Here is a 60,948-nt window from a genome sequence, read left to right on the forward strand (position 1 = left end):
GGCTTGATGACTTTTTGCTACTCTTGATAAAACCCAAATCCATGTGAAAATCTGGCATCTGCATCAGCTGCGGACTCAGCAAGGTGAGCAACATCTGGCACTAGATAAATTTGGCTGGAAAGACAACATGGAAAATGAGAAGTGCTGTTGGGAACATGGGCACATCCCACAGCATCCGGCAGGCTGTGGTTGAATCGGGAGCTATCCTGCTCTTCTTCTGCAGACAGAGGGGAAGCAGAGTCCACTGGACACCTATCACCCGATGGAAGCAATGCTTGGACTCTGCAGCTAGATTTTAGGGAATGCAACCTGTGTCACCCTCCCCACAAAGAGGTAGGATGGTGGGCAGGGAGGAGTGCCAGACTTCCACCTGAAGTCCAGTGGCTGTTATCAGCTCACTTGGCTCTGGAATCCCATCTTTTCCTTTGAAATGAAAGAGGATGAGCCTCTGTTTTTGAATCTTGTTCAGGAGGAATTGAAGAAGGGTGGCTTGGAGACCTGTGGCAGTGGCCCCAGAGCCATGACCCACAGAGCAGTGAGGAGTGATCCAAGGAAGTGAGGGCCTTTTTGTGGAGGCTGGTTAAGAAACAGACAGGAAGGCTGCAGGGAGATCTACAAGAAAGTCAGATTAAAACCATGGTTTGTTGTTACAGCGGGGATTCTGTAACACAGTGCACCAAACCAGGAGTCCGGTGGGAAGGCAATCTCTAGGGAGGGACTGTTGGTAGGTGTTGGAGAGCTGCTCATTTCCCCAGCCGCGGCCGGGGCTCTGCCCAGGAACTCTCCCAGTCCCGGCCCGAGGGTCCTTCCCGCGCAGGGAGCACAGAGCAGCCAATGGGAGCGAGGCTGAGCAGGGGCTGGGGAAACCCCGTGCCGCCCTCACGGCCCCTCGCCCGGGGCTGCGCGGCGGGGGGACGGGAGCCCGACAGTTTGTTGCTTCACAATGCGGAGAATCACCAAACCATGGCAGAACTGGAAGAAATCACCATCTGAAAGAATCAGTGGGCTTTTGGTCTGGTGGTCAAAACCAACAGTATTATCAGCAGGAACCTGACAGGCTGAAGGGGTTCCTATCTGAAAATCAGTGTTCCCTCCAGCCTCATGAGCAATCGCTAGAGTGAAGTATTTTGCTGGCCTTGGGCAAAGCTCTGTCTAGGCCTGGAAGAGTATCTGCTCAACCCAGAGCTCAGACAAGTGCCACTAGGTCAGGAGGGGCACAGTGTGAGGCACAGTGTGAGGCACAGTGTCTGTCCTGCAGCACAGCCCCTGGCTCTCACTGTGGCTGGGTTCACAACACACACGGTTGTTGCCCTGCCAGGCAGAGGTCCTGTGTCCCCTGGGCCAGTGCCCGACACCTCTTACCTCTGGACATGTCTGGGCACCACAGCGCTGCTCAGGGGCTTGTCACCCGGCCACTGGGCTGACCAGCCTTGGCAGCTGCCTGTACTGGGAGCTGAAGAGCAGCTAAGACTTGCAGCCCGTGCCACGGCCACTGGCTGTCACTGGTGGTGTGACTTGCAGCTGCTGCCTGACAGACAGCTCAGCGCTGTCGTTTCCCCACTCTGTTACCAGGCCAAACATCACGTATCTCTTTGTCACCTTGTAAAAGCTTTTACTGAGGGCTCGCAGCTTTTGGGTCTTGGTTAGCCCTGCCTGCACATCATCTGGCCACTGATGATGGGGACCTGTGAGGGACTCCCTGAGCTGGGACGGTGGCAAGGGACACCTTGCTCACTCCAGTTCCTTTCGGGTGGTGTAGGAGAGGCCATGCCTGGCCATTAACCCCATTGCACGGCTGCTCACAGAGGCTGGTCTGGCTGGGATCTAGGAGGAAGTGGGGGCCAGGCATGGTGATGTGAGTCAGAGGGAACCATGTGTGGGATGTGGAGTCATCATGTTTTGGCCTTTCACTTGGATACCTTGTGTTAGATCTCGATAATGTTGCAGTGATGAAGAAGTTAAGATGGAGACTGTCCAGCCCTCCCCTTGGAGCGAACTACAGTGGAAAATTACCTTCCCCAGCTAAGAGCACATGGCTTTTCTGACTAACTTTCAGTCATTGAATCTTCTTTTACTTTTCTCCACCAAACTCTTACACTGTTTTGAAAGCACTTGCTCAAAGTGTCTCACAACTGGTTTTGGACAACTCAGACTGGGCTTTTCTTGCTCTTCACTGGGCAACACTTTTTCCCAGTCTTAGAAGATCAAAATGAGTTTAAGCATGCGGAAGCCTAGAGGTGTAAAAACATTGATTTCCCAAGTAAGCCATACCGGGAAGTCTGCTTAAATATTTGAGGTTTGAGTCACCTGTACTTAAAAGGGAGCAATTAAGGAAACTAAATATGTTCTTGAAGGGCTGAATAATTCCTTCACATCAGTCTCCACTACAAAGATGGCTCTGGAGGTGCTTACGCAGATCTTGCCCTTTTCTGCACCAAGAGCAAATAGCATCAGAGAATGAGAGAGGAGGAGTTGGAACAACCAGTAAGTATCATTAAGCTTCCAGGTCATTATGGTGTACAGCCAAGAGGTCTTGGGGAACATGAGGATGAAAAGGCCACATCTCAGAAATATTTCTCTCATTGAAGAAGAAAAGAGCCCCACACACACTTAAAAAAAAAAAAAAAAAGAAAGAAGAAAAAAAGCAGTGTTTGACAAGGATGGAGAATATTTTACTCACATTTTTATCAGCTCTTGGGCTGATCTGGAGAATTACAGGCCTGTTTGACATGCATGCAAATGAATGCAATGCCTAGCAAATTAGGAGAACTGGCCATGAAGCTTACATGGGTAAGACTGCTTGGAGGTGCAACCCGCAGAGATCCAAAAGGAAACCACATTTCCTGCACTTGTCAAGTCTTTGAACAAACCAGTGAACCAGCTGAAAAAGAACCACCTGACATAACTTGGTTACCTTTTTTGGCAGGCTTTTTGCAAGTACACATTCAAGATGTGCCCGCAGACATCTGGCCAACATCAGAGGAAGTGGCTTATCACTGTGGCTCTGATACCGGCCAGAACATGGGCGAGCAGGTGATCAGTGCTGGCGTGGGATGAGGTGTCAGTGACACGCTTTGATCAGCCATTGCAACCTCTGGGGACAGGGAGAAACATGCCAAAGCTGCAGTGAAACTCAAGAAGGTCACTCAGGAAAGAGGAGAGGTAGGTGGAAGACTTGAAGGAGGAAGCAAATTCAAAGGGGTACCTGTGCCCAGGATGGTGCCATAAAGAGGTACTGAGGGCTGAAAGTTGTTGTCTCCTCAGCATTGTGTGTTTATGTCCCTGATGCTGAAGATCTGGGGGTGTGGGACACCAGCAAGCTGGCAGCAGGGACAAAACTGCTTTGCCAGGCAATTTCAGGGGGCTGTGTTAGACCAGTCCCAAGGGAAATGCTGAAAGAAATCCAGAATAGGAGACAACCCAAAAAAGCAGTACGTAGGGGGAAGAGAGTACCCCCTTCTTGGTAACATCTGAGTTTATAACCTCCAGGCAGAGAGGACCGGGCTCTTGCTGAGCCACTGAAGCACATCTGATCAATAACTCAAAGTCCCGACTTGCACATTAGCAGTCAATTATCAGCTCTGCCCTCTGCTTCCTTGATTATTATTTCAGCATGTAGCAGCTGTTTCACAAGCGTTATGGCCCATCACACTCTGAAGGGACTGAGTTAAATGCAGATTATTGACCGATGAGGCCATAAGAATGTACTGTAAAATATACAGTCATGTTCGCCCATAAATCCCCAGTGAGAGTGCTTTCCAATGCAATTCCTCTTGTGGTGGGACTCTGGGTCACTGTCAAGGCCATGAAAAATGGTTTTTCCACCTTATTCCTGCTACCTCTGCTGTGGTGGTGTTGTCTCTCTTGCCTTTGCAGCTGCACGTGGACCTTGAGCTGCTCATCGGGACCCCTGTGCTTCTGCAGGGACACTTGGGGTATGGCTGACTTTGCACATGGGCAAGGTGAGCTCTATGCAATGCTTCTGCTCTTGCCCCAGGTTTTCTGCTGCTCACGAGTTTCCCAACTTGAAGTTCCTTCAAATTCCTCGGTTTTGGCTGAGGTTGTGGGTTTATGATTTGCAGCAGACTGAATTCAGGCGAGCACAAGCAAGCTGAATCATGAGCTGTTCAAATATCAGGTAATGACAGCTTTCACTCCTCTGCCGGTCTGATATACTGCTGGCCATCGGCCACGTGCTTCACCAACGCCAGAGGTGCCCTGGGTGTTTTGATTTGCAAATCTCCTCAGCTTCAGGATGCAAACCTATTTCAAGGAAAGGGATGCATGTCTGTGGTTATGAGCTGGGAATGCCGTGTGCCTATAAAGAAAACTTCTCTCCACTGATGACACTGGGAGCTGGGCCAGCAGTGATGAGGTGCTCAGCAGCTCATTACCTCACTGGTGCCCTTTGTCCAAAACCTGAGAGGAGCCTGGGCTTATCCTGGGCAGGTTGATGGTCATGGCAAGCATAGCACACACTGACAGCTCACATCCCTCTTCTGGGCCTTAGAGAACATCACTCATTTTGTCCACTACCCCCAGGCTGAGACACCTGCTGGTTTACCCCAGGCAGTAAAGTTTCATGCCCTTGAAGGTAGATCCTTGCTGCTGGCAGCCTGCTGAGGCTTCCTTACTGCTTCTAAGGATTTCTTGATCTGCTTCTCCTTGGGGTGCTCCCCTTCCAAGGACAGGAGAGGATTTCACATGCTTTGAGCTGGAGACATGGCTAATTTGGAGCTTGACATGTTACAAAAGTTTGGGGGTTTTTAATATAATTTTGATGCGACTCTGGGATGGTTTTTTTTCCCAAGCTTTCTCAAGTGCAGCATCCTGGCCACAGTTCTGGCTGCAAGTGTTTTTAGAACCTTTCACTGTTAGAGCCACTCAGATCCTCAGGACCAGGCCCTTGTGAGTTCCCAGGGAATCCACATGGTGCCAGCAGGTGTAGGGGGGTTCTGCTGGCCACAACTCCTGGAACTTGATGCTGGGTCCCAGCTCCTGCAGCACCTCCATGTCACACAGACAAAAGCACTACAAGAGGCAAGGGAATGTAGGGTGTTCCCCATTATGGCACGTTTGTCCCAGCAAGGCCAAGCACAGCAGCACACAGCACGGCCACAGATGGCAGAGTGGTTGCTGTAGGATCACACCACATCTTGGAGTGCTGTGAACTCCCTGGTGTTTAGATGCTTCAGCTCACTTTTCATCTCATTTTGTGTTCCTGTTTGTCTGTCAGCACACACGCTTGCCTTCAGCTGTGCCGTGCACGTTTACTTTGCATTGCCAGGGTAAATCTCTCATACCAGGCCTGCATAAACACCTCTCCTTGCCCCCCCCCCGCCACTTCTCTTCCACGCCCTGCATACACTTGAAACACGTCTGTTTAAATATCAGCCTGGAGAAAGAGGTTTCCTGGTGATAGGGTTGTCTCCTTATCAAGAATATCATCGCAGCAGGGCTGAACTCATCAAGGAGGGACAAAATCTTTTGAAGACTGTCCAGGAGAGGATCACTGTGAAGTGACCTCTGTCCCTTCAAAGGCCTGAGGTGTAGGGAAAAGCCAACAAGCTACTGATGTTTTGTCTTGCTTGTCATTGTCACAGAAGTCCAGCCAGCTCAGAGCTTCAAAATTGCCTCATGTAACCCGTCTGGAGCTCCAGACAAAATCTCCAGCACATTATGTATGCACTAATGTTCACTGCTGCCTTTGCCTGCTCTAGAAATGTCAGGCTACACACGATGAGAGCCCTGTGGTGTGATACGAAACCTCGACACAAACTGCGAGCAACTGAAACCACGCTGCACCAGCTCAAGCTGTTCATGTCACACTTCCAGTCCTGCAGCAGTGTTCAGAATGGCTTTCTCTCACTTCTTCTAAAACCTTCTATGTCCTCACAGTCAAAGACTCATGTGCTAGACCTAGAGCTGTCTCCTGGTTAATGCTGATGGGGGCATGCCAGTTTACACAGCGATTTTCAGGCTGAGTCATTTCTCAGCTCCACAGATGTGTCTCATTGGTCACCTTGGATATGTTCTTTGCCTTCAACCTGGGACAACTACCTGAATACTAAGGCACAGGTTTGGAATTAGATATGATTACATTGGCACTTTCAGAGATGCAGCTTAGGCTCCCATAACCCTAACTGTGTCCTTTGAAAGCTGAGGGATGTGAAAATACTTCAGTTTTTGAAGAGGAGGAGGCTGTCAAGGAATACAAAAGAGGTTTGCTAAGCCACACAGGCAGCAAACAGGGAGTTGTTCACTCAACCCTGCAGCACAGCCACTGTGAGACACTCACTGAAACTCCTACACTTCTTTGGAAGAAGCTACAAGAGGAAGCACATTTTCGTGCAGCAGGTCCTGGACACCTGGCCCTCTGCCCCTCAGAGGCAGGCAGACCCAGCAGGTTTGGACTGGGTGAGAGGCATTTGAGGACAACAGGCTCAGGACTGGGGTACTCCAAGGGATGGGAAGTGCCCTCCCACAACTGTGGCTGTGAGAGGATGGGAGCTGTGAGAGGATGGTGGGGACAGAACCCAGGAGAGGTCAACCCTATGTGCTCTTTCCCATGGCTACAGTGGGAGATCAGGCTAGACAGCCCATCAGTGTGACTTGGACAGGCATTTCCTAGGAATCTAATCCCAAGACTTAAAGCCTTGAGAGAAATCTCCCTCTCTCTGAGCAGAACTGAGGATTTGGAAGCTGAGAGGTAATACAGACAGAGGGAATTATCAGGAGGTTAAATATGTGAAATCACACTGGTGTCCTCAATTTTTCTGCTCCCGATTTCTCTGCTGTGGCAGTGTTCAAGCTTGAGCGTTTTCCTGCAGGGTGATGTCTCACCTTTTCTCACCACAACATGGAGGTCGTGGTTTGTGGTTGAGGGCCCCACTGGTAGCAGTGACCCAGAGAGGAACGAACAAGCTGAAGCCTTTGATTAAAAATGCCCCTGTGGGGAGGGAGGACGTACTTAACTGTGCCCTGGAGGGCTGTAACTGCCTGGTGGCAGCTGAGCAAAGGCCAGTGTGATGGTGGGGGTCTCAGTCTTCTATCTGTTTACCCACATTTGTGGAAATATAGTATATAAGTCAGGGGGATCTTAATATAGCTGAGACTGCAACCCTTTCAATCAAATTTCATTGCAACTTGACGAAAGGGCAGTGAGAACACATCCATAGAGAGGGGCAAAACGCTCTCTTAGGCCTCCTTACTGATGAAACCAGCCTGGAAGTAAACCTTGTCTGGAGCGAGGCTTCATCCATGGCTGCTTTTGAGGCTGGCAGCTGCAGAGTGGCTGCCAGCACCTCACAGCACTGCTGGGCTGGCACTGCCTGCCTGCTGCCAGCCAGGCTGGTGCCTGCACTGACACACAAACGTGCACAGGCTGCAGCTGCCAAGCGCTTGATCAGATGTGTCAGCCGGGAGGGGCTGGAGGGGAGGGAGAAACCCCAGCCATGGGGCAGAGAGCCCTGGCAGCCAGAGGCACCACTGGCCCAACCTCATGGAGAGACAGGGATGTTTACAAAGCAAGGCTGAAGCACCTGTATTCCTGCAAAAAGCAGGAAAGCATTCTGGATGCTCGTGACTGTAGAGGCAAGGCAGGGGAGAGGTGAGGTGGCTGCATCCTGAGGCCAAGGCTGGAGGGGCTGGGGACACAGAGCTGAGTTGTCTGCTGGAGGAGAGGGTTGGGATGGTGCTGCTTGGGAGCGTGCACAGAGAGAAGAGAGGGGCATGGCTGCCGTGTGTGTGAGAGGGCTGGGGCTGTTGTGCTCCTCGGCCATTCCGGCAGCAGCAGCTTGGTTGTTAGACTGGGGAAGGTCCTCAGCATGCAAAGCCAGCTGCTGGCAGGCTTGGGAAAAGCCCTCAGAGCAGAGAGTAGGGTTTGGTGATACAATTTGGTGATACAATTCCCTGTGTGAGGACCTGGAGTGGAGGGGAAGGTGAGGGCACTTGCCAGAGAAGGCAAAGCTAGGCAGGCAGCTCTGTGCCAGACAGCTCCCACATTCAGGCTCCAGCACGCAGTCCCCTCCTGGAGCTTTGCCTCTTGGTCCCAACTCTGCTTTCCAAGGGGGGCTCTGCTCACTCAGCTATCCCAGGCTCCTGGTCACAGGGGCGTGCCTGGAACAGTGGTGTCATGGTTTTAATAACCCGTGTGTGAGCTCAGCTGTTGGGCGTAGATGAGGAATGGGTGGGCTCTCTGCTCTGTAATTTAAAAGCTGACTTCTGTTCAGCTGTGACTGCATCACCACCAGCTGCGAGCACCAAAGCCCATGTGGATGCTCGAGGTCAGCAGTTTTCTGTCCCTGGTGTGCAGTTCCCTGGGGACACCTGTCCTGATCTTTGGGGTTGGAGGCCCCTGAGTTTGCTGTCTGCTGGCAGTCCTTCTGGACCAGTGCTGGCTATTGAGTTATCCCCTCTGGCTGTCCCTGAAACACCCCTGAGTGGCTTCCCAGGCAGCTGCTCCTTGAGATGGCACAGCTTCCTGCATCTTCACCAGCCTCTGGCACAGTCCTGCTCACAGAGAAGTTTGGGAAAGCATCACTGAGGCATCTCTAAAAAGCCCAGGGAGCCCTGTGGTCAGCAGGAAGGGCCTGTTGTCCCCATGCCTGAGTGCAGGGGAAAGTCTGCACTGCCTCAGCAGTGAAACTCTCCCTCTCCCTCCTCTGCTGGCATTTGACATGGAAATGATCCTGATTTATTCTGGAATAATAGGATGAAATGGTGCAAAGGAAAATTTTACACTAAGGATCGAGATAAATTGCCCAAAGCAAAGTCAGCCAAGAGAAGGGAGGGGGGAATTGCATTGCTCTGGTCACCCCGATGAGAAAACATCGCAGTGGAAAATAAAAACGTTGGAAACAACGAGATGCTGGCCAAGGAGCGCTGGCTGAAGTGAAGGAGGTGGATGCCGACCTTCTCACAGCCTCCGAGGAATTCCTACCGCTTGGTGCAGAGCCTCCCAAAATCTGGCACCCCTCCTTGCCCCTCGCACCCGCGCTGGTAGGCAGGGGCGGCGGGCGGCAGCTCCCGGCAGAGCCGGGCCGGGCTCCCGGAGGGTTTCTGACAGTCTGGCACCATCTGCTGGGGCTTCCCGGGACACGGAGCGGGCTCTGGGAGCGGCGGTGCCCCGGGACAGGAGCCCTGGTGCCGCGGCGGCTCCTGGGGCTGTGCCCGTGCTGGATCCGCCGGGGAGCCGCAGATCCCAAAATCACGGAGTCCTTTAGGCTGGACAGGACCGATAAGGTCCCCGAGCCCAGCCGCCGACCCAGCGCCGCCGTGCTCAGCGCTAAACCGAGTGCCACATCCACACGCCTTTGGAACACTTCCAGGGATGGTGATTCTGTGATTCCCGGGGCAGCCCGTTCCAGTGTCTAACCCCGTTCCGGTGTCTAACCCCGTTCCAGTGTCTAACCAGCCATTCGGCGAAGAGTTGTCCCGGTGCCCAGGCCGGGCAGGCCGCTGCGGGAGGCCGGGCACAGCCGCAGCCCGGCGGGGCGGTCCCGGCAGCCGCTGTCGGTGCCGAGAGGCCCCGCTCGGAAGCTGCTCCCGGGCCGGGACCGGCTTCGCTCGCCCGGTTCCCCCTGCCCGGGAAGGGCCCGAGCACAGCTGGGGCACCAGCGGCCAACCGAGCCATGGTAACACAGCGATCACTGTGCGATTGGCGCGGGATCGACGCCTGCTTGGCCCTTGGTTGGCATGTGCTAACAGCATGATCGATATACAGTAGTCATGTAATGATCCTGCAGTCAATGCGTGATGGATGTGATGGCCATGTGACTGTTTCATGATCATTATATGATGGGCGTGTGCATGGTCCATGATTGACACATGATGGGTGAGTGATCAGTGTGTGATTGGCACCTGCTGTGGACACGACTGGCTTGTGATCATCCCATGATCAACTCGTGATCACCACATCACTGGTGCTCGATGAGCTTCTGATAAGTGCGTGATTGCCATATGATAGCCACAAGACTGGCCTGGCACTGGCACCTTCCGTGGGGCTCGCCAGGTTTTGTGCCTTTGTCCATAGCATTAATTCACCCCTCTGAACCAGGCTTTTCCTCGACACCCAGGCAAGACTTTTTAGTCTTCTTGACTCTCTCAGTAAAGCTCCCCCCTGCAACCATTTCCTCTTGTCCTGTCGCTTGTTACTTCACCCTCTCCTCCTCCTCCTCCTGGTCACTGCCTTGCAGTCAGTGTGTCCTCAGTAGCACAGTGGCAAAGGTGAATTATGGCCCATTTTAATGGACCCAGGGCTAGTTTCCAGCTTTGGTCAACCTGGTGACCCCTCACTGGTTGACCTGGTTTAGCCAAGGGGCTGAGGCCATTCACATTTGGAGAATTTGCCTTTTCTTGGGCCTGAAAAGGTCAACTTTCTTGCTGCTGGGTGTCCTTCATATCCTTTCCCTTTCTCCTGTCCCTCCTTGCCCAAAAGTGGTGGCCACTCCTGTCCCAGACCCTGGTTTGCTGCCCACGCACTCTTGATCTGTGCTCTGAAGCTGTGTTAACAAGGGGAAGGCATCCCAGGGCCACTGGGATAGGGATGGTCCTGGGAATGATGGAGTGACCTGAGGCAAGTTCTTCCTCTGCCAGATGGGCCTCTGCTGAGGGGGTGTCCCGGGGCTGGCATTGCTCCCTGGGAGGAGCAGCAGCAAGGTGAGCACACATTGAGGAACACATCCCTGACTCGTGATGTGGCAGCAGGGGCTGGGCAGGGCTGTGTTTGCAGAAACCACCATCTTCTCTACTGCCTGTACCCTGAGGTAGCTGGTCAGCAAGAACACCTCCCAGCTGCAGCTACACTGCCCCTTCCCGAATTCGTCCACATCTCCTGGATGAAGCTGTGCCTGGCCCCAGTCTCTGCTCCACACAAGCAGCAGACAAGAGATGTCCCGGATTCACATGTGCTTGTCCTTATTAGAAGCTCCAGCGAAGCAGGGAGGGAGTGAGATGGAGAAAGGCAGAAGTCTGCCTCCAGCAAGACGGTCTGCACAAATGGACTGGCTTATAAATGAATTTATAAGTTGAAATTGGCCTATAATGAGGGAGTTACTGAGAAAAAAGAACTGTGCACTGCAAACCACTTAGGAATCGGAGATCTCGGTGCATTATGCGGAGCCAGAGGGGAAATGCTGGGTCCTGTGAGCAAAGGCATCACAGATTGCTGTGAGCAGTGACAGGCAAGCTCAGGCCAGTTATGCTGCCTACCCTGGAGTCCTTCACTGGCCCTGAATGCCTTCCCCAAAATGCATTCCCCTCTGATAAAATTGTGAGAGAACTGGGCTCTTGAAACTGCTGCTAAATGCCGTCATTAGAAATGGTTTTCTTTCCAGGCAGCTTTTACAAGTAATGCTTCTAGAGTCAGTTCTCCAGAGGAATATGGTTGTTTTAAGTGTTTTTTCTAAAAATAAAGCAGTCTCCCAAGCCCACTGCTGTGGTTGAGCTTTGTGCTTACAGGCTTCTGTCGACAGCTTACTTGATGAATGAAGATATGAGGGAAGAAGAGCTTTTCAATGAGGAGGCTGTGTGCTTCTCAGGGCTGGAATGGTAAACAAGACATAGGCAGTGATTGAAAATACGACATCCTGCACTCGGTACTCCCTAACACATGCAGAATCGATTTCACCTCTTGAATTCCTTGAAACCAGAGAAGTTGGTGTGCCTCCATGCATGTAACCTGTGGATTATGTGATTGGGAAGCGTGTGAAGATTCAGCTTTCTCTGAATTCTGTGCAGCCAGGAGGTGTGGGGAAAGTTTAGCCTACAATTTTCCTTCTCCCTTCAGCCATCTGACCCCCAAAGCTGTCCAGAAACCTCTTGTCTGATTTCATCCTCTCCTAACAGCTGGCCTCCACCTCAGTGCTCCTTTCTGAGGTGCAGGGAGTAAGCATTTCTCTCCTTTGAGTCTGGAATGATGTCAGGTGCCATCCCCAGCTGTGCACGCGAGGTGTTCACTCTGTCCTGTCACCAGCCGTGTCTCACTCCAGTGCCTACAGCCAAGAGGGATGGAGACCAAGCAAGCTCACCAGGAGGGTCTGCTGTTCCCTCATGCCTCCACACTCATTCTATGGTAAAGCCACTCTTTGCACGAGGGAAAGCCACACTCTTCTTAAAAGTTTAGCAAGCCTGGCCCCTTCCTAGCCAGGTGTGCCACGGGCATGGTGGTGACCCGCTGTCCTTGCCTGTGCAAAGCTGCTTCTCCTTGTGGGGCTGCTGCCTCAGGGAAGCTGCTGCCTTTCCCACAGCCTGGCCTGGCATTTCTCTTCCCGTGTTGGGAATGTATTAGCATATTTTCTCTCCTTACTGTCACATGCAGCTATAAAATCTGCTCTCAAACAATTGGCCTGGGAGCTTCCAGAGACCACTAATAGAAAGAGAAAAATGGCATCTATGTAAAGAAAATCAGCCTCAATATTCAGCTGGCATTGCTCAAAGCCGAAGGGCTTCAAACCTCCTCTGCAACAGGGAGGTTTTAGGCAATGGGAAGAAATGCCAAGTGAGGAGTAAGAGCCAGGAGCAGCAGCAAACCTCCAGGGATGTCTCCTGGGTCCCATTTTCCGAGGGGGTACAGAGTGCAGAGAGACATCAGCTTTCTGGAGTAATTTTTAAATGAGTTCTCCCATCAGAAGTGGTTCCCTGGCTCCTGCAGGATGAAAGGGGACCTGGAGGATGTTGGTGTGCATTGACCCAAAAGTGCACATCAAAGAGGATGCGTTTGGTATCAGCCAGAAACCCAACAGAAATGTCTTTGTGGGTGCAAACCTCCTGTGGATACATGTGAACAACCAAATTTCTCTGGCTATAACCTCTCCTGGGAATAGCTGAGATAACACAGAGGCATGGTTTTTTTCTTTAAAGCGCAGCGCATCCCTGTTTTCTGCTGAGGTCAATTAGAGCTGTGGGAAATCAGAGGCTGATGAAAGATGAGTGCCTTGCTATTGTCTTGCCTCTCAAAGCAGTGATTCTTTGTTTTCTGAGTTATAGTAAAGCACTTACTTGGGAGTCACCTGAAGAACTCTTGTCTGCTCCTGCCTCTTCCCCAGGGCAAGGAGGCAACCAGCTGAAGGAAGACAAAGGGATGGCAGCTGGTTTGGTTGGCCACCTTTCCTCCACCCCATTCCCTACGCAGCAGCGCGTCCCAGAGGGCTGGGAGGTACAGAGGGCTGAGGGTTCCTGGGGGTACAGCAGCACCTGGAAGAGCACAGTCCTCCCCTCGAACACCAAGGACCAAGCAATGCTTGTTGCTTGGCTCACACCACATCCTCCTGCTCCCTGTGCCAAGGCTGCTGTGTTTTTGTCACTGGGGGAGAGCCAGGCAGCTGTTTGCTTTATGACAGTGCCTGGCTGACATCCCAAAGTGTTTTGCTGCTTTCTTTCCTCTCCTGACAGATAGATGAGTGGAATTATTTGGCTGGAGAAGGTTTTTTCTAGCACCAGCCTCTCTGGTTCTGCCTTCCCTAGCACTGACACATCCAACATGGCAGTCCCTTGGCTGGCATCAACCTCCTGAATTCCTCCAAAATTGGAGAGACCCCTGGACTGATGTCAAGGTTGGAATCTGCCACCTTTCTGCTCAAGGACACGTGAGGATCCCCTGCCAGTTCTGGAATGCAGAACTTCTTGGGCGCCTGGGAGAGGCAGGTCCCCTGCTGCTGTGCTCAGGGTCTGCCTGGGGTGAGAAAGCAAGGATTACTCAAACCTCGATGGGAAAGGGGTCCCCAACACGCCAGAATCAACTGTGGATGGACTTAACGCTTGCAATGCATTTCAGAGAAGTTCCTCTACTTGTTACCGTGCAAGGAAAGTCTGGAGGTCTGGCTTTGGCTAGAGCCATGTATGGAAATCTGGAGCTGCAGCTGCTACTGTTGAACCTAAGAGACAGGAGGGAATGTCTGTGTCGTTCGGGAGCACTTTAGGCAGGTTTTGTCCTATTCTGTTCACAAGTTTAGCAGCTGTGGTAACTGCAGGCACGGAAGGAGGGCAAAGCCCTTTTCCTGCACACACAGCACTGGCAGGGGCTGTGCTCCTCATCACTGGCCCTGTGACATGAGCCCCTGGGAGAAAGGGGCCCTGCAAGTCAAGGAAGAGCCGACTGCAGCTGTGAGCCATCCGTGGTGCACGGCAGGGAATGCCAGTAGGGAATTTAACTAATGACTCTGCCCCGAGCTGGCTTTTTGTCACCTCAGCCTCCTGGCACAGGGGGACTGCAGGGTTCCAGGGCTTGGCACCTCCCTCCTGCTTTTGCTTGCAGTGCCTGGAGGACAGTGCCGGCGTGTCACAAGTGGATCCAAATGGCCACAGACTGGACAGGTTTTAACACGTTTTCAACGCTTTGTAAAGCCTCCCCTTCCCCATGCTCCAGCCACAGCTGCCTGACAGGCTTCTCTTCTGCAGCTCCACAGAGCTTTGCCCATCTTGTGTTTGCCTGAGGAGCCCAAAGCATGTGAGTAGAACAAGCAGCAGAACAGCCCAGAGTTTTTGGTCTCAAATGCAAGTGGAAAGCAGCAACACTAATAGCAGCAGGCAGGCTCTCTGCAGCTTAGCTCCCCCTAGACAAGCCTCCAGCGATGAATGCTGGAGGATGGACACCAGCTTGGCCCTGCTGCAGCCTGCTCCTCTGCAGCCTTTCCCTCGCACCACTGCTCCACGGCTGGCACCCAGAAATGGCCATAAAATTGGATAGGATGTGTTGTTTCTCGGCTTGGAGCAAGAGGCAGGGCCCTTTCCAGGGAGCACGTGGCACAGTGTGTGTCATACGTGGCTGTCTGCCCATGCCATGCTGTGTGTCAGCCTGGTTTCCCTCTGAATGACAGTGCTCAGACAGCAGAAATCCAGAGGAGAATTTCACCTGCTGACAGGGTCTTTCTGGGGCTTTTTGCACAGGGTTTAGGAGCTGTAGCTGCTCCTGACAGGCCAGGGAGCCTTTTAATCCCTGGAGATACGTCCCCTTTTGCTATGCCCTGGTGGGATAGTGGCAGTGTGGCTGGGCTGGGCTGTGGGGTAAAGGCAGTGCTTTGTGTTTGCAACTGGGCTAAAAGCAGGAGAAGGGAGAAACCCCCAGATCTCATGAAATACTGATAGGGAGGTAGGGCAAACAAATCTCTACCTCACATGTGGGTGCTGGGTGTGGCAGTACTGACAGGTGAGGGCACTAATCAGTGTAAAGCCTTTAATCAGTATAAGGCTTTATATTTATAATTATAAGGCATGTGGGGCTGTAGCCTGATTGGGAGCAGAGCACATGCCTGGTGGGGGTTCAAAGCTGTGCCAGGGGAAGTTTAGACTGGGTATGGGGAAGCATTTCTTTACGGAGGGGGCAGTTAAGCACTGGAATAGGCTCCATAGAGTGGTTGATGCCCCATCCCTGTCGGTGTTTAAGAGGCATGTAGACAATGCCCTTGATATGCTTTGATGATGCTTTAACCTTTGGTGAGCCCCAGAGTGGTCAGGCAGTTGGACTAGGTGATCCTTTTATGTCTCTTACAACTGAAATACTCTATTCTAATGTGCTCATGCACAGAGAGAGCAGTGGCTCCCCCCTGGCAGAAGACACACATTTTCCACTGTGGTCTTGTGTACCAATAATCAAAATAGCACCCCCGGGCTGGTGCAAGGATTTGCTTGCTGGCCATCCCATATGGCATCTACCCCTCTCCAACGCCTGAGCTGGTGCAGAAGCAGGGCTGTGACAAGGTAAATCATGTGGGTGGTGGTACCTTTATAGGCTGCTCGTGTTCAGGTGCTGGAGAAAGTAAAGCTGGGGAGGAAGCTTAGAGACAGGAATAGGAAACACTGCCCTGGACTAGCAACAAATCAGCCTTGAGTCAGCTTCCAGTTCAGGGACTGCCTTCTCTGCCAAACCACGGCAGGGAATGTCCCCCTGAGAAATGGAGCTGTGTGGTGGGAAAGGGATTTTTGCCAACTGGAGGTTACACTGTAGTAGGGGCAGAGAACAAAAGCTTTGGGGAGAGGATGGATGAAGGTAAAGGAAAGCTGCTGGCATTGCTTTTGTCTCCGCAGTGCTGGAGCTCATCCTCACCCCTTTTTGTTGATAGGCCCTGTGGTGGCTAAATGCTTGCTGTGGGTGCCTGGAAAGGTGTTTTGCTCACTCCAACAGGTGTGAGGAGTGAAGGTGCTTAAGGGAGAGAAAGAAAGTTTTAGATGGCTAAGTGGGTCTGCCCTAAAAAAAGAGCAGGTACTCTTTGAATACCACATAATGGGTGTCAACAAGGTGAGGATGGGAAGAAGGCTTTTCTTACAGTTTTCACTCAGGTATTATAAATGTTTCATACTGCCCTGTGGCTCAGGCAAATCATGGGACGCTCCAAGCAGGGCAGTCAGTGTTGTGCCTGCCCTTCTTGTGCCAGGTGAGCTGCTTGTTGGCCCCAGCTACTTCTTATCCTTCTTGTATTGCTGTTTCTTCCCCACCCCTTTTCTTTTGAAGCAGACCAGAATTAAGGGTAGGGTTTATAACAGCCTGCCTTTGGGAATGGTAGATTTGTAGGGCAAAGACTCCTTATGCTCTAGAAGGTAATCACACCTAAATAGAGAAAGAAGAAGCTTTAGCTCTTCCCAGCAGGGTAAGGTCTAGAAGAGCTGACAGCCTGGGGAGAGAAAGGTGTGGAGAGGAAGAGATGGCTCCTGGAGGGAGGAATGGCCTCTTGTCTGTTTTTGCATGGCTGTTATGCTAATGTAGAAGAGCAGCCCTCAGGCCCTGGAGTCCTAAATCTTGAGCTTGTTATTAAACCCTAATGTACACAGCACTTCACAAAATAGGAGGATGCCTAGGCTGCGTTGTCAGGGTTGAGTTTGGGAGGCTCCCGTAGTGCTGCTCCCAGGGGAGGGGTGTGTCTATGCTTCTCTTTGCCTCTGTCACCAGCAAAAAACCCCTCCAGCAGTGAGGGAAGGCTTTCTTCCAACAATCCGTATCCGTGGGGACCAGGATTAAGCTACAGTACTCCACGACTCATTTACCACACTCCACCAAACCGCCTTCGGTTGGTAATAATTTTCGCTCACTGCAGTTTTGTGTTTGGAGAATTAATTGCTTTAATAAGGAGCTTAATTAGAAGTGCAGAAGTAGGAAAAGCAGCAGAAATGTTGGGTAAGTGCTGAAGGCCATTTCCATAAGGAGAAATGCCACCCTCCTGGTAGGAAGGGGTGTTGGGTCAAGGGATTGCGTCGCTGTGTCCTGCAGCTGGGCTTCACACCTGGCTGCTGCTGCTTCTCCTGACAAAGCCACCCAGCAACGGTGTGGTGCAGGGGCCTGTGCTGAGGGGAGCTCTGATGAGCTGCTCTGTGGCCAAACAGCATTCCCAGGCTGCCAGACGCTTTCCCAACAGGTCTCTGTGTGCAGTCCCAAATTTTTTAATGTCCTGGAATGTTAGGATACCAGAGCAAAAGCAGGGACTGCAGCCTTCCTTGTGTAGAGCAGTGCACCTTTGCCACCCCTTGCCTCCAGGCTGTTTGCACAGCCTGGTCATTCCCACAGTGAAGATGAACATTTCTGACTCCAGCTGAGTTAAAGAGCTTCGAGAACAAATGAACTCCACGGCAGAAATAGGCTATTTTCCCTCCACCCCCCTGAAGCAGCTATCAGCAAGGAAAAAACCCCTCAATTTTCAGGGCAACTGAATCCATTTGCAAATGCATGTCAAGTGCGACAAATAGTTTGGGCTTAAATAATGGAGGGTGGCCTTTTTTCAATCTGAATGTTTTATTCCTACAGTTCCTAAACAAAACATTTCCCTTTTTCATTTTGAAATAATGTTCTATTTTGAAAAATGATTTAAAAAAAAAAAAACATAAAACAAAACGCAAGCCCTCAAAATGAAGTAAATGGCACTGAATTTTTGTGTCAAAAGCAAGGATTTAGCCAACCCACTGTGTTTATTTTTTCCATGGTAGGTGTCAGCAAGCAATCTGGAAAATCTGCATTTCTGGACAACCTGAAATTATTCTTCTTTTCCACTCCTAACAGAGAGCTCAGAAATCAATTTTCACGGGTTCATTTTCTGAGCAATCTCATTGCTGCTGTCAAAATGATCTCTCTCCTCTTATTTGTACCCAAAACGGGCAGATAAAGAATATTCTTGAAGCAGAGGTGCAATTCCTCTTCCTATGTCAGTCAAGCCCATTGGCATTGCTCTGATCTAAATAAGATGGATCTTTCCCCCCCCCTTTCTCCCCAGGGCAGCTCATGCTTGCGGTGGTCACAGGATCAGTGCCACCACCTTGTTCTCCCATAGCACCTGAACTTCCCAGGACCTTTATTGTTTAATTAAGCCTTGCAATGATGCTGCGAGATATGCAAAGAACACACAGTGATTGCTGCCAAAATCCTCATCTGTCAGTATGCAGTCTTTTCTCTAGGTTTTTTTTTTTTTTCCTCTCTCTCAGCCTCACTTTGCACTTGGGCTTTTCCAGCCATCGCTGCCTGGTTCCTTTCTGACTCCGTGGGCAAATTGGCTGATGGCATATCTATCCCGTGCAGTCAGACAAAGCACACTGGTGCTAACTATTTATGGTCCCCTAAGCATTGCTTGATTAACTTACTTGGCTGGAATGCAGGGCTGTCTTGCCAGCTGACAGAGGGAGCCGATGACACAAGGTACTTTCGTTTGTTGTATCCCTTGCAAGCCTGGGGGAGGCAGAGGACTGCCCAGGAAAAATCACAGATGAAGCCCAGCCACCAGCGAGCTGCTGTGCAGCTCTTGAGCCAGGGGCCGGCATGTCCCAGGCCGGGGCTTTGCTTGGGCAGCCTGGGGTTTGAATTGTAGCCTGCAGGCTGTTCCAGGGGGTACCTGTCAGCCAGGACCACGGTGCATTAGCTCTGCTTTACAGGGCAAGTAGCTTAGGAGACCCTTCCCTGATTTCAGAAAGAGAAGTCTTCCCCTTTCTAGATGTTTCCCTCAGAGGCTGCTGAACCAGCTGTGCGGGTCTGACCCTTTGCTGACAAGCACCCACTGCCCAGCTCCTCTGCCTGGTGCGGCTGGGTGTCTGATGTCCTGCATCCCGTACAAATGCAAATGTCCTGTTCCACGCACACAGCGGGGGAAAACGCAGCTCCGTGTCCTCTTCTCTTTGCTGCTGACGCTCATCCATCAGCTGACAGAAAAGGGCCCCGTATCTTTCCATGCTCTGGATGGCCGGTTTCATGCTTGTTTCCTTGCTCTTCTCTGGCCCTCGCTGCTGGTCCCGGTCAGCATCCCTGGCCGTCTCTTATTGTGAAAGCTGGTGGCTGCTGCAGTCAGAGGAGTGAGGCTGGAAATGCAAATACAGCTGCCAAGAGATGGCGCAGAGGCACTGTCACTGGCGAGGAGGGCTGGGGACGAGCCCGAGGGGCTCCGGCGCAGGGTCAGAGCTGCTCCGACACACGGGGCTGGTGGTTCTGCCTCTCATTTCTGTGTGTAGGCATGGGGAAAGGGTTGGTGCTTTTGAGAAGGGCTGAGCAGTGCTTTGTGGCTGCGACGGCTGCACAGCCTGGTGTGCTCCAGCATCTCGCCTGGGAGCCTGCCTACGTGTGCCTGGAATGATGGAGAAGCACCTGCTCTGTTTCTCCATACATCCCAAACGCTGCGGGTGTGCGGAGCAGGCTGCGGGTGGAGGGGCCAGAAGAGTGGTTATCCTCCCATGCTCCCTGGTGGCGTTCTTACCCTATGAGTGCAGGAGCGGGGTTTGGGGACAACAGACCGTGTTGTGTATAAGTAGATGATGACAGGGCAGGGCTCTCCTTGCTTTTCTCTCCCCCAGCCCCAGAGACAGGGGATGTCTGTGTCCTAATCTGCCCTCTGGTCGTGAGCCATGGCAGGGAATGTCCATACCAGCTTCCTCTCTGTGGAGGCAAGCCCTGTGCCAGTTCCACCTGTACCTTCAAGGGGCAAGGCAGGGACTGTCACCAGCCAAAGCACCCATCCACCCTCTAGGCTTGCATCAGCCACACTGGTGTTGCTCCCTGATGGAGCAAACCTGCCAGCTGCTCTTTAAACAGCTATGTGCACCACTGAGATGAACAGCAACGTTTATGGAAATGTATATATTATTTAAGGTGAAGCCAGGGTCAGTGTGTACCTCGGAGGAGAATCTCAGCCAGAGCATGAAAAGGATTTCATGTTGGTTTCTGAAATCTTTTAGTGTCTTTTCCTTGAGAGTGCATTTGAAAGCCAAAAGTAGAAAGCGAGGCTTTGCATTTGGGAAAAACCAACACAGGGTTTGCAACACCAACTCGTTCTGCATCCCCCAGAAAGCCACTGAGCTCAGGGGCCTCTAAACTCTGGGGCTCTGCTCTCCTCTTTGTTAAGAGGTGACATTAATACTGACCTATGTGCTGGGGAAGAATGGGAGAGCAGGCAAATCTCTGGACTCAGTCTAGCAGATCACAATAGGCAGTGTTATGGCAATATAATTTCAAACACTAGAACACGGGATTTATGTAGGGAAAAATGTTCTGAGGCCAGTCTTTGGATATAAGCACTTACTGGCTTGTAGGTGGGTTTTTGACAATGGCTTGATGTTCCTTGTGTTTGAGTGACAGCATCTGGATGTACATTTGCCTGGCAAAAATTCACTGCTTTGATTTTAGGCCTGGGCTTCACATTTTGGAGGCCATGGGTGCCTGTGGGATGGAGGGAGAGAAATGTGAGCTTTATCAGTGCAGTGAGGAAGGAGTCAAAAAACCAAGGCAGCTGTATTTGTTGCAAAGAAAACTGATGGAGACTGCAGAAAGCAATCACTGTTAGGAGCAAGAGAGTGATGGCATCCAATCAGGAGACAAGGAAAGAGTTCATTTCGGAGCAGTAACTGGTGTTAGCTTCCCGTTAACAGTAATAATAACTATATCCTGGAGTGATGGCTGAGTTCATTTGGACCAGATACAATTATTGCTTCGTGTGCAACAAGCACCCTCAATTTGCTGTGCAATATTAAGCTAGAGTCAGCTCCCTTACAGGCTCTGGTTTCCAGAGGCTGGGCTGCTAACAAAGTGCCCTCTTGCTTTCACACGCCATCACTCACCGCACATTCACACACATCTATATTCTCTGATAAAATCAGGGTCTTTGCAGCTAAATGCCAGGTAGTATTTCTTTCAGAAAAATCCCAGTCTTCCTGGCAGGAGCCTGGGAGTCCCTCATAGTAGACTCAGAGCACTCTGTGCTTTGGAAAAAAGCAGCCTGCTTGTCCAGTCCCCAAATCCCTGCTTCCCAATTTGGGACTGGGGCAGCTGGGCTCTGTTGCAAGCACGTCTTGGGTGGAGAGTCTGGGAAAGCAGGGCACTCACCTGCCATTGGGAATGCTCTCATTAACCTTGGCAGCCTTGGTGCTTCTCCTGCCAAACTCAACAGCAGCCCTTGGGAATATTAAGACTGACACACCCCAAGCTTAAACTTGGACAAGCTTTTTAATACCCAGATGAAGAGATTACAGGAATGACCTACTTGTTTATGTGTGGCAGATCTGTGAAATGTGCAGAAGGCTTTCTCATTAGGAGAGGTCTGCAGGGTGGAGTTGCCCCACCAGTGCCAGAGCTGCAGCCAAGCAGCAGATTATATGGTGCCTCCAAGGAGCTGGGCTCTTTCATGTGTTTGGAAATTCCCCACACCACCCCTAATTCCTAGACAAAATGCTTTGTGTTGTGAGGCAGGGGTGGCTAATCACAGCCTCTAAGGCCACCAGAGGTTTCCAAGCCTTTCAGGCTCATCTGCACAGCCAGTGCTACCTTGTGCAGTGGGCCTGGGGTGTGCAGGCAGGGCAGTGGCATGCTGTGCCCTACAAGCTTGAGTCAGTTTTGTGAATGCCAAGGCATTCTGGGATCCACCACTCCTGCATCCTGATCTTCCACATTGGCATTAATTTAAAGTCTTTTGGACACATGAGACATCCTCTCTTTTCTTCAGTAGCTTCCACGTGCCCTGACTGATGCCCAAGATGCTCAGTTTCTGGATGATTGAATTCCTGCCTAGCACATGGCTCTTTGGGAGATCGGAAAACGCAAACTGGCACAAAAGCAGTTTCCTTAAGAGAAGAGGTTTTTTTCTGCTGGGAGAAAGTACAAAGACCTCAGGAGCATCACTACTACCCAGGGACTTACCCTGATCTGGATTTTGAGGACTTTCTGAGCTAGGATCTACTGAAGGAGCAAGAACATGGGTTACTGCTTGATAAATACATTTACTTGGGTTTTCTGTGCGATGATCAACCTCTCCTACAGCATGCCAGGCTGGGAGGTGCAGGAAAAAGGCTTCTGTGGTTTAGGTGATGGGAGAATGTCACCCAGATTATCCTCTGAGAGCCTTGAATACCCAGAGCCTCTTTGATGAGCAGTCATAGATTTGACTTCCTGTACATTTACCACTTGCTGGGGTGCTCCAAAGTGCTGCTGCAGCGACTCTCAAACCTCTCATCGTCTTGTGACTTTAAGGAGGATGCACACATAGAGCTGGGACCTATCTGCAGATGTAAGTGTTGAGCTTGGTGAGTCTCTCAGCAGGGAAGGAGGGTCAGTGTGAACCTGTCTTGCTGTTAAATCACCCAGAGCACGCAGACATCTGCACCGCTATACTTCCAGACTCGGTCTCAGTGTGATCTGAGACATGACTCCTGTGCTGTTCCATTTGGGTCAGCCTGAGCCCAAATTCCTCTGTTGCCTGCCTGGGAGGGACTCCAGACTGATACCACTGTGTGGGAGAGTAGGACAGGCCTGCTGGGGGTATAGGTGGCACCTACAAGGGTTCTTATTCCCCTCCTGTATCCCAGTCAATGAACCCAAAGCCATCCTGGCCAGCACTTAGCAGGCAGGCAGCACGGGCAGCAACAGCCCAGGGGTCGCAGCAGTGCAGGTGCAGCTGCCGAGTCCTTGGGCCAGCGACAAGGAGAAAAAGTGTGTTGTTATAAATCTACAACCTGCTCTTAATGGCTTGGGGCTACAGGCATATAGATTAAATTTCAGTCCTATATTTCACAGAAGTCACACAGTGGCATGTCAAGGTGCTGCAAGTGAGCAGCCCTCTGATGGTGTGTTGGACATCTGGCGGGGGACTAACCGGAGCAATGAAATAAAGCATAACAACATGCAGACTGAAGAATGGGAGAATTTCATAGTGGTGAGATCAGGGCTGTAAAATAGCTTCTGGGGGAACTGATGGAAGCTTCTCCATGATTGGGTTATTTAAAAAAAAAGATTGGACAAATGTTAGATGGTGTATATTAGCCTAGTGGTGTGAAAATCATAGCAATTTTTGTCAGAAAAAGGATGACAAGGGTATGCTGTTCCTTTTTCAGCAGCGTTACTCTGAATGCTGTTTACTTTCCTTTGGAGAGTTAGGAAGCAGGTTGCTTCATTATTTTTTGTTTGGGAAGAGGAGGTTTCTTTAGTCATCAATCTTACAGGAAAAAAAAAAGAGATATTGTAATTCTGAAGTATTTAGCTTGTGCACTTTCTTGTGGAGTGGAGAGGGACTGGAGGAAGGTAACTTGCACCCCACTGGGACAACCTCCCCCAGCGGAGGTTTGGACATGGTCCCTGCTGATTGTACTAAAGGATGCCTCTCTGCAGCTGTCAGATGCAGGAATGGGAGGGGGAGACTGGCCCAGGTTGGATTCCCATCAGCTGGTGCACAGCACAAGTGTGGTGCCCCTTTGCTGGATGCTGCTCCGTGGCAGCTTCCTTTTGGGCTGCCCGGTTTTCTCCGTGCATGGACGTACAGCAAAGCTGCAGCACGGCGGACAAGGGAAGCAACAACCCAGTGATCTCCCAGCCCTGTTCCCTTGTGAAGCCATCCCTGAGCACGTCCTTACCCTTCCTGCCTGTCCCTGTTTCTCAGATAGTCCCAGCATGGCTTTTCCCAGCTTGTGCATGGTGCTGCCAGCTGGTGTCAGTTCGGCCAGGAGGAGAGGCCAGCAGGAAGCATTTGGTCAGTGAGCAAAGGCAGCCCTTACTCCAGTGCTGGAAATGAAGGGTCTTTCTCTCCAGCAACAGCCTCCTTCAGCCCACAGCCAGTTGCTGATTCTCCTCTCCTGTGTAACAGCAGCAAGCCCCTGTATTTTTGGTCACCCTGCCACAGCAGCCAGCTCTACCAAGCCCAGCAATGGCACTGTGCCCTCTGTGGGCTGCAGGGACCAGCCCCTGGCCCTACATGCCTGTTTGCATCAGTGGTGGTACCTGAGACCTGTGCAGTGGCAGCTGGTCAGGAAGGGGCCAGCCCTGCAGAGTCTGACAGGGCATGCACAGCCAGTGCAGTTTTGTCCCTCTCTTTTGGACAAATGCTTTTTTCCTCCCTGTGAATCCAAAGGTACCATCCCAGGGGCTGCCTGTGGGGCCACAGCAGAGCAGAGGAAGGTGCCCCTCACCCCAGGAAGCCTGGCTGGGTGTGCATGTTGGGGGAAGCTCAGTCCTCGGGATAAAGTGATGAGCTGGTAATAAATATTCAATTTATTTAGAATTGCAAATACCAGGGGAAGGAAACCAGTAAACAAAAGAGGCCACAATCGGCATCGGGGCTAAAATTCTGGAATGCTGGATGGCAGTGATGGATACAGGAGGAACAGAAGGTGGTGAGTGGTCAGCCAGGCCTGTGTGCTAGCAATTAAAACAAATTCAAGTCTAAGAAAGCAGAAACTCAAAAGGAAGCTGCTTAAGTTAGGCTCTTCTTAATGAGAGACAAATACACTAGAAAATATTGCCTGCTAACAGTATTCATAAGCTGCTCCCAAGATGTTTTGATTAAACCACAGTTGTCTTTCTAGTGTACTAATGGTTTTTAATCTCTCTTGATGCCTAGGGGCGAAGGGGTCTACTGATTCACAGCAGCTTGGTGAGCTGAAACTTGTCCCTGGTGAATGCATCTCTCATGCCAGAATCACGGCTTTTAATTTTTAAAAATGTAAGTTTTTAGCAAAGGGAGAACCCTTAGCATGTGAGCGGGGCATGAGTGCCGCGTGCCTGGATACGAAGGGAGCTCCCCTGGGAGAGAGACTCATGCTTCTCCCCCTTCTCCTTGGGGTGCACTGAATTATAATTCTGGCACTACTTCACTGCTGGGCAAAATCTAATTGCACTTTCCTGCCTGGCTGGCGTGGAGGGGAAGAGGACAGTGCCACGAATCCTGCAGCTCCCATGCCGACCTGACAGAAGTGGGCACGAACCACAGGGGTTGTGCAGGGCAAGGAAGGTCAAGGCTCCTCCCAGGGGGCTTCACACCTCTCCAAAATCCATAAGGAATGCTGCTGGGGTGGTGGATGGTGCTGGGGAACCGCCAATGCCTCTTCCTTCGTGTGAGGCCCCTCCTAAGCAGAGGGGCTCTGCTGTGTTTGCCAAAGCATTGGAAGCAGAGGCACCACATGGGGAAGTGTGAGAACACAGCCATACCCCAGCCAGAACTACAGGTGTTCAGCAGGGAGGATTTGTGCCAATCCCTCCACTTTACGCTTCCCTTCTTGCCAGCAGTTATGGGATGGCCCCAAGCCTTAACAGGGCTTCTCATGTCCTGGAAATTTGGCTTCATCTTCCCGGTGAGCATCATCTGGTTGTGCCACCTGGCTGGTTCATGGGCAGTGTTCTGACTATAGAAGTTTTTAGTTAGGAGATGGGACATGAGAGTGCTGATTTCTGGTGTTCCGTGGCCCTCACATCACACAGGAATGCTGGGAGATGAGGGCAGTGAGTTGGGTTTGGTTCCTGGGAGATATGGGAAAGTAACCCTTTCTGTGCCCTAAAGCCATGCTCTGGGCTTATACCAAATTGGAAGCACACCTACCTGTCTCCCAGCAGGCTGTGTCTGTTTGGTGCTCAGCTTCCTAATGAGGTGTCCATACCTCCCTCCCTTTCTCAGCCCCCCTGTTTCCATTCAGCATTCCTGGCCCCCTCCCTGACAGTGACTCTACTGTTGGTGGACGGCCAGGGCTCACCACCAGCCACGACCCCTTCCTCCCCAGCTCAGCCCAAAGCCCACAGCCAGCAACCCACTCCCCTTCCGTGCAACTTTGTCTCCTCAATTTCTTCCCCCAGCCTCATGTTCTGTGAAAGCCTCATGGCTTTCACAGAAAAACACCTGGGAAGGGAGGAAAGGCTTTTCTGTCAGCAGGTATGAGGGCAAAGCTCTGCCTGCCAGAGGCTTGCACGGCACATGGCATAGGCCTCCTCCCACCTCCTGTCTGGGCTGGGCACCAGGGAGCATCCCTGATGAGAGCAGACAGTTCCCCTGTCCTCTGGGTACAGTAGCTGCTTGTTGCTCACAGAGAATGAAAACGTATTAAAGTACAAAACTGCTGCACTAGTCATTTTCCAATTCCCCACTTGGAAAACTGGCTTCCCTGGAAAATAGGTCACTTACATAAAAAGCACCTTATTATCACACCACAGCAGTGGAGGAAAGAGATGGCTCAAGAGACACTTTCATTTTGAGCCCCTGTTCCTGGGTACTTAGATATTTCTGGAAAATTGACCCTTTGGGCTGCAATTTCTCATGCTCGTTTTCAGCCCATAAGGTGAATTTCAGGACCTCGTTCCCTCCACGGAGCTAGATGAAGTTAGGGAAGGAAATGTGTTACATCTTAACCCTTGGGAGAGCTGTGCATCCAAACTCACCACTCTCCGTAGGGGTTGGGGTGAGCCATTATCCCTGATTTTTTATCAAGGGGGAGGAAGACTGCCAGAGACGAGTAGACGTGTGTCCTTCCACCTCCTCCTGCAGGAACCCCCTGCCTTCCACCCTCCCCAGAGATTCTTCTGCTTTTCCCCTCTAACCCCATAGTTCATGCTGAGTCTGGGGGCACTTGAGATGTGGAAGGGGGCAAAGTGACCACAGGAACATGCCCTTGTGAAGAGGTGGAAGTTATCTAGTTTTCATTAAAGGCACTGGAGCTGAAAGAGGGTAAATGGGTGTGTGGAGAGAAAGGAAGGAATCATTAAGGGCCAGTGTGGTTGGCCTTGGAGTCAGATCTTGAGAGGGAAAGGGGAGGTCTGTTGAACAGCTTGGGCTTGGCTCACTTCAAAGCAGTGACATTGGCAAAGTGCTCAGTTCTGTTTCTCCAAAGAAAGAAGTTCTGACTTTGGTAAACAGGCTGCCTGAGAGACTCCAGAATGCAATATTCACCTCCTTGGTCTGGAGCTGGGTGCTGTGTTCTAACCCCATTTCAACTGGGAGATTCAAGTGCTGTACACCTGACAAGGGACAGCAGGGAGGGTTTCCTCAGCTGCTCCATTCTAATGATTCTGGCTCCAGCATCCGCTTTCCCCCACTGTGCTGGTCAGGCTGTGGAGGAAGGTGCCTTCCTGGCAGCCCTGTACCCAGCTGGGCAGGCAGAAAGGGGCCAGGCTGGGAGGAGCCCCAGAAGAAGACAATGAGGAGCAGGAAGTCAAGGAGGAGTAGGATGGGAAGGAGTGAATGCAATAATGTGGGCAGATGGGATGAGAGGTCTGAGGGTAACAGCACAGTGAGAAGGCTGTGGAGAAGGCTGTGGAAGCCAGGGAGGGCAGATGGAGAATGGGCCAACCAAAGAGCAGGCTGCCAGCCTTCCACCCTTACCAGCACAGTTGTCCCATTGCGAGGAGGGCTCACTGCCCTGGCACGCAGTGGGGAACATCTCTGCCACCAAGACCTCTGCGAGAGCAGGGCACGAGGCCTGGTGTCTTGGCGTGGAGGAGGTGCTTCCAAAAAATATCAGCAATTACCTCCGCAGCAGCGGCTGCCAGCGAGCAGGAGTAATTTACATAGTAAGAGCTGGGAGATAGATGGCTCTTTAAACCAGATCTGTCATTCCCAGCTCTCTCCCCGTCTCTGACGCTTTGATGTTCCTCTTTGAAGAGCTCTCCTCGCTTGCTATTCCGCGCTCCCTTGGTGCCGCTCCAGCTCTCCGAATGCCTTTCCCCGTCTCTCTGCCCGTGTGCCTGCGCTGGCTGCTGCGCCTGCATCCCGGCAGGAAGGATGCGGAGCGGGTGACAGCTGGCACCCTGAAAGCCAGCGCTGGCAGGGGGCTGTGGGGAGGGGCAGCGGCTTCGGCAGGCGCCGAGGCGTTTGTTCTGCGTGAGGTCTGATGCACCAGCAAAGAGGGCAATGTGAAACAATAACAGCAGTGATGCCAAGCAGCTTTCAATCCCTGTGATGCCATCTGATGGGGGATCAGCCCAAAGGTACAAAAACCCAAAGGTGAGTAGGGGGCCAGAGCCCAGGAATTCCTGGTTCTCCAACCCCTCAAGGGCACTGTGGGCTTCCCAGTATTCCAGCTCGTGTGGCACCTCTCGCTTCCCCTCTGTCTCTGGTAGGTTAAAGTCCCTGGGTAAGGAAGGGAAAAGGAAGAAAAGATTCATGTGAGAAATATGCTTTGGGGTGGTTGAAGTTACAGGACACTTGGTGAAACAGTCCAGAGGCTCTTGTGAGCAGCAGCAGACACCGAGCAGCCTGTCACAGCAGCAAGGGCCAGATCAGAGGACTCTGCGTGAAGGAGGCACAGGTAAAGAGAGAGGGGAAGGCGGGTTGGAGGAGGTAAGTCTGCCTGCTGCAACCCACCTCCTGCCCTGAGCTCTTCCATCCTGGGGTGCCAGTGACTGAGGGCTTGGGTTTCTTCAGTTTAGCAAAAATATCTTCATAAGATAAACAACAACAAAAAAGGCACTCTAATACCAGAATTAGTGTCTCTTCAGGTTCTTAGTAAGGGATAAAAGCTGAAAGACATAAAAGCAGTGCTTTAGTTTCACCACTTCCACTGGTGAAGGAGTAAAGGGGCCTCAACATAACTCTTTATGTATAAAGGAGATCTCTTATGTGTGAACTTCATAGCCCAGTGGTGTGTTACATGTGAGGATCACCTAATGGGTAGAGCTGGAGAGCAAACTACTGTCACAGAAGCATGAACATACAAATGTCATGTTGCTGGATATCTCACCTGTAAGATACTTTGCAAGGCTTGTGCTTTGGAATTAAAAATCATCATGGTGTAGGCACTGTGCACGCAGAAATCCTAATTCAGTCTACTACTTTTAGAGGTACTTGGGTCTATGTTGCCCTTGAGAGCTGCACTTGAATTTTGGCTCAAGGTCCCAGGGCCAAGAGGTGTGAAGCAGATGTTTTGACTGCAGGCACTAAGCAAGAGTTTCTATTTCTGGTGCCAATCGGATGGTGCCAATTAAGCCCAAATATCCTCCTGCCTAGGAGAGAGTGTGTCTCCTTGCATCCCTGTGAAGAGCCTCAGTCTTTTTTGGCAACACAGCCCAAATTTGCAAAAGTGAGCTCTGTCTTTCTAGGGCCACTCTATGGATTGAAGTTGTTTTAGTTCCTCAGGCAGGAGAGAGCTATTTCATAGCTCTCAGAAAATTCATCTGCATCCTTTGCAGATGAGTTGCCCCAACCCAGAGCCTGCCTTTGGAAGCACTGGGCAGTGTCAGGAAATGTTGTGAACAGCCTGTAGTTTTTAAGCAAGGATCTCAGCCCTGTGCAGAGGACTTGGGAACACAGATCCCTCACTGTGAACAGAGCCAAGTGGAGGCAGTCCATGTCTCATCTCCCTCCCCAAATACTCTTGCAAGCAGGATTTTTGTTTCTGCTCTCTGCTGTAAGCAGCTTCTCTGGTTGCAGAACAGCCCAGAGTTCACCAGCTTGGAGGGATAAAACCCCAGCTGCATTCTGCATGCTCTGGCTGTATTCCCTGCTGTTAGCCATGCTGCCGGGGGGCATTGCTATTTCTCAGCCCCAGGTTTGTGTAGTTTGTTGGCTAAGCTCTGCTTGCAAATGCAGAAGAAGGGCTGATTCCCGTTCTGAATCGTTCTCCTGGCACAAAAAAGTGCTGCCTGACCACATGTGGTACAGCCAGGCACTGTGGAGGTCAGACACGGATGTGGGCGAGGAGCACAGGCACCAACAGTCAGCAGGCTTTGAGCTCTTTGGGTCTCCTTTTTATTTTCTAAATAAGGATTGTTGCAAGAAAAGGGGGTGGCAGTTGTTCAGGTGTGTGGCTGTCATCATTAGCACAAAACCCTGCCGTGCTCAGAGACCACTTTCATGGAAAACCATGTCAGGTTTCACCTGAGGGTTAGGGACCCTCCATCTGCTACCAGCACTGCAAATTAACTCCAGCCTGCCCCCCAGGTAAGCTGCTCTCCAGCAGAACAGAGATTCACGTGGCAGAGCAGCCAGGAGCAGGGGAAGCAGACTTGGTTTCTCTTGCATAAGGCAACAGTCTCAGTGGCTTGATTTTCTCTGCTGTGGTCTTGGGGCATGATGAGGGCAGAGTCTGGCCTTGGAGAACAAAGACAAGCTGCAGCACCATAACACAGCATCTCTTATTCCTACCAAGATGCCTCAGGGCCAAATGACACCATCTGTGTGCAGGTTTGTGTGGGGAGCAGTGCCCTGGGGGGACTGTGGGGACACCATTTCTCACAAATGCCCCGTTGGTGGCCTGGCAAGGCTCTCCCTTGGACAGGGGTTTCTGGCAGCATGTCCAATGAGCTTGCAGCAGTAGAAGGGAGCCACAACACTGCTGCTTCCTTGCTCTTCTTATGTTTTCACTGTGGCTCATCCTCTCTTCCTCTGGGTTGCAGAAGATTGGGAAGTTGTACCCTCGAGGGAAATGAACCTCTGTGTCCTGGGCCTCTGGTGTCACCTGTGAAGTAGAAGGATTGTTCCTTCCTGATGTGTGTCCGACAATTCTTGTTACCACAGCCACTCCAGCTGAGGTTAAGGAAGGGAGATGGTTTGGTATAAACAGGTTGGTGAAGGAAAAAATAGAGTTAGACTTCTTGTGAGTACTAGTGAACGAACAGGCTGTGAGCACTGCCAAGAAAATCTATAATTTGTAGAAAAAGAGCACTCTGACATTGTCACCTCACTTTAATCTCCCCTTGCCTTTAGTGATTATTTTCTCCTTGGCCATTGGAGACTATCTGGCTAGCAATAAGTACAGCTTACTCTACTGTTCTGGTTCAACACTAACAGTTAATTGATGTCAAGCTGTATTAAGCTTGAGCTACTCTGATCACCTCATTCAAAACATCCCTTGAATGCCATGGAACAAGAGCTTCTGTAAGAAGCTCTTGGTCAGTGGATTCATGCCTGCTTCGTCTTGCCGTTCTTGTCTTGAAAGGAAATTTTTATGCTAAAACTGTAGCTGTGTGTGTGTTGCAGGAGCAGAAAATGCCTGAGATGCACACTCACCTTCACTACATAAAGTGTTTTTATAAAGCTTTACAAACATAAACTTTAGGGGTCATCCTGCATTTTGAGAAAGGGTAGAGGGCCAGGCCCTTGGTGTAAATCAGCGTAGTCTGCCTGAGAAGGGATGAATTCTTCAGCTGAGAATTTGCTTTGTTTTTGCTAGGGGTCTTTAAAATCAGAAACAGCATCAGCCAGAGGGCAAGCAAGGAACACCATTGCCTAGTTGATGCTCTAGAAGAATAGAGGGGCACCAGCCACAGCTGGCATGCTGGATTGCTCAAAACAACAGGGAGAAATTCCCAATACAGGGCGCTGTTCATCTGGGGACTCCTTGCCACAGTATGCTATGGGCTTGTGTTTACATGGTTCAAAAAGCATTTGGACAAATTCATGGGTAAAAATCTCCTAGGGCTATTAAAACCAAGAACATACCTTCTTGCTCCGAGAGGTATTTCAGCTCAGGGCTTTCTGAGCTGCAGGTTGTGAGAAACCAGGGAGGAATGCGTTAAAGGGAGCTTCTTGGGCTAGCTAGAGCTCAGAAAAGCAGGTTAGAAAAACCAGTGAGGGCCTTTTAGTGTGTGACAGAAGGTGATGTAGGAGCATGACCTCCCTGCTCATCTAAATTTTAGGCTGATTTTAGGGAGACACTTATGGCACTGCACAACTAAAGCAGACATGAATTTCTCTCCCACTCCTTGAGATGGGTTGCTCAGGCAAAGACCAGCCATGTCATCAGGGGCTGGTCCATCACCACTGTTACAGCGGGGATTACTGTAACACGCCTATACCAAACCAGGAGTCCGGTGGGAAGGCAATCTCTAGGGAGGGACTGTTGGTAGGTGTTGGAGAGCTGCTCATTTCCCCAGCCGCGGCCGGGGCTCTGCCCAGGAACTCTCCCAGTCCCGGCCCGAGGGTCCTTCCCGCGCAGGGAGCACAGAGCAGCCAATGGGAGCGAGGCTGAGCAGGGGCTGGGGAAACCCCGTGCCGCCCTCACGGCCCCTCGCCCGGGGCTGCGCGGCGGGGGGACGGGAGCCCGACACACCACGGACCTGCGAGAGCATTTCTGGCCACAGCCAAGACTTCTTGCAGGTTTGCTGAGGAGGAGATGAGGTTCAATCCATCCAGACTCCCCCACTTCCTTCTGGGAGAGGACCGCAGGAGAGAGCATTGACACAACAGTGGAGGAGAGAGGAAGAGGAAAGCAACCAGTGCAATGGTAAGGGAAAGTCCTCCTAGGCAGGGACTGCAAGCAGGAATGAACCTCTGGCCAACCCATGATCTGAGTCTTCTCCTGAGTAAGGTGTTGAGGAATTTTAGCACCTAGAGGGCTGGAAAGCAGCAGCCTGATGTTAAGGGGTGAAGAGGAGAGGCTGTGTGAAAGGACAGGCTGTCATGAACTATCCAGAAATGAAACTTCTCCTGGGGCGAAAGAAAGGTGGGAAAACAGAGGTGTTCTCCCTCCCTGAGCGAGTCTGACAGCCATATGGTGGTAAGAATTGTTGTCATCATAATTAATTCCTTTTTGACATTGCTCTGGCAGATGTCCACAGGTCTGCAGGAGCAGGGCTCTCTTCTCAGCAGCTGCAAAGAAGTGGAGTAAGAAGTAAGTGGCAGGGAGGGTTCCTTTTGTTTTGCAGGCTAGCTGGGCTTGCATGAGAAATGAGGCTGAATGGATTCTTCCATCTCTGGTCCTGCAGGCTATCTGAGGGACAATGACTCCCGTTTCTGACACTTGTCACTCCAGCCCTGGATTGCACCAACGTTGCTGAAGCTGACACTTTAATATAAAGCAACTTGGGCATTGCAGCAAAGAAACTAAACTAAATCAGAGCACCTATCTTGTGTAAACATGACCTTCATGTCCAGCATTCATTTGACACTCTCTGCTAAAACAACTCTACCTCCAACTAAAATCATCTGAAATGAGGGCTTTGAACTGCTGGCACCAAGACTGCAGCTCCAGAGGGACTAATAAATGTATATGGTTTCCCCTTCTTGCTGCCTTTTGTGTCCCCTATAAAGAAGGATTCTGCATGAGACTGAAGGAGGAGAAGAAATGCACTTTTAGATAGTGTTACCTTTCTGTTTCTATTGTATCATAACCATTAATCCCCATCTCTGGATTTCTGTGTACTGCCATGGTCCTTGCTCCCTGTGTTGTGTAGTAAAGGGGAGCCAGGGAGGCACAGAGGTGGTAATTACAGACATGGATGTGCTTTCCATGCCATGGCTTTGGTATGTCCTGGGGACATGTCCTGCAGTTGTGTGTTAGTTTGGGGTTGGTTTCAGCTACAACCCAGACCTGATGCAGCTGTTACAGGCCTGGAAATCCCGAGTGCACACAGAGGACTCACCCCTTCAGGGCACACACAGGGGACCAAGAGCAGTCTTGCCTTAGCTGAGCTACCACTACATAGGATTTTTAAGAAATGATGGAAGGGATGGATTACTGGTGATTTTAAAAAATGGCTGGTTCTTTGAAAGAGTCCAGTTTTCTAGCTTTCATACAGAGGATTTCCCCTTTTTGACTTGAACTAGGGATTTTATTTTCCCTTCCCTTCATATAATTCTTGTTTATTACACAACCTCTCCTTATTGACGTAGCATCTTTAGCTTATGCATCATTTATTGGTATCTGAACAGTTACTGGAAAGTGTTCCTGGGTAAGCTCTAGGGAGGCACAGTTGCCTCACTAATGGAGGAAAAGCCTAACTACTTCCTAAATCAATTAGCCCAAAAGGCCAGAAGACACGTCAGGCTGCTCTCCCCACGCTCACGTTCACACACCGCAGTGGTCTGTGCTGTGGCGGTGGCACGGTACCCACAGACACACTCACTGCTCCCCGTGTGGTCCCAGCCACGCTGGCAGTCTGCTGAATGACATTTCCTGCTCAGAAATGTATATTGCTACATAAACACTCATTCCACACATCCCTGCTGCTGCACGTGTGCTCGTAACTCGCGGCTCAGCAGCTGCTGGTCCCCTGCCTGCCGCTGACCCACAGGGGACGTGTGCCTGTTCTCTAGCAGGCAGCCCAGCTCTCAGCCATAAAGACTCGTGTTGTTTGACTCTAGAAGTCCTCAAGGTAACAGTCACCTCGTGTGCACGCGTATCCGTGTAAAGCCTCTTTTGTTCCTGCTCGCTGCATGCAGGAAAAGGCTGCCTGCCTGCTGACAGGCGTCACTGGCAGGGAAAGTAGAGGGGAATTTGGCAGAAGTCATTAGTGCTAATTGTTGGCATTCATCCTGGGGTGAGACAGGGGCGTTGGACTGCAGGGGAGCACACCTGACCACAGTGCTGCCCTCAGCAAGCCAGGAGAGCCTCCAGCACCGAGCACAGGCAGGGCCAGCACAACAACTGCGCTTCGGGAAGAAGTGGGGCAGGACATTTGTCCCCTCAGGCCCCTGCACCTCCTGGGAGGGGGTGAGAGAGCATGGGTGCTGTGGTGGAAGGGGTTGAGAAATGCCAACAGACTGCAAATGAAGAATATGCAAGAGAGAAAATAGACTGGTGGGTGTTATGAAGTACAAAGGAAGCTTTCAGAGCATGGCTGTGGAAAGGCAAGAGGAAGGACTGAGGAGAGAAGCAGGTGGGATAGAAGGGGCCAAAATGAAGCCAAGACAAAATGGTCATCTAGAAAGCATGAAGACAAGCAGGGATTACTGGTAGGAGCTGGACTGCCTGCACGTGCTTTATCCGGGAGAGTGTCAACACTGTGGCTCCAAAGCTAGAATACCTGGAAGCTGGTGAACGAAAGGAACAAAGAGGTGGTGGCACAAGAATTTCTTTGGTGGCACAAGAATTTGTCTGTTCAGGAGGAGGAACATTGCTTGGAAGGGAGGAAGGAAATAAAAAAGTGTAGAGCAAGACTGGGCTGGTGGCAGAGAGGGTGTTTGGCAGACATTTCTTCCATAGGCCATGGCACATTGCCTGGCATCTCCCAGGCCCTTCATTTCAAACACACCCAGCAAATCCAGATGTATATGCCTGGCAAGGAATAACATGCTCTGGACATTGTGCATGGTGTCCTGTGGTTGCACAGTGGTCCATGGCCAACTCTGGAGCTCCTGGAGAAGTTCCTCTCCTTGCCACCTGTGACAGGAAGAAGACCCCCAAGTCTCACGGTGCAGAGGTTGCTGCAGCCCAGGCTGAGGAGACCAGCAAACCCTACTTCCAGGGTTGTGCCACTGACTCTTGGCAGACGTGAAAGGAAGCTGAATCACCATATTATAATTTCAAGCTCCATTAAAGAAACATGGGGATAGCAGAGGGAAGGAGAGGGCAGGGAGGGATGAAGAGAAAATTGAACAGAGCAGAGTAGCACTTGAAGGGGAAAGAAGTGTTGCTCGTAGGCTCAGAAGGGGGAATTGCAAACAGAGATGAGATTAAAAGGGAACCCTTGAGACTCTCTCTTTAAATACAGCAAGATTCACTTACTCCACGCTGAGCCAGGCTTGTTGAATGCTGGAGGCACAGTCCCACTGAGGTTTGCCAGCTGATGGAGCAGTGGAAATCTGTCTCTCCCAGTATACCACCAAGCTGCCCTCTTCCACCTGTGTTATTTAGGAAGTCCCATTGCTAATAAATTTACTGCAGAGTGAGCCTAGTGGAGAAGCTTTTTACTTGACTGCCCATCTGCCCTGAGCATGTTAAATGATCTTTTTATCCAGAGGCATACAGGCACGTCAGACCTGGTACCATGTGTCTGGGAGTGCAGTGTGGGGTATCTGGGTGCAGCTTCTCTTGTGTGGAGAGTGTTCCCTTGCTGGTCCCAAAGGCAGGGAGGAAATCTACATGTGGAAGGGGAAAAACCAGAATCTGAAAGCATTGCCCATGGCAGATATCGTGGAAGATTACTTTCAGAGCCAGGGGACAGAGTGCTTCTGTGCAGAGGGGAGTGAGGTATCCAGCCCCTCTAGCTAGACCCCTGACTGCTTCGTTCTGCTCGAGGGCAGCTGCAGGATGTTCACAGTGCAGATGTTGATCTGACTGTAACTTGGGACCAGTCTTTGCCTGGTTTGGCTTCTTACCTCCTGTAGGCATAATTTCGGCAGGTTTTTTAATAGCTCACAGGGGTTGGCCAGGCACAGCGTTTGGGTGGGAGGCAGACCCTGAGTTCCTTGTTGCTGTAGTTGTCCCACAAAGGGTTCTTTTTGCTGCTCTGTCCAGCTGAGGTCCTGTCCCCTGTGAGGAGTGGCAGTGCTGCTGACCAAATGAAGGGTGTAGTGGTGTAGAGAAACGATGAGCTGAATGAGACCTGGTCACCTGAGCCGGACGTGTCGATGTCCAAAGCACAGTGGTGTCCAGCCTGATGTCCTGGTCAGATGGAATGACAATCATTCTGTGTGTAGTGACATTTGTGTTACACTGAATCTCCTCACCCCCTCGGCTGAGATTTCAGCTCTTATCCCCACATCCCACACCTTGAATTTTTATGGCTTTGACAATTGAAAGAGGCTGAATTCCTTGGGACAGTAGCCGGTTTCCATTTGCTCTGACAAATGCTAATGGGGCTAAATAAATAGCAAAAAGCGGTCATAATGTAACAGGGCACTCATTACTGCATTTCTTAAGCTGTTGCCTGGTGCTGCTGTGTGCCATTAGGTGTTTGCTAAATTATGTCCTAGGAGCTCCTGGGTCTTTGGGGTGTTTGCTTTGCAGAAATGAGAACAACTGCCAAGCTCTCCTGGCTTCAGTTTTGTCTGCGCAACTCACGCAGAGGCTCAGGAGATGGGCAGCAGCCAACACAGATCGTGTTCAGCCACATTGTTCTCCCTCCCCATGGCCTTGCTGAGAGCTGAGCAGCTTGGGCAGGAGCTCAGGCTGTCCTGCAAGAGGAGAGCTGTTCCTCACCAGCCATGCCCACCACCTCCCTTCAGGGATGCCAGGGCAGAGGGGGGCTGCAAACCAAACACAGGTGAGGCTCTTCTTTGTGCTGGGGGTCCTGGTAGACTTTATGATGTGTCTCCTTCATTTCTGGATTGCCTTTTGATCTTGTGGGCAGTGAGGGAATGGCCAGAATCCTCCATTAATCAGAAATAAAAGCAGCCCTGCTATGCCTCCAAGCCTTTCCAGAGGCTGGTGGATCTCAGAAGGAGCAGTGTTCAGAAGTGGTAGCGTTCAGGCACTAGGAAAGACTAAAACCCACTGGGCTAGAGACTCTTTTGTATGCACAACAATGCTTTTCCAAGGGAGTTTAAGCACACACCTTGTTCCCGGCTGTGAGTCTCCAGCTAAATATTCCCCACACCCCGGACAACTGCATCCTAATCCTAACAGAGGCCCCAGGGCACTATTGTAATGCAAATAATGATAAATAACAGCAATAATAAAACTCCACCAGCACTTGCACCAGCTCCCTAGCAATCCCAAACCAGCCATAGCAAGCTCCATATCAGCCAGGTTATGTAAAGGAGCGTGAGCAATATGACTGGAGCTGTCAGGGAGGTGACCAATTAGCCCATGTAGCTGCCTCCTGCAGGCAGCAAATCTGCCTGTGGCGTGTGGGTGGCCACTGAGGCCGGGATGTGTTCAGGCACAGGGCTCCTGCACTGGCTCCCAGGGCTGCTCTGCCCAGTGCTTGGGATTGTGTTCAAGTGGTTGCCCCCAACCACCACGGGGAGGGGAGTCTGGGGACAGCGTGGGGGCTATTTTTTTGACAGCCATCTCTCCATGAGCAATGTGAAGGGGGCTGCTGAGTGCAGCAAGGGCTGGCAGCAGTGGCTGGAGCGTGTGGGAGAGCAGGAGGGCCTCCCTGGTGCTGATGTGGAGGTTGGAGTCAGCAGGCAGACTGGCACAGGAGCTATGGGTGCTGTGACCTGTGCTGCACACCCAGGCTGTCCCTGGGCTTTGCACAAGCACTGCTACCATGCCTTGGGCTCTTTGTTGGGCTGGCTGCACCTGGAGAAGGAAGGTCAGTGCAGCAGCTGACTGAGGTTAGAGGTGCTGCAAGAGCCACCTCCCAGGTATTCAGGAGTTCATGGCTGTCGGTGGAAGCATCCCTCTGTGGTGCCTTTCCTTCCCTGGAGTCACAGACCCTGATCCTGTGCTCTTCAGACCCAGTCCTTCACACTGAGCTGATGAGTGTACAGAGGTAAGTGTTTTTATTTGGTAGCGTTGTTCTATTCTCCTTATCTCTGTTGCTTTTAGCAGTTACTCTGTCTTGCCTGTCAAGTATAAAGTAATAAGAAATCATGCTCTGCTGTCTGGGTGCTTCCCATAGGAGTTTCTCTCCTTGAGAGAAATGGTTAGACTAAGAGAGATTAGCGTTCTAAAATTTTGCCCTTTGGCCACTGAAATCTGCTGCTACAGCTTTGGTCAGCCTTCTTCTACCTATCCAGTGGAGAGCAGCAGAAGGGAGCAGGCGGGCACAGACAATTATTAATAATCAGACTTCTCCTTCCTGCTTGCAGTTTGTTACAGCCCCACTTAAAAGAGCATGCAAATGGGCAGCGTGGGACGCACAGAACCATTATCCTGCACTAGGTGTGGTGTAGTGTCAGGGAATGATAGGAATTGCTCAGGGAAGGAACATATTGAGAGGGTTAAAGCAGGCTGATGTGTCCTTGGGCAAACCTTCCCGTCTCCAGGCAATAGCCAGTTCAAAGGCTTCCAGAGCAAATGGACGTGCCTAGACTCCCTGCTGGAACAACTACACCCTGGCCCAGCTTCTGTGCATTTGTCCAGTGCCTTTGAGCCTATTTGTGTTTCAGAATGTGAAACTGGATTATTTCTGCAAGGTACTCAAAACCTGAGGTGTTTCTGCCACACGGTGCCCTCACAATACATAGGAGAGGTAGGAGATGACTCCAGGCAGAGAAGGAGGAGCACAAGAGGGCAAGGGGACTGTAGTGGTCACCACCAGACTGTGGTAGCCTTGTCACAGCAGCAGCCTGGGGCTTGTGAAGTATTCTGCAGTCCTCAGATATGCTGTAGTAGGGGTTTAGAGGAGAAGGGGGAGGCGGTGTTTCAGCTGTTTATGGGAAGTCTTCTCCAGTGTGAGGGACAACAAGGCAGAAAGCACCAGTGAGCGTGTCTGAAAATGCAACACGTGAGCTGTAGGAGTTGGCACTTCTCTGGTGAAAGAGATGAGACATAGGAGCAGAGGAGGTGTAGATTCCCTCTTATCTCAGACACCCAGGGGAGAGTTTTTTGGCAACTGTGTGGATGTAAGCATTTATCCCTCCTGGGAAAGAATCAAGTGCTTTGGGGAGTGGATAGGAGAGAACTACAACATCAAGTTGCTTCTCCTTCCACCAGCACCCAACCCCACACCCTGAGGCCTCCCAGCGAAGGTAAGTAGGCTTCCTTTGTATTTCGTTGTACACAATTAAACGGGACCCTTTACGTCTGAAACCAGGTTGAGGTGTGAAGCTCATTTAGATAAATCACAAAGGAAGCATCTCATTTGGAGCAACCACATGGCAGGGCCGAGGCACTGGAGCAGTGTGGTGGCAGGTCCAGGCTGGATGTCTGGGAAGGCAGGGAGAGGTGTGAGCTGGGTGCTCCTTCTGGGATTCAGCTGACTCCCGCTCCCGGTGGGGCTGCTCTGACTCAGCCCCTGCTGCTCAGGCACAGCTTCATTTGAGGTCTTCGCTTGCCCCCAGGCTGGGGATTTCAGTCCTGGGACCTGCCTATCGGTGCCATCAGGAGCCATAAAGTATCGTGATGGGTAAAATGTTATCTCAGGCGTCTTCGCATTTAAATAGAGAAAACACATGGAGACACAAAATCTCTCCATAGAGACCTGCTGTTACCCAGTCTGGGAACAAGGTGCCTTTGCACTAACCAAGTGTAATCCAGATGGGGAGGGCTGGGTCTGCTGGAGGCACTGGGGAGGAGGCTTTGAAGCCTCCTCTTTGTGTCTCATCCCTAAGGGCAGTCCCACTTACTGAGCTTGGCTCTAGCATGGGCTGAGGTGTAGCTGTGCCTTTGGGGTAAGGTAAGAGAAGACTGTCAGCTGCTGGGGTGGTTGAGTGTGGTAGCCTGGGGCTGTCTGGGCACCCACAGAGCAGCAAAGACCTTGGGGCTCTTCAGTCCCCATGGTCCCTCTTTCCTAACAGTATTATTTAATTCTTCCTAGGGGCTAAAGTCCCTCTGCTAAAATAGGTCAGCCTTGCAAGGAATGCAAGCACTCAAAATACACCTTTTATAACATCATTCCCAGAATTTTTGTTCTCTTATTTACCTTGGCCAAACAGTTCAGGCCCCAGATAGGTGCCACTCCATTCCCACATCTTTGCATCTCTCCCCCAGTCCTATTTTTTCTGTCTGGTGAAACAGCATTTTTGGGTCCCACCGGACCAGCACAATGCGTGGAGACCTCGTGGGTTCAGGTACAGCAGCTTTGTGCCTGGAAATCTGTCAACCCTGATGAGGGTCCTGATGGGAGTTATGGAGACTGGGGGATGCCCAGGAGAGTTCCTGTGCTCCTTGCCAAATGCAGAGAGGAGTGGGCAGCCTCGCAGTCGTGGGGCTCCTGTCACACGCTGAAGCTAAAATGCCTGGAAGGACAACTTAGCTGTACCTTTTCTTTATCCTTTTTTTTTTTTTTTCCCTTTGCCACACTTCAAATAATTTGATGTTGAATATTTAAGATTGTTTTGTTGTCTTCAGTTCACCTCATCTGACCTCACGATCTTCAGGGTAATAGCAGATGAGGAGGAGGAGGATAATACTCCGCGGTTTCACAGTGCCACTTCCTAAGACTCCACGAGCCCTTCAGCAACATTTTCTTGTTAAGGCCTGCAAGCTGTCTAAAGTAGGTTAATTTATTAGTCCTGCTCTGTGTATCGTGAGAAGTTGTGACCTCTTCAAGTGAGCTGGAAGGACTTGCGGGCTTGAACCGAGGGGCAGGAACGACCCTGTGTGCTCTCAGTACGTAGCGTGGCTCGCACAGCTCCGTGTCCCGAGGAAGGGCTTTTCCTGGAGCCATTGGCATGAGGGCATGTGGGAGGTGAGGCTAACTGGGGAGGAGGAAAGGTCCCTGAGGAGCTGAACAAAAAAGCTACGTGTGTAACAAGCTCCCAGACTTTATCAACTGGAGATTTGTATCGACTGCTGCAAGAAGGATGGTGATGGAGCAGTAGTACATGGATTAGAGATGAGGATGGTAAGTGGGAGGCTGGGTGGGCTACCAGGGCTCATATACTGGGGGGGGGGGCAAAATCCTCCATTCCTAAAATTAATGCCATCTTCCAGTTGCTGCCCTGGACACCCCTCCAGTGCAGCCCAGCTCGTGTTGGCTGCAACCCTTAGACCCGAAGAGCCCCATCTCTGTGTGGGGTAGAGAGGCAGGGATCAGGCAGGAGAGGATGCCCCAGGCTGCTGTCAGCCTGAAGGGAATGGCGAGGCTGTGGGAAGAGGGCAGGTCGCTCATATTTCCTCTGGGATGCTGGAGGCAAGAGGTGCTGTGGATGGGAAGAGGAGCATAATGGATCCTCTGACAGAGCATGGAGCCCTCAGTTTCTGCCCCAGCTGCCTGCAGTGATGCCTGTGCAGAGGCTGCTGGAGGGGATGGGAGGGCTGCCAGCCATGTGGCTCTCTGGGGGGCTGTATACTTGTTTTTCTTCCCTGTGACATTACATAATGCGAGGTAGAAAATGTTTGCATGGTAGCTGTATCGGTCCTTGGGGCGAGGGGAGAAAGGAAGGAGGCGGCGGATAATTTGAGGCTCTTTATTAGACCAATAAATCATTTATAATGCACCAGCTTTCAGGCTGGGCTGTTATTGCTCATGTCAGCCACAGGATGCTACCTGGTGACTGAAGCAGGCAGAGCAGGAGCTGTCTCCCCGAAATCAGAGGGGCAGAGCCGAGCTGCACGGGGTGGGCATGGCAAGGGCTCACCATGCTGGGGCAGGGGGGAGAGGACAGCTTGTCCTTCACAGGCCCTGGGGACAAACTTGGCCTTGTGTGAAGCTTCTTGCAGCCAGAGTGAAGACAAAGCATCAGGAGCAAGTCATAACTGAGGGATCAAGTTGGCACCTGAGGGTGAATGGGTCACCTGCCCTCCCCGCATCACCGGCGAGCAGAGATAGCTGCAGATATAGGGGTGATACACCCCAATGCCCCTGAGCCTTGGCTGGTGGGGAGCAGAGGGCAAGACAGGTATTACTGGTGGCATTCCATCACAAAAGGGCATCCTGTGCCTCTTATCTTTGTGTTTTGGTGGAGCTTAGTGGAGCCTGAGGCTTGTCAGGCAAATATCTCTTGGATTTCTTGTGTGCTCTGGGTGCCAGCGAGGTTGCTGAGGAGGAATGTCACCCATCTAGGGAGGGTTGTGCTTGTCTAGGCATAAGCTTGTGGTTTGCCACATTTCATAGCTGTGTCTTCAGATTGAAATCATCAAGTCCTGCAAAACTACACCTTTCAATTGCCTGCCTGCATTCCCAAGTGCTTCAGACTGCATCAGCTGGACTAATGTTTTGACAAATGATATCCATATTGATTTCCCTCCTCCTCCTCCTTTCCTCCTCTCCCTCCTTCCACAGCAAAGAAACCACTTTTGATAACTAATGTCTGGAGCTAGGCAAACACAGCTTAGGAGACAGATAAACTCTCCTTTCAGGTGAGTTCACACCAGAGTGGGCTCCCAGGTCATCTGAACATCCTTCCCTGTTAAGCAACCAGATGCTTCAGAAAGAGGGGCCACTGAATTGGCAGGGCATGTGCTCCTGCTGGTGTGCTGGGATTCAAACCCCCCCGAAAATGCTTCAAAGAAACCTAAAGGGGTTCCTAATGGGGAGCAGTAAATGTAAAAAATCCTTATAAATACCATTCCCTCTTATGAAATACACCTTTGGGGTGGGGCACGCCTGTTTCTGTGGGATCTGATTTAACTGTAAGCTCTTTAATATGTTCTTTGTGTCCTCGTGGACACAGTCTGATGGAAGCAGCAGCTAAAAGCAAATCACAGGGTGAGAAGGTGAGTCTTGCTGGTGAGAATTAGCAGTATCAGGAGGGAAATATCACACACCTCAGCGACTGAATTATGCATTATGCTGCAAAATCCCTGATGTCAATACGCAAACGCTGTTCCTGTTGTTTTGCCTGTGATGATTGGCAGCAAAGGAATTCAAATCACATCCACACAGCAATTGTCCTCCTGTAACTAAGTCTCTCCTATTCAGGTGGGTATGCTTGTGCAGGCAAAATCCATGCAGCAGAGTGGGTGCTTCAGGAAGAGGCTTGAAAAAGGGTGGTGAAAACATTTTCATGCGTTTAACAATAGGAAAGGTTGTCAGGTTAGCCTGTGCTGGATGTGGCACCTTCTCTTTTTTTCCCACAGGCGCTGAACTCTAGGTATTACCTCAGACCTTGGGAGGAATAGGAGAAGTCCATATCCAGGCACTGAAAGTGATTTCAGGCATGTGCCTCCACAGAAGGACTTTTCTCTCACCAAACAAGGTAGCCGGATGGGGAGCAGAGCCAAGCAAGATGTCATCCCCAATAAAAGCAGTAGTGGGGTCACCAGTGTCCCCTCTCCGTGTGGCTGGACTAAAAGCATTGTGAAATTACGTGTAACAAATGGTAGGAAAATGATTATTTTAATGAACACGAGATTGTTAAAATTCTCTGCTATTAGATCTTGCTAAGTGTGTTTGAAGAAGAGCAGATAACAAAGCTAGGAAACAGAATTTTATCTGCTTTTATTTGCTGCTTAAGTTGCTTTTGCCCCTGCTACCAGAAGACATAAATCAATTACTAATTGCGTTCCTAGTTTGAGGTGCTGTGAGCATTCACATGTTTAATCTGTCCCGGGTGCTTTTAGAAACAATTGCACTAAGGTGAGGATGTGAGTTGCACAGAATTTTCTTGCTCCTGTTAATATCTTACCTTTCACAGAATAAGGCTGTGTGAAAATCTGTGGGCTATTTTTTTCTGCTTGGCGACAAAATGAAAATTTGGAACGAAGAAAAACGGATATCTGAGTTTTAAAATAACATTTTGTTTGCATTCTTTGGATGACTCTCTCTTTCAGAACATAACTTCATCTTGAACCACCACTTCAAGATGTTCAGGAAACAACTAAACAAATCTGAAAATATTTTACCAATAACCTGCTGCGTTAGAATAGTTGCTGCAAAATGGAATTTTATTGCCTCCCCCACCCTCTCCAAATGGAATAACCCATCTGCCTGAGGAATGTAGCCCTTCCCAGGTTATGAGCTCCGTGGAGAATTGTGTGTTAGAAAAGAAAACATGAATTTGATTAGATGGAGAGTGAGACCTCAGCCCCCTGTGGCACAACCACTGCCCTCCTCCCTGGCTCCAGGAGGGGACAGGGAGGCAGGGGCTCAGCAGGGAGCTGGGAGAAAATGTGGCAGGCTTTCTCTCTGGGGCTGGTGGGCCTGCCTGCTGTCATCCCTACGGGGCTGGCAGGACCCTCTGGCACTCCGATCTGCCTGGTGTCAGCCCTGCTCTCCATGGGGTGTGTGGCTGCTGGGAGGGGGCGTGAGCTGGCCCCTGGTGGGGGTCTGGGGTGTAGACAGTTGGGAGAGGGGGGAAAAGTGAGGGAAAGGAGGACTGTAGGTCTGAAGATTAAACCAAATTGAAAGGACAGGGAGAATGGAAAAGGAATCTGGAAGTGCTGGAGGAGCCAAGCTAACAGAGGGCAGGAGAGGCTGCGTACCTTCTAGGAGAGATTGGATGTCTTTAGCACTGTCACACAGACAACTTAAAATGAGCCTTCTGTTGGGAAGAAAGAGTTAAAACAAGTTTGAGCCTTGCAAGGCTCACAATCTCAAACTGTAACTGGTGAAGACCGGCAGCCGAGGATTATAAAGATAAGAGCAGGGGAAACATGCAAGAAGGAGCTGGTGGAGGATCAGACCACAGTAAATGATGACTTCTTACAGGGCAAAAAAGTGGGGTGTAATCCCTGGTCCCAGGAGCATGGAAATCATCCCAACACCTTTGCTCGGGCAGAGATCATCATCAGTCTCCTTTCCCCTGAAGCTGTGAGTGCCAATCTTTGGGGTGATGCTGGAGATGGGAGAAACTCCTTGGTGCCTGCCTTTGCAGGGTTCAGCCCTCCGGCACTGGGCAGCAGGTCATTGTGGGCACTGCGTGCTCTGGGCACTCTTGTGGCGTGGGCACTGCCCAGCGGGGGCACTGCCCACAGTGCTGGCAGCTGCGACCCGGCAGCCTCCCCCATGCCCATGTGCTCCTCAGCTGCTCCAGGTCAGAGCTGTCTCCTCTCATTTCAGCTGCTTCACTGCACGCTGAGGAGCCAGGAAAAGATGGGGTAACCCACGTTCACCTACTGGTTTCCCACCTCGAATGCTCTCACCAGTCCTCAGCAGTCACTGCTTCTGCAAGTGCTCTGCCATGTCCCTGTCACCTGGCTGTCCTGGAGCTACCTGAGGGGTCCTGCTGGCCAGCAGGTCCTCCAGGTGAGCAGTGATGAGCTGAGGGCATACTTCAGGTCGGTGTTGTAAGCAGGAGCCCCAGACACGGTTGTTCCAGGGCAAGGAGACCACACTGGTTTCTTCCAAAAGTGTCGGTGTCGCAGGTGTGCCACTGTATCCTTATTTCTGGAACTGTACCCTTTTGCAAGGCAGTTTTTGACTCTGGCAGCAACCTGACCTCTCTGTTAAGATTTGTGCAAGGAGTCCTGTGGCTTAGATAGACCTGCGAAAACGATGGATTATGTTCATCCTGTCTATTTCAGGATCTGATTTCTGCTGTTAAAAGCTAAGGGAGTGTGGATGTTCACATGGCTCAGCAAGAGACTCATCAGGCTTTTCTCACAATCTGGACTGACTTTCGTGCACCTTTCAGACACAACATCAAAGACTCCATTATGGAAAGCTTGGAAGATGGCTCTCAGCAGAGGCAAATCTGCAGGTCTCCCACAGTTGCAGTAAGGTGGAATTGCTTGGCATTTCCCCAGGATCTGATAAGTTTGTGACTTTGGTAGCACCTGCAAAGTAAAGCCAAGCCAGAGTCAGGCCTGTGCTCACAGGCAGAGGAAGAAACAAGCAGAGCTGGGGTTTAGGCAGTTCAAGGATGGAGAAGGGATGAGTGGAATAAGCTGCTCTCTGCTGCAGGCTGCCATGCTCACACAGGTTCTTCCATCCCCAAACTTCTGGGTGCTTGGCCCCCTTGTTTTCTCACCAGGAGAGACAAACCCAAAGGGAGTGAGGCTTGCAAAATGTGGGCTGCTGTTAACAGTGGAGACTTGTGGGATCTGCTGAGTCCAGGCAAGGAAGAGGGCAGGCAGTCAGTCTGGAAAGAAGGTGCCTCTTCCCTGCATCATTCACCAGGAACAGCGTGGGATCTGTGCTCCAGCCCTGCAGCTTTCAAGCAAGCTTAGGACAGCAGGCATTTACCCCTCTGTTGTCTACTACGTCCTACTGCAGATAGAATATGTCAAAATCGTGGGGCAGTCCCAAGGATTTCTGACTCCATTGCTTCTTGACAGGAGCACTGTCACTCCAGTGACAGTCACTCCAGTGACAGCCACATTGCATCCAGAAGTGCGTGTGGCGTGGGTGGGTCAGGGTCATGGGAAATGCTGGAAGGGGCAAGGTGGATGTGTTTGGGAAAAGCTGGAAAGACCAGAACTGTGGACATGGCTGGGATGCTTTGATCCAGGCCCTTAGTGGAACAGCCCTCGGGGACCATCACACAAAATAGCCCAGAACACAGATGCCTATCGAGAGTCTTTTCTAGCAGTCCCTTTATGGAAAGGCCAAAACCATAAAACACTTCTCAGTGACTGTGATCTTGCAGCAAGGATTTGCTCTACACCACTTCCCTTTTGCAATGTGCTTTTTTTGTCTTCACAAAAGGCTTCCTTGGCAAAAGGGAGCTGCCAGCTGGCCAGATCTGGCCAAGGGGCTAACAAAAGTATTCAGCTCTACACAGTTAACGCCAGCAAAATTGTCTATTCAAAGAAAAGTCATAGTTTTGACACTGTTTTTTTATCAGGGTTTATTACTCCAGGACCACTGCCAATATCATTTTTTTTTAGCTAAAAAAATAAAAATAATAAAAATCCTGGCATGTTGAGGCCATACACTTTGAAAGCATCCCTCATCCTGGCTGATACCACTTCTGATTCCCATCTATGCTCTTTTTGATCCAAGTGGTCAATGCCTTTGCAATGCCACTTTCTTTCAGCCCAGAAGTGGAGAGAAACGGTGACTTACCCCATTTCATTGAATTCTTATTTTTAAATGTTAAAAACAATTTAATTCCTGATGGCTGTAATAACTCCCTGCCTCCCTGCCTCCTTCCCTTTTTAAACCACCTCAAAACCTTGGGGATGGAACTGGCTGACAGGATTCCTTTAATTATCCTCGCTCCCAACACTCATCTCTTCCATGGTGCCTTCAAGGGACACCACTGTGAAAGGTTCTATACACACACAAGCACTACATCCAAATCGAAGCAGAGAACAAAAACAAAATGTCAGCAAAGCCACCCTTAAAGAAATTAATAACAAATACAAGCAGGCACATTCCATCCGCCCCATTAGTCAGTAGTGCTCAGATACCATGGTGATGAGCTTCCCTATAAATATTTCCACAGCAGCAAAACTGCCTTAAAGGGGCCACACAGCCTCTCCCATGCACGTGCAGAGCCCTTCTCCCGAGGCACCGCTGTCCTCTCCAGACTGCGTGGCTGGCACCTGAGCCACGTGCCTGAGGAGGAAGCCAGCACCATCTGCTTTGCTTTCTCCTGTTGCGAGCACCGGGAGCTGCGCAGCCCTGGCGTCAGGCCCGTCACTCTGCCATTCAACCCCAGCGTACTGCTGGGGAGGAGCGTGGTCTCCACTTTGCTGGTGAGCAGCTGCTCAAAGCCAAGGAGGCAGGCGGGCATAGCATCCCTTATCTGCACATCCTCAGCATCTCCCAACCTGAGGCCTCACCCAGCACAGCCACAGACACCGGCTTGAAGTGTGGAGCCAGACATGTGCTTGTTTATCCTCCCAGAGGCAAATGTTTGTGGGGCAGAACAACACCTGATCAGGTTGTTGAGCATCTGGGAGCTCCTGTTCACAGATCCTCCAGAACAAAAAGGAGCCAGGCAAGAGGGGCAGGGAGGGGAGGGGAAAGAAACACATGCTCAGATGTTTAGGTTGCTGCAGCCAACTTCTGCCCACGCTGCAGGAGAGCTTTGAGCTTCTTGCCCTTGATGTAACCACCACCAGAAGTTTGTTTTCACAAAGCCTTCTTGTATTGAAAGCTACAACTCACACCTCAGTACCTCATCTGAGGAGAAATGAGTAACCCTGTTATTAAGCTGTGGGCAGCATTACCTGGAGGGTGATTCTTCACACACCTGCCACTCTTCAGAAATAGATGGGAAACTTTGTACTGCAAAATAATTTTCAAAGGACAGCAGCTCCAGTGGAATATGAGGCATAAAAACAGAGAGAAATGATCATGTGAAGAAAAGCTGACCTAGCCCTGATGCAGAAGACCTAAAGCGTGGTGGCTCTTAGTGCCTGTACAAACAAGGTAGAAACCACTTGGAGCTGCTGATTTACACACAATCCCAGCAGAAAGACTAAGAGAAGGAAGAAAAAAGAAAAGAAATATCTTTCCTATAACTTAATGAATCCCTTGCAGCAAAGGGAAGGGGTTGGAACATAAGTTGATTTGGCTTGTGCCCTCCTTGATCCCCCTCCCACAGCAGCTGTAACCAGTCACAAGGTAGGATAGAGAAGGGCAAGGTAAAGGTAAATGCCTTGCTGGGGTTTCTGGTGTGGTCCTGCAAGAGCACTTGGGGGTGAGCACTGAATTCTTTTGGTAAAAACATGGCATTAACTGGTTGGACTGGCTGCAGGGTGGGAGGAGTTGAAGAAACCTGCAGTCGTAACCAAGAAGCTGCTGCTCACTCTCTCCATTGCTGCAGGCAAGTCTTCTCTCTCCCCTCTTTTCTCCCCCACTGCATCTTGCACTCTTCCTGGCTTTCTAGCCTGGTGTTTGTACAGTAGTTCCCAAGCACTGGGATGTATTTTGTTTCCCCTAATTGCACTTTTTAAATGATACCTGGAGGTCCTCAATAAGCAGTGGCTGAGTGTGAAAGCAGTATGGAAACAGTGCCAGGTGCTGGGGTGTGTTGTTGCATTGCTTGTCTGCCCTATTTACACAGAGACTAATCAGCTCTCCATGGAATTTCGTTTGATCCTTTGGCCTGTCTCAAGGGAAATACAACACTAACTGACAAAATATGTATATTTTGGCTTTCAAAAACTATTACACTTTGCAAATATCACCCAGACATTGAGCTTTGTGGTTGCCAAGGAAACATCATGGGAGATAACCTGATCGCAGCTGTGAACTGCATCCTTTCCTTTCCTGGTGTGAAACCCGCACTTTCAGAAATGCCCGCTCTTGTCTTGGGGTATTTCATCTTTAGAAAGCAGAGGCTTGAAAAATAAGGTTATTTGCAGTCCAGAAGGTATTTCCTTCTGAAATGGAGCTCTCTGGAGGGCTTGCTCCTTGGGCTCAAAGCACATGTGGGGTAATGGCTCAGCAGCAGAGGGGTTTGTTGCGCTCCGATAATATCGGTGTCTGCTGGTACAGCCACAACCCTGTTCAGATAATGTGGCATAGAGTCAATGGGAGGTTGCACAGTGCCAGCCTGGGGTTTGAAAAACTCGGCCTCCCTGGAGCTATCAGAGAATTGCAGGCTGGAGTCAGTGCTGGAGCTCCAGGTAAGATGGATGGAGTCTCCTGTCTATGACCTGGCATAAAAAGGGCTGTGCTGAGCTGTCCCAGAGGCTGTCAGGCACCGAGTGCCTCTTGCAGGGAGGGAACCTTGAGCTGTTCTCATCAGAAACGTTACTGTTCTCCCCTGATATATGGTGCTGTGTGCTGTCAGGTGGAGGTGGGATGTCAGGGAATCTACTCTGATTTTCCCTCTGTGCCAGGCAGGGCCAAGCCAGTCGGGAAGGCAGAACCACATCCTGCCTTGTAAGTGATGATAGCCCCAAGCATCTCTGCCTGTTCCTCCATCCCCTGAAGAGGGTGCAGCACCCCTCGACACAGATGGTGGTGAGCTCTGGGTTGGGGCTGGGGGGGACACAGGCCATGGGTGTGCCACGTGTGCCAGCAGCAGCTCTGGTGAGGGAGAAGAGGGGTTGGGCACGTGGCCCCAGGGAAGCCTGATGTGTGCCTTCCCTTTCTGGTGTGGCAGAATGGCACTTTAAAGATGTGAGATGCAGCTCTTTTTCCTGACACTCAAAGAGCCAGTTGACAAGCTGCTGTCAGGGAAATGTTGTCTAACTCCCTTTCCCCCAACAATTTCCCTGGTAAAACTGCAGTGCGGTGGAATCAAATGGTGACAGAAACCAGTGGGGGAATAGCTGTGTTTTCTTTCTTTCTTTCTACTTTTTTTTTCCTAGTGTGCATCTGTATTGGGAGCCATGTGCACATCGGTAAATCTCGCCGGTTCAAAGAAATGTTTTTAGTGTTCAAACTTTAGTTCTTCCCCCTCTGCTAAAGGAACAACAAAGCCTTGAAGATGCTCCCAGCTTGCATGGGATTAAAAAGACATGGTGGCTGAAATGGAAAATAGCATCTCATGTTTTTTCTTTGGGTTACATGTGCAGAAAGCCCCTCTGCTGTTCTGTTAGCTGGTGCTGTGAAAAGTCCTCTCTGATGAGGAAAGGTAAACTGCAGGTGGAGGAGGGAGAAGAGGGCTCTGGTTATAAAACTACCTCTCAGGAAGACAGCTCGTGCCCTGGGTCATGCCAAAATAACTGTGGGCAAACCTGGGAGTGGGACTGACAGTGCTGGAGAGCTGCTGTGCACTTGGGCAGGAGAGTGAAGCCTGGCCCTTGATGTTGTAATTACCACTGACACCTCCTGTTTGCCCCAGGCATTTTCCTTAGGTGGTTGACTGTGGTTCATTGGTGGTTTCTCTCCTCACTCCCATAAACAGGAGTAGATTTCCTGGGAGCACAGGGTGAGGGAAGGAGCAAGAACGCTGCAGCTTCTCACCGGCTTTGTGCAGTGCAGCTGGTGCTTCTCATCACCTGCTGCTGGATTCGACGTGTGGCTGCAGGGCTCCTGCTGTCATGCACTCTTTTTCCTCTCTAAGGAAAGTCTCCATGATTTGATTTTGTTAGAAACTTTTACTCTAAGAGCCCGTCTTTGCCATCCTAACTCCTGTCAGGCTTCAATAAGGGTTTTCAGAAGTGGCTTTCCCTACTTTGAGGTCTTTAGTCTAAGCTCAGCCTGCTCGTGTCCCCCAGAGCTGTAACCGTGACAGGCTGCTCAGTCCTCTCTTAGTATTCAAAGCAGGGTGTTTTACTCTTAGGATGGATGTAATTTGTTTTAAGGCAAATCCTTGGGGTTTCATTTTGCTTTCCAAAGTGTAACAGCTGCTTGGGCTACATTTGCTCGAGAGCTGAAAACCCTGCAAGGGTTTGTCCATGAGTTCTGGCTTGGGTCATTAGGATTAATCTAAGCAATTGCCTCGCCCTTTGCTTCAAAGCGCTTAGGCCCGTTTCACTCCATGATGAATTTGGCCCCAGAATTTAAGTATCTACTTCTTTTGTACTTCCCAGCCTCAAAAAAACCCTAAAACAATCAGATATCCTTTGGTAAAAGGGCACCATAGTTTCTGCACAGAGCAAATAAGGCAGAGGGATGTGAAACTCATGAAATGCTGATTTTTGCCTTTTTTTTTTGTTGTTGTTGTCTTAAATAAGCTACATCAAATTCCTTATCACCCAGTCCTTAGGAACTGCCTTAGCACAGTGGAAGAATTGATTGCATAAATGCCAGCTGTAACTCTCTTATTTTTGGTAACAAGGCATTACTAAAGGCAGAAAGGCAGATTAATTCAGTGCCACGCTCCAATGAGACCAGTGTCCTTTTGTCTGGGACTGGCTTTGGAGCCCTCTGCTACCTGGTTTTTGCTTTCAGCCGTGTATGTGGGGACTGTAGTAGTGGTTCAAAACACACATCTGTTATTGCAGCAAGAAGTCTTGAAGGGTGTGCACATATAGGTTAATTGTCAAGGGAAACTGACTTCAAGTACCATCAGACTGTTTTCCAATGTAATCGTGACATCTAAGAGGATGATCTTTGAGAGATCAGAGAGTGGAAATTATTCTCTTGCTTTGCACATCTGAGTGCAGTTTGGCTACAGTCAAATTAGCTGTTTCAGCCTACACTGTCAGTTTGCTCTTATCTCCCTTTCCTCTTGTTGTATTATTAATAATAATGAAAAAAAGTTAAAGATGGCAGTAAAGACCTATCTGTGTGGGGCAGGGCTGGAGCCAGCGACTGCCTCTGAGTAATTGTGGATGGTGACCGGCGTTTGAGTGCCCCTCAAAGGGACGTGCCGGCCCCGGGGATGGCAGGCAGCTCTTTGCCACGCTGCCTGCGGGTGTTTGAAAGGCAGGACTGCTGGATTGGAGCTCTCTCGTTTGCTTCATCTTCCCTCCCTCTCTCCCCTTGCACAGCTGCATTTAGTAATGAAGCTGGCAGCATTAGAAAGTCACTAGAAGTAACCCAGCTGCCTCCGTGGGTGCACGGGGAGAAGGACTTTGTAGCTGCTCTCAGTCAGTCCATTAATTGCACATAATAAGGCATTTAGTGACAGAAGGATGGTTGATGAGCCTTAGCTGAAATAACAAGGGCCTGCCAAGAGCTGTGTTTCTTTGTCAGGGAGGGTTGTGGAGGGTCCTAGCGCTGAAGTGTAGAGTTGGAGTCGTGCAGGGATAAGAGCAGTGGGAACCTGCTGCTCCCTGATCTGGAGGGCACACAGCTGGCCCGGCACTGAGCAAGGAAGCACATCCATGCTGAAGGACTAGCGGGGCTGATCCACTCTGGGGACAGCGGGTCCCTGCGTCTCCAGCAGTGTCTGCCTGAGGAGAGCCACGGGGAGCTGCCCCACTGCCAGAGGGGCACCTGGTGGCTGCTGGCTGCACCACCCAGAACCTGATGAGAGATGAGCTGTTCAAAAAGGGCTGGATGTGGGACCTCCATCCCTGTGAGAAAGAGCAGGGCAGGTCACATGGAAAAACCAGTGTGGACTGGGAACTTGGCCTTTCCAGTTACCAAGCTGGTCCTCTTGGTTTTGATGGGAAAATGAGTAATGAGTTGAGGTGGGTGCTGGCCCCAGCTGTCTGACAGATTCTTTGTGGGCTGCCATGGGCCCAGAGAAGAGGAGGACAATGACATGGCAAGGGGATGCACAGGCAGCTGTCTCTGCAGGGAGGGGTGTCCATGTGATGCAGACAGGTTTGCGTGGGGCAGCTCACTCCCTCATCAATAAAGAGGCTGTTCCCACAGCACCAAGCATTTCACCAGCATCAGCCCCTGGCATTGTGGGGCTCCCTACACCTCATTCCCGGCTCAGTTCTGTGGGGAAGCAGGTCCAAGAGCTGCCACATCAGAGCCATGCAGCTCCTGTCCATCTTGGTAGGGAAACAGATAGCGACAGCATCCATGCTGGGAGAGCCTGGCCTGTGGAGGTAACGAGGAGCCCAGGGTGATCCCTCACAGCTGGAGAGCAGGCTGTGCATGTCTGTGCACACAGGCTGCTGCTGCAGCGCCTGCCTGGCCCGCAGTGAGGGTCACCCTGCAAGGGAAGGGGTGTATCTCCCCAAAATAGCCAGCCACACTTGCAGTGGGCACATGCAGGTGGTCCCTGGAGCCCACAGCTGGAGCATCTGCCTCGGTTTTGCTCTGTGCAGCCACCTGGCTGGTTGGCACTTCCCTCACCTGGGAGAAGGGCTGTGCTAGCTGTTGGCAGGAGGTGTTCCTTTGTCTGAATGAGCACTTGGGAATGTCAACATTTCTCCAGGCTAGTTCACTGTTCTCCTTACCTATTTATTTTAATGTCTCAGCCCTGTGCAGCACGACTTCTTCTAGAGGGTCTGCAAGTTTCACAAAGGGATGTAAATATTACCCCTGCATGGAGAAACAGAGGTACAGCACAAATGGTTGGTTCGAGCACAGGTTTTCCAGCCCTGAACTCTCACTCCATCATGCAAGGTCCAGAAGGAGCAGGAGGCAGCTCTGGCACAGAAACCTGCTTGCCTCCAGGAGGGCAGGCAGCTGCATAGCTGTGTGAAGGAAGAGAGGGAACAACAGTTTTCGGGGTCAGATTATAGAGGTGAATTTTGGCTCATATGAAAGGTCTTAGGAAATGTGGAGAATTGGCAGCTCTGCTGGCTGTGAGACCTCTGTGGATCTTTCATGCACTCCTTTACCATGGTCGAAGGGGACATTACCTGTCCCTCTGCTCAGATGGGAGCACTCTGGGTGGACTGAGGGAGCTGTCCCACGAGCTGAGTGATGCCATCCGCTCTGAGCAGTGGGTGTTAGTGCTGCCACCTTCATTACTACTGTTAATTAACACCCTGTCATGACTTGGCAACATTCTCACCTGCCCTGCACCTCAGGACGTCTGGACAAGGTCTGGCTACCTTCCTCCCCAGGGCATTCCTGACAGCAAGCCCAGGGCTTGGAGGCAGACATCTCCTTGGTGACACAATATCAAAGCACATGGTTAAACAGCTGCTCCTGCCTGCGCTTTCTCCAGTGCTGTCTTTGTCCTCTCCCGTGTCCTTCCAAGGAGAGAGGCAAGGACCTGAAACAGCTGGCTTGTCCCACTGTTGGAAGCAAGCCTTGTGCTGATGTTTTGGGCAGCCCTCCTTTGCTGGTGCACCTTATTTGTTGTCCAGCTGAAGTGGAGAGGACATGGGCTGATGTCAGATCCTAGTCACCTACCTACAGCCTCTATTCTTTGCTCTACTCCTCTCCATCTGTGAGGAGAGCTGGAAAGCTCTCCATCAACTCTTTCTCTCTCCCTAAAGGCTCCAGCCTCCTTCTTCTACTCACCTAGTCTAGACAGCCTTGCTTTTACAGAGGTTTTGAGCTTTTGCCTTCAGCTTTTCAAAACCTGGAGACCTGAGGTGTACACTGCTCATAAGAGTGTGAAACTCTGTGGCCAGAACTCATGACTTTCATTTGCTTTTCAACAGGGAAACACGTCTGCAAATCCTCACATCAGAAGTCCTGGATAGATCATAACAGATCTTTGGTAGGATGCAGGGAAGTGGAATGTATTTATTCACAGAAAATTGCAACTTCAGCTGCAAATTATTTTGATTTCTACCAAAACAAAGTGTTACAGTTGGTATGGAGGGCTATTTTTTTTTTTTCTTTATTTTTTTCCTTTTTTTGAAGTTTGGGTGAAAGAGGGAGATTTGTCACACCTGTGCAGGCTAGATTTGGAGGGAAAGGTCCTGATCCTGCTTCCAAAAGGGGAAAAAAAAGAAGCACCAGGGCTGGCTTCGCCTGTTGTCTCACTTGACCTCCTTGACATCCTGCCTCATCCAGATGCAGCATGTGTAGAGAGACAGTTGTGTTGTAGACATGTGGTTGGAGGCTTTGGCTCAGGAGGCAGCAATCCAGGTGAGTTCCTGGGCATGTACTGCCCTCCTGGCTTTCCCACCTCTGCTGAGTAGAGGAAGAACTCCCCCAAACACAGCAGTGGCTGAGCGAAGCTCTTGATCTCCAAGCTTTGACCACACACCTGCCAAAAGGGAGACCAGGCATGACTCTGAGTCACAACCACATGTGGATTATGAAGAAAACAAAGCAGCATCCTGCCTCAGAAATCTTTCCAAAAGGGCTCAGCCATTCCTGCCCCCAGCAGCAGAGGCTGCTGAGCTTGGCTGCCTCTGGGCATGCACAAGCACCCTCCTGGCTCTCCCCCAGCTCCTGCATGCCCAGGAGACAGGGATGAGAGCAGTGCTCCCGGGCTGCCACAGCTGTGCGCAGCATCCTTGACCCCGGTATGCTGGGGCAGCGTGCTCTGCTGAGCTGCTCTAAAGTCTGTTTTGGGCAGGCTTCCCTATTTCAGCTCAGTTCACACTCTGGAAATTCAGATCCTGGTGGCTGTGCCTGGAGCTGAGAGGTTCTTGGTGGGAGGCCCTTGCCATAGGACAGGTCCATTATGGAGAGCTAGCTCATGGGCAGGGATCGCTGGAGCAAACTACTCCAGGAAACAGCCTTAATTCAATAAGCAGCTCTTACCTCCCAATCAATGCCAGACCTCTGCCCCCTCCCAGCCCTGTTGCTGGAAATGCCATTATTCTGGAAAGCAACACTGACTCTGAGAGCTCTGGTTTCAGCCAAGGGGCATGGAAGAGCCAGTGAGCCTCTGGGCTTGTGGTGTCCACACAGTCCTGGTGGCACCAAGCTGCTCCTCTGGGCAGGTCTGGGGGTGCCTCCACTAACACCAGTCAGACACTGCTGACTGAGGCCTTCCTCTCAGCTGCTTATTGTACTGCCAGACCCCAAGCATTGCAGCTGAATATTTCAATGCCAAGTGTCTGCCCCAGGCTGATTTATCTTTTTTCCTTTAAACAGAAGCTTCAGCAATAATCGGATCTGTTGTTTCTTAGAGTGAGACTGAGGAAAAATATGTTCATAAAAAAGTCTTTCTATGCTGGAGAAATGCAACGCCTCTGGCCTCAGTGGACACCTGCAGTCTGTACTCTGCTTACTTCCCACACAGATTCATGAAGTGATGCCCAGTTGGCCACCTCTGCTTCACGTGCTGTTCCTCATGTTCTGGATACTGGGGTCTCCTTTGGAGGGGTACAGAGCTGTGTGAGAACATCAAGGTAACAAAACTCACTACTTCTTCATTTTGTACTACCAGGACTAATGGGTATCTCTGTGTCTTGGTCTCACTCCTCTTTCCCTCTGCTCCACAGGGCTGCAGTGAAAAATCAACTCCTTTTAACATGTGACATGAACCCTGGCGCTGTAAGCATGACCTCAGGAGAAGAGCCTGGGAAGAGAGCTGTCACTGGGGAGACTGCTGGGCAGCACACAGATGGCAAGGGACACAGCCTCACTCTGAAGAGCAAGGCTAAACCCATGCAAGATCATACCTGTTCTTGTCAGGCAGTCCCATCCAGCCCAGCACTAAGTCAGGTAGGAAACCAGCAGGGAAAAGCATGCTAAAGAACCTGAATCTTTTTTTCTACCTCCAGTTTCAGCTGTTTTTCTTGTAGTGAGTGAGAGGAATTCAAGCTATTTGTTCCTGGCTGTCAGACCTTAGCTTCTAGGCTGTTGCCTCTTATTTGTTTTTAGTTGCCTGGCTCCTCGCAGTGATCTATTTCTTCCTGTGTATTCCACCCTATGGGCAATGATTTCCCCTTTGTCACCAAAATATTTCATTAGTATTCATCTGTTTTTTCTGCACTGAGTTTGTTTAAAAAACCAAGAAACAAGAAAACCAGCAGACTGAAAGGAGTTTCATCCCATCCTCCTTTCAATGCTGCCTGCTACCAGCTCCTTTCTAGTCAGGTTGCTACTCATCTTCCAGTGCTTGCACTAATCCTCAGCTTTGTTGGCTTAACTGTTAATTTTCCACTAGCAGGCATTTTCTGTGGAGTCCAGACAGATGAGAGCTGCTGCCATGCCTTTGTCTAGGGATGTATTTCACCAGTGCCATCTGTGTAAGAACATGACTTACCTGTTGTAAAACCCACCTTGCCTCTGCGTTTTATTTACCTTTGCCTTCCATCTAGCCCTTCCCTCCTCAGGAGGTATGCAAGGCTTATGTCTTGCCTGTATGCTCACATCTGTGTATCCATCATATGCTGTTCTTCAGTCTTCTAGTCCCACATTTCTTCTTACTCCCCTGCTTTCTAGATCCTTGAGAAACCCCTGCTACCAGCCTTTGCTTTACTCTGGTGTCTCCCTCTGAGCTTGGATTTGGAGTTTGTCTCACTGCCTCCTTCACCCCGTTAAAGCACATCAATCTTTTGTTTGAAATGTCCATATCCAAGTCCTCCTCCCTATCAACCTTTGTACCTTTCCTCTTTCATTCCTGATCCTCCTCCTCACTAAGAGCTCGACCTGCTGTCTCTGTCCTTTAAGGTCAACTCTCAATTCTCCTTTTGGCAAACAAAATAATTTGAGTCCTTTATGTGCCTGCTGGGAAGCTTTGGGGGTTTTCCCCCTGGAGCACTGAGATAATTTGGCTCCTTTCTACATCCTCTTCTTCCAGTAACACCTTCAGAGTGTCGTTACCACACTGGAGGCAGTGAGCTGGGATTCATGTTACCAGCACGGATCACAGGTGTCTACGACTTGCTTCCTCATTATTCCCAGTGGAATGCCCATTACCTCTTGCCACAGCTTTATGCTGTTAGTTCATGTGCTGTCATGAGCTCCAAAACCCCTTCCAGAGCCTCTGCTTTCCAGTTATAGCACCCTGGGAGCCCGCTTGGAATTTCTTATTCCAGGAACAACTTTTTGTAGTAAAATGCCGTTTAAGCAGGCTTTGCTCACTGAACTGTAGAGAACTGCTTTGCATGGCTGCCCTGTGCTCCTCATTATTCATCACTTTGAATCTCTTTGTCATTTATGCACTGTAACAGCACTGAGATTTGCATCTGCTTCCCAGCGATGAAAATGCTGGAAAGTGTCAGGCCTCAAGCAGCTCCCCAAAGAACCCTGCTTGAAACACTCCCATCTGTAGATGATTCACCACTGACAATTACTTGTTGAGATCTGTCAGCCAGCTCTTAATGTAGTTAACGTGTGGTTTATTGATATTATATACTGCTGATTTTTTAATCAGAGTGTTGTACAGTCGAATGTCAAATGCCTTACAACAGTCCTCCCTAAAGCTGACTTGGAGCCAGCCTTGGAGTCAAGTGGTAGGTGTGATATGTGTCAAATAATTGTGTCATCTCATCAGGGAAGGCCCACAAAACTAGCTGAGCCAGTTGTTAAATATATTCCCATCCTCTGCCCTTGCTTACCACCGTGAAACTCTTGGGAATTTCGTTCCAGTCTCTCCGAGCTTATTGCTGTCTCACTGTGTGCCCCCACATCCTTTGGAGCAGGAGTTTTGCTGCATCCTTCTTCCACACAGCATTAGTGTGGGCCTCTCCTCGGTCAGGGAGTGTACCTGATGCTCAGCACTGGGCAGCCCCCAAGGAAAACGGGATGTGTGACCTGTGGTCCTCAATAACCTCATTCTCCAAAGGCAGTTGAAGGTGTAATTATTCATCTAATCCTCCTGCTCCTTCTGGTGTGCACAGGCTAGAAACCCGGGCTCTGCAGAAGCAGAGAGGATGCTGAAGAGGACTCAGTCTTGCAGGAGGTGTTCACTCATGCCAGAGCTAAACCTGAGACTGGTGGGCCCAACCAAACATTTCCCCTCTGAAAAGACCAGTGATGCCATGTGCTTCCACAGCCCTTGGTGGAGACTGGAGAGACCATGTTCTGGGGGCTCTGGAGGTGCAGAAGGGGGCAGGGGACAGGTGATGCTCTATCCCCTCTCTGCACTGCTGTTGTAACTCCAATGCACTTGGTTTAAGTCAGCTGGTAATCGCATGCGGTGATAAATAGTAAGAGACAGGAGTTCGTTGCAAACAAATGAGCCTCAACTAACCTCATTTCTTCTTTTGACAGGATAACAAGCTTAGAGGATAAATTCTCCCCTGCCAGAATTTGTTTCTCTGCTGCCAGCCACCTCAGCATTTAGCAAAACCCCATTCTTTGCTCACTTCCAGGCTGCTTAAAGCAAAGGCGGGTACAGACCACCCTCCTCAAGTTTTGGATTCAGTCCCACAATCTTTTTTCATGCAGCCTGCTGTACTTGTTCCCAATCCTCCCACCTCTGGAGGTGCTCGAGCCTCCCCAGCGCCTGCAGCCGGCAGGAACGCTCTGGGGCAGGACGGCAGAGCCCACATTGACCTGAGACCCCGTGGCAGAACTGCTGCCTGCTGGTGTGGGAACAACCAGCTGTGTACATCAGCAGCAAGGAGGGTTCTTCTCAGGAGCCCTTGCAAGGTGTCTGAAGAGGCTGTTCCGGGGCAGCTCAGCAACACTGATAAGTAAGTTGGCAAGAACTTGCGATTTTCCTGTATTTTTCAGATGTTGCTTGGTTTTGAGACACTGCTGGTGTTGGACAGTTTGGAAGTGCCTTTCCTACACCTCTGGAAGCCATGCAGGCTCTCAGTTGTGTGCCATGCTTTTTGTTAAAGGAGCTTTCTCTCAGCAGCACTTCAGAGCCTCCCAAGAGTCCAGAAATATATAAAGTACTTAGGAAAAGAGGCCAGATTTGCAGAAATCTGGGAATACCTCTCAGCGGCAGAGGAGTTTGGGGTGCTCTGGTTATCCAGCAACTCTAAAAAACCCAGCTGTGAAATGCAGAGCAGGAGGTACACCAGTGAAATGCTCCAGTAACGTGCTGTTTAGCAGCATCCTGAAAGGACTTTCTCTTCCAGGCTTTGAGTGCTGGGCATGGTACTCATCTCTGGTGGCCCTTTTCACAGCACTTTTGTTGCAAATAAGACCCTTATGTCCTCTTAGGCAAAGGTACTGGGTGAGAGGGTGCATTTAAATAATTAAAAAGTGCTTTTCTCCATTCGTGGTCATTGCGTCACATCCTTGCTGAGCACAGTTCTGTGTGCAGTGCTAAATGGAGCCCTTTGCCAATTTCTCCCAATTGGTCAGGCCTTGAAGAGTGAAATCAGCAGCATTCAAAATGAAGCAAAACTCTGCCAGCATTAGGCTTTGTAACAAAGTGAAATTTGCCCATGGTTAATTTTGAGGATTTGTTAAGGTGCACAACCTGGGCCCCAATCCAAGCGGTGCTGGCAGGATAAAAATCCTCCCCATGCCACCAGGGCATACATTTCAGGGGCACCATTTGCAATGGGGTGGTCCCTCTGTGTAAGGAAAACAGCTGCCCATTTCAACACAGGCTGACCTGCTGCCTGCTCAGGGACTTGCATGGCCTGTCTGTCTTTCTCCAGAAGTGCTGAGCATGTACAATTCCCACT

At 50.6% G+C, this 60,948-nt stretch overlaps 2 long non-coding RNA genes across 2 annotated transcripts; both read left to right on the forward strand.

Annotated features, from left to right (window-relative positions):
* Positions 1 to 31,924: 31,924 nt before the first annotated feature.
* LOC120410398 lies at positions 31,925 to 33,142 on the forward strand. Its single transcript, XR_005602579.1, has 3 exons — positions 31,925 to 32,364; positions 32,689 to 32,751; positions 32,846 to 33,142. It is a non-coding gene; the product is annotated as an uncharacterized LOC120410398 (long non-coding RNA).
* A 6,120-nt stretch (positions 33,143 to 39,262) lies between these two features.
* On the forward strand, positions 39,263 to 60,741 carry LOC104689396. Its single transcript, XR_751787.4, has 4 exons — positions 39,263 to 39,443; positions 56,652 to 56,760; positions 56,854 to 57,076; positions 59,573 to 60,741. It is a non-coding gene; the product is annotated as an uncharacterized LOC104689396 (long non-coding RNA).
* Positions 60,742 to 60,948: the final 207 nt, after the last annotated feature.

This window comes from Corvus cornix, chromosome 1 (assembly GCF_000738735.6).
Source record: "Corvus cornix cornix isolate S_Up_H32 chromosome 1, ASM73873v5, whole genome shotgun sequence".
In the NCBI taxonomy this organism is placed as follows: domain Eukaryota; kingdom Metazoa; phylum Chordata; class Aves; order Passeriformes; family Corvidae; genus Corvus; species Corvus cornix.